Source organism: Anomaloglossus baeobatrachus, chromosome 12 (genome assembly GCF_048569485.1).
Source record: "Anomaloglossus baeobatrachus isolate aAnoBae1 chromosome 12, aAnoBae1.hap1, whole genome shotgun sequence".
Taxonomy (NCBI): Eukaryota; Metazoa; Chordata; class Amphibia; order Anura; family Aromobatidae; genus Anomaloglossus; species Anomaloglossus baeobatrachus.
Genome location: NC_134364.1, coordinates 106,551,770 through 106,623,858, shown reverse-complemented (window position 1 = coordinate 106,623,858; position 72,089 = coordinate 106,551,770). Strand labels below are relative to the sequence as shown.

Here is a 72,089-nt window from a genome sequence, read left to right as displayed (position 1 = left end):
CCTATAGAATGTAAACCCGCAAGGGCAGGATCCTCTTCCCTCTGTGCCAGTCTGACTATTGTAACTTAGGCTAAGTTCACACTTCCGTTGTTTTCAATCCATCAGGTCCATCAGCAATGGATCAGTTGTTTTTTAGATTTCAACTGATGCAACTGATGTGTTTTTCACAGGATTCCTTTCACAGGAATCCTGTGAAAAAACAGATCAGTTGCATCCGTTACATCCGCTGTGTGTCCATTTTTTGATGGATCAGTCATGATCCGTTTGTGTTTGGGACAGCCCAGTGGGCGTGCCAAACATGCTGGGCATGCTCAGTAGAGCATGACGGAATCCAGCGCTGGATTCCGTCGTAAGACGGAGTACGACGGAATCCAGCACCATAGACATACTTTGCAAGTGTGACGAATGGCGACGGATTCCTGCGTGGTGCGTTGTTTTCGACGGCCCGAAAAACGTTACATTCTGCGTTGCTCCCCGCCCGGTGGTCAGTCAAAAAACGACGGAACGCGACGCAGCGGACGCAACGCAGGGTCATCAGTCGCAATCCGCCACTAATGCAATTCTATGGGACACAACGGAATCCGCTAAACGGATTCCGTTGTTTACCATAGCGGCGGATTTCGACTGATACATTTTAGCGGAAATGTGAACTTAGCCTTATATATGTATTCTGTATGTAACCCCCTTCTCATGTACAGCACTATGGAATCAATGGTGCTCTAAAAATAATTATTAATAATAATAATAATAATAATATTAATAGTCAGCACTACTCACGCCCACCTGCTAGATAGCTAAAATGCAGGCATTTATATATGCTGCTAGGCATCTCATACCCTGTCTTCCTGCCCCTTCTTCATTTTTCTGACCTAATGTGGCAGGAAAATTGAAGTGCTTGAAAAATCCTTCAAATTCAAAAAATGTGGCGCTGATCCCCAAATAAATTATATCAGAAGAAATTTTATTCGGCTACTATAAAATATTACATAAAATATTACAACACATTTCGGCTAAAAATCTTAAAAAAAGATAGCCTTTTTCAGGTAAAATAACATTAAGATTTTTAGCCAAAACGCATTGTAATATTTTATAGTAGCCGAATAAAATTTCTTCTGATATAATATATTTGGGGATCAGCGCCACGTTTTTTTGGATTTGAAGGATTTTTCAAGCACTTCAATTTACCGGTTTCCTGTGGAGGTGTTTCAAAGTGTATCAAATCCTAGTGACAAGCAGATCAGCACAGAGATTGTGGAGACTGATCCTAAACGGATCTATGGGTTTGATCTAACTTGAAACAAGGTGAGTGCAATTTATGCACATTTCTTAATTATTTTTTTTGCATTTGAACTACTACATTTAGAGTGGCGCCGCATGTGTCCCTTTTTATTTTAAACCCCTCAAGGTTTACCATCGTATCTAATGTGGCAGGACAAATACTTGGGAAAAATAAAATGCAGTTATACTTTGCCATAATGAAAAATAACCTTATACAGATTGGAGGATAAGATGCAAGGCCAAAGTGGATACAGAAACAACTGTCCAATGCAAAAAACCTAGAGTGAAAAAAAATGTTCCTACAATACATATGAGGACTTACTTATAAAACAGCATGTAAAAATTACAAATTATAAGGGAGAATTAAATTTATAGGGTGCCTTCGAAACTTTGGGTAAGTAGACACAATAGAATACTTCAAACTTATGAACTGTTGGAATTAATATTTGTTTTAGTCGAGAAGGGGTATTATGTTGTATAGCATTGCGATTATGATATGATACACAGTACAGACCAAAAGTTTGAAAAAAAATTCTCATCTCTAGAACAACTGTTAAGAGGAGACTTTGTGCAGCAGCCTTCATGGTAAAATAGCTGCTAGGAAACCACTGCTAAGGACAGGCAACAAGCAGAAGAGACTTGTTTGGGGTAAAGAACACAAGGAATGGACATTAGACCAGTGGAAATCTGTGCTTTGGTCTGATGAGTCCAAATTTGAGATCTTTGGATCCAACCACCGTGTCTTTGTAGAAAAGGTGAATGGATGGACTCTACATGGCTGGTTCCCACCGTGAAGCATGGAGGAGGAGGTGATATGGTGTGGGGGGGCTTTTCTGGTGACACTGTTGGGGATTTATTCAAAATTAAGGCATACAGAACCAGCATGGCTACCACAGCATCTTCCAGTGACATGCTATTCCATCCGGTTTGCATTTAGTTGGACCATCATTTATTTTTCAACAGGACAATGACCCCAAACACACCTCCAGGCTGTGTAAGGGCTATTTGACTAAGAAGGAGAGTAATGGGGTGCTACGCCAGATGACCTGGTCTCCACAGTCACAAACCTGAACCCAATCAAGATGTTTTGGGGTGAGCTGGACCGCAGAGTTAAGGCAAAAGGGCCAACAAGTGCTAAGCATCTCTGGGAACACCTTTAAGACTGTTGGAAAACCATTTCCGGTGACTACCTCTTGAAGCTCATCAAGAGAATGCCAAGAGTGTGCAAAGTAGTAACCAAAGCAAAAGGAGGCTACTTTGAAGAACCTAGAATATAAGACATATTTTCAGTTGTTTCACACTTTTTTGTTAAGTATTTCATTCCACACGTTTTAATTCATAGTTTTGATGCCTTCAATGTGAATCTACAATTTTCAGAGTCCTGAAAATAAAGAAAACCCTCTGAATGAGAAGGTGTGTCCAAACTTTTGGTCTGTACTGTAAGTTCATAAGAACAGGTTAAGGAGAATATTTCCCCAAGTTATTACTATTCTGAGAACAGAAGGATGTAAGGGCAGGGACTGTGAATCCAACAATTTCCCTTACTAAGCTCCATCGGTGATTAATCTGGTGCAGGTCTACCGGTTCTTTGAATGCTGAGCTCTTTGTACCCCTGCACACACTACTGATTGGCAGCTTCCTGTATACACTGTTCATTGGCGAAAGGATGTCAATCATTGGTTGGGGAGTGGTTGGACTACCTGGCAGCAGGCCAAGTAGTCCACTAGAGATAATCTCCTTCTGATAAAACAGTAATTTTAAGAAATTCACATCTATCAAAACAGTAAGGAGGGCTTTGCACACTACGACATCGCAGGTGCGATGTCGGTGGGGTCAAATTGAAAGTGACGCACATCCGGCATCGCATGCAACATCGTAGTGTGTAAAGCCTAGATGATACGATTAACGAGCGCAAAATCGTCATAATCGTATCATCGGTGTAGCGTTGGCGTAATCCATAATTACGCTGACGCGACGGTCTGATGTTGTTCCTCGCTCCTGCGGCAGCACACATCACTGTGTGTGAAGTCGCAGGAGCGAGGAACATCTCCTACCGGCGTCACCGCGGCTTCCGTAGGATATGCGGAAGGAAGGAGGTGGGCGGGATGTTTACATCCTGCTCATCTCCGCCGCTATTGGCCGCCTGCCGTGTGACGTCGCTATGACGCCGAACGACCTGCCCCCTTAGGAAGGAGGCGGGTCGCCGGCCAGAGCGACGGTCGCAGGGCAGGTGAGTGCATGTGAAGCTTGCGTAGCGATAATTTTCGCTACCCCAGCTATCACACAATATCGTACCTGCGACGGGGGCGAGGACTATCGCGTGCGACATTGCAGCATCGGCTTGCGATGTCGCAACGTGCAAAGCCGCCCTAAGTGTCACATTACTGGAATCAAGGTGTTTGTCCTTATATCTGGTGACAGATTCTATTTATAGAGTGTTCATTTTTACAAGTAGAGCCTTATGTACACATCTATGTCTATTTTCCATCGGCAAAAAAGGATTGAGAAGGTAACCATAAGCCTTCATCAGACATCAGCATTGGAATAATTAAGAGGAAAACAGGAGAATCCAGAGTAATAAATAGTGCAAAAAATATAACAATGTTTATTGATGTACAAAATAGACAAAGACACACAAAGAAAAAATGGCCAGTATAAAACTATATAAACCATCGCCTTCCCTCCCTGATGAAGCGGTGTCCACAGGGATATTAACAGACCTGCGAAACATACGTTGCAGGTTCTTGGGGGCTTATCTACATGGGAGGTCCCCTCTATTGGGACCTGGGGTATTTTGCATTTAGCACCTTATAATGATTTAGTTGCTTTCAAATTGCTAGTTAGGTCCAGAAATATTTGGACAGTGACACAATTTTCGCGAGTTGGGCTCTGCATGCCACCACATTGGATTTGAAATGAAACTTCTACAACAGAATTCAAGTGCAGATTGTAACATTTAATTTGAAGGTTTGAACAAAAATATCTGATAGAAATTGTAGGAATTGTACACATTTCTTTACAAACACTCCACATTTTAGGAGGTCAAAAGTAATTGGACAAATAAACCAAACCCAAAAAAAAAATTTGTATTTTCAATATTTTGTTGCGAATCCTTTGGAGGCAATCACTGCCTTAAGTCTGGAACCCATGGACATCACCAAACGCTGGGTTTCCTCCTTCTTAATGCTTTGCCAGGCCTTTACAGCCGCAGCCTTCAGGTCTTGCTTGTTTGTGGGTCTTTCCGTCTTAAGTCTGGATTTCAGCAAGTGAAATGCATGCTCAATTGGGTTAAGATCTGGTGATTGACTTGGCCATTGCAGAATGTTCCACTTTTTTGCACTCATGAACTCCTGGGTAGCTTTGGCTGTATGCTTGGGGTCATTGTCCATCTGTACTATGAAGCGCCGTCCGATCAACTTTGCGGCATTTGGCTAAATCTGGGCTGAAAGTATATCCCGGTACACTTCAGAATTCTTCCGGCTACTCTTGTCTGCTGTTATGTCATCAATAAACACAAGTGACCCAGTGCCATTGAAAACCATGCATGCCCATGCCATCACGTTGCCTCCACCATGTTTTACAGAGGATGTGGTGTGCCTTGGATCATGTGCCGTTCCCTTTCTTCTCCAAACTTTTTTCTTCCCATCATTCTGGTACAGGTTGATCTTGGTCTCATCTGTCCATAGAATACTTTTCCAGAACTGAGCTGGCTTCATGAGGTGTTTTTCAGCAAATTTAACTCTGGCCTGTTTATTTTTGGAATTGATGAATGGTTTGCATCTAGATGTGAACCCTTTGTATTTACTTTCATGGAGTCTTCTCTTTACTATTGACTTAGAGACAGATACACCTACTTCACTGAGAGTGTTCTGGACTTCAGTTGATGTTGTGAACGGGTTCTTCTTCACCAAAGAAAGTATGCGGCGATCATCCACCACTGTTGTCATCCGTGGACGCCCAGGCCTTTTTGAGTTCCCAAGCTCACGAGTCAATTCCTTTTTTCTCAGAATGTACCCGACTGTTGATTTTGCTACTCCAAGCATGTCTGCTATCTCTCTGATGGATTTTTTCTTTTTCTTCAGCCTTAGGATGTTCTGCTTCACCTCAATTGAGAGTTCCTTAGACCGCATGTTGTCTGGTCACAGCAACAACTTCCAAATGCAAAACCACACACCTGTAATCAACCCCAGACCTTTTAACTACTTCATTGATTACAGGTTAACGAGGGAGATGCCTTCAGAGTTAATTGCAGCCCTTAGAGTCCCTTGTCCAATTACTTTTGGTCCCTTGAAAAAGAGGAGGCTATGCATTACAGAGCTATGATTCCTAAACCCTTTCTCCGATTTGGATGTGAAAACTCTCATATTGCAGCTGGGAGTGTGCACTTTCAGCCCATATTATATATATATAATTGTATTTCTGAACATGTTTTTGTAAACAGCTAAAATAACAAAACTTGTGTCACTGTCCAAATATTTCTGGACCTAACTGTATATCTGCATTATACGGGCTACAACATGAGTTAAGATGTGATACCTACACCATTTACCGTACTCTGCAGATAACTTTTGTTTGCCCCTATACTAATTGAGGTCATTTTTGTATGCAGCTTCCCCTTGTCCCATTTTGGGGTTTTATTCCCCCAGTGGTGTTTTTTAATGGTGTTTTATACTGGCCATTTTTTCTTTGTGTGTCTTTGTCTATTTTGTACATCAATAAACATTGTTATATTTTTTGCACTATTTATTACTCTGGATTCTCCTGTTTTTCTCATATGTCTTGGAGTATGTGCTAGGCACGGGTAGTTCCCCATTGTGGGCACCCATGACCTCCAATATAAGAAGTTATGGTTATTAGGTATATTTGTCTCATTGAAATAATTAATTAGCAATTTAAGACTGTAATCAATTTTCTGGGCCACATATATCAGTAAAATAATAAACTGCTGAGCCCTGATCTCCAAAAAGCAGATATTAGTGGAAAGAAGGGTCATGCATGTTGGTTTTCAACGTCTGCTCTACTGAGTGCCTGGCAGCATCTCCCATTGGGAAAAAAAAGTCCAAATTTGATTCAAGTATGAAACAGTTGAACACAATCATCTACTCTTTCCTGTAAGAAACAATTTTGAAGAGTGGAGAAAACTTATTACTTAAAGAAAATATAGAAAGATTTCTGCTCCGGTAATCACTCCATTATATTTTTTATCTCTGGATTTGCCGGGATGGATTTTTAATGTGATTTTTTCAACCAAAAATGCAACAAAGTAAAGTGACCAGGGAATGTGAAAAATACAAATTTTTCAAACCTTAAATCTTGAAACACGAAAGCATAAAATCAATGGCTAAATTCATGCCAAAACCTACTCATCACGTCCTACAAAAATATAATTATTTCTTGTATTTACCTCTGATTTATTCCCCATAGTGATATACGGGGAACACTGTTTGGTGACAGCACATTATCTTCTCGTATATCGTGAATGTATTTTGTCTAAGATCAAATAATACAATAATCTGCGCTATTTATAATGATTTCAATTGAAAAGGGAGTCGCAATAATTAATCCTTAAGGGACGATTTTTCACTTGAGATCACAACCTGAGCTAAGATTTTTTTAATGGAAGAGCTAAAAATGTTATTACAACACCTTAAATATAAAAATGATTTGTCCATATTATTAATTTAGTTTGCTGTCATATAATGCCTCAATTGGGCACAGTACTCTTCCTTGCAAAGGGAGCCACCTTTGTAATTTTGCATGATCTGAACAGTGGACATGGGAAAAAAGCCTGTTAGCCTTTGCAGAAGATCAGAGACACTTAAGGCTGCTTTACACACTACGATTTATCTGACGATATGTCATCGGGGTCACGGTTTTCGTGACTCACTTCCGTCATCGTTAACGACGTCGTTGCGTGTGACACCTACGTGCGACTCCGAACGATCGCAAATAGGGTGAAAATCGTTGATTGTTGACACGTCGTTCAGTTTCAAAATATTGTTCGTCGTTTGGAACGCAGCAGACATATTGCTATGTTTGACACCCTGCCAACGACAAACAACATCCACACGACCGCCTTAGCCAAACAATATATGGCTAAATGAGATGTGTACGTGGGACCACTACAAAACGACCTATGAGCGATCTCGGCAAATCGTAACAACGATCTGGGCGTGTCACATCGCTAAAGAGATCGCTAGCGATATCGTTGTGTGTAAAGTAGCCTTTAAAGTAGTCAATGGACTAAATATTTTAGTCCTATATAATAAGGATATATTCTATTGTACAAAAAGTTTTATCTTAGGGCATTTTTTTGTGCCACCTACAAATTTGATATTGGACAGTCCCAATGTGTTAGTTCTACTTGTTCTCTTTGAACTTGATTGAGCTGGATTTTGGTGTTAGTGATGTTGCATCAAATTCAGAGGTCAAATTTGACTGGACTACCGTCTTATAAGTTGTAATCATGGGTGCCCACCTTACTTTCCAGCCATGGGTTCAAAAGAGAACAAAACATAAAAATTTGAACTGTGTTATCAAATTAATTTGTATTATGAATATTTAGTAAATTATCAAATAATTAATTGGGTTAGAAGAATCAAACAGACCTACTCTTGTCCATAGGCTATGCAGCAGCTAAATTCCATTAAAGAGTTGTTCAATTTTCCTTCATGGGTTGTTATGGGCATTCCTGATGAGGTGCAATCATTAACTTGTATGTCAGAGTTAGCAGCATGGAACAGAGGCATTGATGCAGCAGTGCTAGATTTTCCACGCGAAACAACAAGGATAAGTAGAGCTGGAAATTTAGGATTGTAGGTGAACCAGCATTGATGGAAGTACTAGATAGTAATAATGTTGTAATAGTTGATTCACTACTAAAATTTAAGAGAGGCCAGGATGTCTTTGTTGAAAATATAATATTACTGGTTATGTGCACTAGATTCTGTGATGAGGCGTTGATCCAGGGAACTAGTCTGATTGCCGTATGTGGAGTCGGGAAGGAATTTTTTCCCCTAATATGGCACTTACTGTCTGCCCAATGGGTTTTTTTGTCTTTCTCTGGATCAATAAGTTAGGTTAGATCATAGATTAAACTCGATGGACCTAAAGGCCGCTTTACATGCAACGACATCGCTATCAAGATGTCGTTGGGGGTTACAAAATTCGTGACGCACATCCAGCCTCGTTAGCGACGTCGTTGCGTGTGAAACGCACGAACGACCGTTAACGATCAAAATTACTTATCTAATCGTTGATCGTTGACGCGTCGTTCCTTTCCCGATTATCGTTGCTGTTGCAGGTACAATGTTGTTCGTCGTTTCTGCGGCAGCACACATCACTACGTGTGACACTACAGGAACGAGAAACATCACCTTACCTGCGGCCGCCCGCAATGAGGAAGGAAGAAGGTGGGCGGGATGTTCGTCCCGCTCATCTCCGCCCCTCTGCTTCTATTGGGCAGCCTCTTAGTGACGCCACTGTGACGTCGCACGAACCGCCCCCTTGGAAAGGAGGTGGTTCGTCGGCCACAGCGAAGTCACTAGGCAGGTAAGTATGTGTGATGGGTCCTAACAATGTTGTGTGCCACGGGCAACGATTTGCCCGTGACACACAACTGACGAGGGCGGGTACGCTCGCTAGCGATATCGATAGCGATATCACTGCGTGTAAAGTGCCCCTAAGTCTACCCTCAACACTATGAAACTATATATAGACTTTAACAAGTCTTGATGACCTGAGAAGTACAATAAATACATGCGGGGCTACCATAATAATGAGGCACGGACTAGCACAGAGAGAGCTGGCTATAGAGTAAGGTAGCTGGCCTGACAGTCTAGTAGCATGAATACACATAAAAAGTGCTTGAAAAAAACAAGAATCTTTACAAATAACCTTGTACTAAAAATTCTCTCTGTTCTCTGGAACAAAGTTATGTTTAATTCTATAGCTTACCGCTCGTTGCCTTGTTTATCAACCACCTCTTAATCAGAGGTGGCCAGTGTTCTAGACAAGGGGTGAAGCACTTCCAATTTCTTTGCTATACAGCTTGCAAGCCCTGCTGGGAAAATGACAAGTTGCTGAATCTGGCAAGCTCCAGTGCCCCTGCGCTTATCCGATAATGTAGAGGTAAACATGCCTCAACTTGCAGCATTGTAAAGGATGGCGTTAGGGCAAATAATGCACTCATGCTGCTGGTCCATACTGTCAGTCATGGGGACAGAGCCAGTAAGCTGGGAAGCAGGGCCCTCTTGAAAATACATATTGAGAAGACTGGATGGAAATTATTGTCTTCAGATCAAATTGTAATCAAAGTTCATATCTGCAGGCCTCCTGCAAACTCGAATAACTTGCTATTCAATAGTGGCCAGCACCATTTCACACATTGCCAAAGATTATATCAGCCAGAGAATAAGCTCACAAGACATCAAGTGTGGCCATGTGGGATTTCCCATTATGCCTTGCAACTATCAGATAAATTAGTTTAGTGCAGATAATTGGAGAGGACTATAACAGGGAGTACAAAAGATCTGGTAGGAGAAAGCAGTGGGAATAGAAAGGTTTAAATCAGAGTCTGGTGTATAACTGCAGTGCTGAAAACTATGGAAAATTGGACTGGTAGTCCCTCATGCACATTTTGCTACGCTAATTTTATAGCAAACTCAGGGAATTCCTTGCTGCATTTGATAATTCGGAGGGATAGAAAGTCAGGCTTCCTTTAGCTTTTCCTTCTGTTCATAGACAGCATCTCCAAGTCCACACCCGAAGAGCAATTTCTCCTCCACGTCTAAGTGTGGAGAGGCAGCTAGTGCGCATGCGTGTGCCGATTTGCCCCAGCCGCAGCCTAACTACAGTGTTTCGCCTAGTGAGTATGCTCAGCCTGACTGTGCCATTCCTGAGGCTAAGTCTTCATTTCGGGATACAGCGCATGTTCCCACACTTAGTGCGAAAAGCCTCTTTGCACAGGTACTTGAACTCCGTGCCGGGTCTAAGTCCTGTGTTGTGCCTAGACACCATGCTAAAGCTGATAGTCTTTTTTCGGAGACTGTATTTCATGCTACTGAGCATGCTCAGGCACTTACTGCATCAGAGACTAGGTCCGGTAATGAACTCTTTGGCACTTCCCCTGATGTGGGGGGCCCATATATACCACAGGGCATCAGGTGTCCTGACGATGTGGCCAGGCCACTCCCAAATGGCTTGCAGAGGCCCGCCCCTATGACTTGTCACCTCATTATTGATGGTCAGACGATGACTGGTGAGGTGTTTGTGTCGTGGCAGCCATGAGGTGATTATTGAAGTTGCGGTTCCAAATAGGACGCTAGTTATGCCACTCATGACGTGTCACTCTGCTTTTGTCTTCAGGAGGTGCATTGTGGTCCACCCTGGTTTGGGGCGGACCCAGGATATAAAATGGGCTGGAGCCAACAAGGAGGTGCGCAGTCTTCTATTATGCTCCGAAAGAGCACACCTCCATGTGTTGAACCCATTGCGGCTTTAGGCCAGAGGTAGGCAGGGATAGGGCGTTGATGCAGGCCGCCACCACAGTTGGTAACGCAGAACGGTTAAGACCAGCTCCTGTACTACAAGTCCTGCTTGTGCAGCCCAGTGGCATTAACAGGCCTGCTGCTGCTGATGCGCCTACTGTCAACAGGTGTGGCCCCAATGCACACGGTCAGACACTCAATGGCCCCTGTGATGTTAACAGGGAGTTCCTGGGCTGGGTGGGCGTGTGGACCCTGTGACGCTAACAGGGCTCCCAGTCTCCAGATCCCAGTGGTGTCTAACTCGGTTCAGGCAACTATTAGTTTCATAGCCACACAGATCTGTATCCTCCACCTAACCTTCCAGTTGCCAACCTCTCCTTTTCCATCTGGGAGCACGGTGGACACTGACTGCTGATGGGGATATATACCTTTCTCTTTCTTTTCTTATTAATTTTTGTTATATAGCGGTAACATAGTATATACCACCTTATCCAAATCTGCCAGTCCCACCGTAACAGATGGTGTTTCTTCATCAAATGTTACTTTTGCTTAACCACCAAACCCACAGACAAAAACTTTTTCCCCCTTTCCAACACACCTGTTCCCCTTTTCACCCGCATTTGTCCTTTTTCAACTCATTTTGTATATGACCAAAAGTGCAACTCTGCAGGGACACCGTACTCAACGCCATCTCAGCACAGCAGCCAGCCCTCGGTCCTTCAGATGTGGACAGGTAAAAGACCATTTCCTCCTATCCATGACAAAGCGTTGAGATTCACTCTGTGCAGCACTAGTGTTTACTGGAAAAGCAGATCTAAGAATCCGTACCACCTTCTGCAGATACTCCTGTATACGTGCGTCCCTTTCTATGGCAGGAATTATTTCGCCAAATTTTGTCTTGTACCAGGGATCTAACAGTGTGGCAACCCAGTAGTCAGCATTACTTCGAATTCGTACAATCCGAGGGTCATGTTGTAGGTAGTGCAGCAAGAAGGCACTCATGTGTCTTGTGCATCCAGGAGGACCAAGTCCTTGGTGTGTTGGTGGCAGAGAGGTGAGAATCGTGCCTCCTTCCTCTGCCCTCTTCCCCCAACCTCGCACAACCGAAATGTGAGCAAGCTCTCACTCATCTGCTGAGTCTTCCATGCCTATCGCCAGTTCATCCTCCATTTCTTCATGGGCTCCTGCACCTTCCTCAACAATTTTTGCTGATACTATGCGCCCTTGTTAATACCTCTCCCCCACCATGACTGCCGCCTATGTGCCGCTCACCGTCTGGACCTTATTATCCCTTCTGCATATGACTCCTCCTGTACTTCCTCCCCTTCCTCTTGGACCAACACCTGACTCCGAATAATGCTTACAGTGTGCTCCATCTTGTAGATTACCAGAATTGTCACGCTGAGAATGACATTGCCAGTGCTAAACATCTTCGTCGACATTTGTAAACTGTGTAGAAGGCTGCATAGGTCCTTGATCTGACACCACTCCAGCAGCGTGATCTGCACCACCTCTGGATCAAGTTAGCCCAGGGTATACGTCATAATAACGTATTTCAGCAGGGTTCTGCGGTGCTGCCACAGACGCTGCAACATGTGCAGATTCCAATTCCTGCGTGTCGGAACATCGCATTTCCGGCGTTTAACCGCCAGACCCTAAGACTTCAGGAGCAATGAAAGTTGTTGAGCTGCTGGGTGCGAAGGATGAAAGTGAGCACATAGCAGCGTGCCTGCTGCACAAGGCCATGTAGGCCGGGATGGTATTTTAAAAATTGCTGGAGAATCAGATTCAACACGTGAACCATACAAGGCACGTGGGTCATTTTGCCCTGCCGAAGGGCCGCAGACAGGTTTGCATCATTGCCGCACATGGTTGTTAAGTCACCAACGTAGTCCACTCAATCAATTTGTACTCCGGTCGCCAGGTGACAACGTGTTCCTTTCGTGCATAGTGCTGATGATGGGAAAGGAGTCGATGCCAGCGGCGCAGGTAAATGCAGGTTATGGTCACCCACTGGGTTGCGTTACCTTGACAGATACAGAACCACAGGCTGAATGTAGGTGGTGGGTATCTCACAAATGAAGTACCATCATTCAGCTACAACCAATGGGAAGACACCACACCCTTTTTTAGGCCCCTCCTGTCTGCAGACCACTGCCAGACAAAGCTATGAACCTCTTGTTACTGTTACCCCCAGTTCAGTTTTATGATTTTGTGTGCTTGTTACCTGACTACTTTTCCTGCTTGCTGTTTATGTACCTCGTTGGCCGATCCGCATTTCACCTCTGCTTGTTTTCTGATTAAGTCCTGGCCGTCCCATTCTGTTCCTGTTCCTCAATTAATGTTTTTGACCCTGCATGACTACTATTCTCTGGAACTGCAGCCTTCCACAGGTATTGATCAACTTGGGCCCTGTGTAATTCCAAATCACTGTATAGGGGTTAAAGGGTTTCAGGGTTCTGGGTGTCCAGCTTGGTGAGTGGCTTGCCTCTAGCCTATCCTTTACAGCCCATCTGAGTGTGACGATCCAGCCAGGCGTTACACCGTTCCCTATGCAGAAGGCCATGTAGGCCGGGATAGTGTTTTAAAAATTGCTGGACAACCAGGTTCAACACGTGAGCCATACAAGGCACGTGTGTCACATTGCCCTGAAAAAGGGTCGCAGACTGGTTTGCATCATTGTCGCACCCGACCTTCCCTGGCTGCTGGTTGAGTGGAGACAACCATTGATGAAACTCGGTCTCACTCTCCAGAGCTTACCGTCCACAACTCCTCAGCAGTGTGACTCACATTTCCCAGACATTTCTAAGTAAAGAGTCGATCGCATCATGCTGTTGAGCTGTGCTGCCAGCATAGTAAGGAGGTGTGTGGGATTCCTTGGGCGCAGTTACAAGGAAGGGTGGCCTGACCACACAGGGTTTGAGCCGAGGTGGAGGACCCACACGAGGTTGAGGAGGCAGAAGCAGTGGAGGAACTTGTACATACAGAGGAAGGATTGACACACAAGTCGTGGGGACGGCAAGACTTGTACAGCAAACCCTTCTCCATCTCTCACCATAGTTACCCAGTGTCCAGTCAGCAACAGGTAACTCCCCTGTCCATGCTTACTGGTCCAAGTATCTGTGGTGAAATGCACTCTGTCACACAGAGTTTCTCAAGGAATCGGTGAGGTTGTGTGCGACCTGCTGTGGTAGCGTGGGCACGCCTTTCTTGGAGAAGGAGTGACGACTGGCCATCGGCTCTTGGGGCACTGCAATGGGCATAAGGTCTCGAAAATCCTCGGTCTCAAAAGGGTGTAAAGGCAGCCTTTCTGTTGCCAACAAGTTGCAGATGATGAAACTTAACCTCTTAGGCATGTCATGCCCTTCGAAAATCATGTAAAACACAGCGAGGGGACTCCAACCACAGTCTCCCTCATTTCCACTAATTGGGCCACACACACCCCACTTGACTGGCATCAGTTGACCCCCCTTTTGAAAAAGAAAAAGATGCTTTGCATGAAGCACTCTCAAAAATACGCATGCCTTTCACCACCCCTGGATGACCCAGGGGAAGAAAAGTCCTCTGAGAGCCATGACTTGTTCATCTTGGTTCTTTTACAAACACAGCGAGGGGACTCCAACCACAGTCTCCCTCGTTGCCACTAATTGGGCCACACACACCCCACTTGACTGGCATCAGTTTACCCCCCTTTTGAAAAAGAAAAAGAGGCTTTGCATGAAACACTCTCAAAAATACGCGTGCCTTTCACCACCCCTGGATGACCCAGGGGAAGAAAAGTCCTCTGAGAGCCATGACTTGTTCATCTTGGTTCTTTTAGAAACACAGCGAGGGGACTCCAACCACAGTCTCCCTCGTTGCCACTAATTGGGCCACACACATCCCACTTGACTGGCATCAGTTGACCCCCCTTTTGAAAAAGAAAAAGATGCTTGGCATGAAGCACGCTCAAAAATACGCGTGCCTTTCACCTCCCCTGGATGACCCAGGGGAAGAAAAGTCCTCTGAGAGCCATGACTTGTTCATCTTGGTTCTTTTACAAACACAGCGAGGGGACTCCAACCACAGTCTCCCTCGTTGCCACTAATTTGGCCACACACACCCCACTTAACTGGCATCAGTTGACCCCCCTTTTGAAAAAGAAAAAGATGCTTTGCATGAAGCACTCTCAAAAATACGCGTGCCTTTCACCACCCCTGGATGACCCAGGGGAAGAAAAGTCCTCTGAGACCCATGACTTGTTCATCTTGGTTCTTTTTCAAACACGGCGAGGGGACTCCAACCACAGTCTCCCTCGTTGCCACTAATTGGGCCACACACACCCCACTTGACTGGCATTAGTTGACCCCCCTTTTGAAAAAGAAAAAGATGCTTTGCATGAAGCACTCTCAAAAATACGCGTGCCTTTCACCTCCCCTGGATGAGCCAGGGGAAGAAAAGTCCTCTGAGAGCCATGTCCACATTGTCAGTGGACAGACACGTGTGCTTATCTGCCAGCAGACCCCCAGCAGCACTGAAGACAGGTTCCGAGAGAACGCTGGCTGCAGGACACGACAAGATCCCCAAGGCGTACGTGGCGAGCTCAGGCAATTTATCCAGATTGGAAGCCTAAAATGAGCAGGGCTCAAGTTGCACAGTAATGGCATCGACGTTTCCTTGCATATACTCATATATCTGTCTCCTCCTCTTTTTCCTTGTCCTGCTCTTTTGTTTTCGCATGAGTATATGTCCTTGTCACTTTCCCATGTGTTTGTGTTGTGTTGTGAGTTGTTTGTCACCTTTATGACACCTTTGAGGGTGTTTTCTAGGTGTTTTTATGTGTTTGTTATTGCCTGCCATTGTTTCCTATGCGGTTCGAGTTCGGTTCGTCGAACGTTCGACGAACTGAACTCGAACAAGACCTCCGTTCGACGAACCGAACTCGAGCCGAACCACAACCGGTTCGCTCATCTCTAGTCGAGACGACTAGATCGTTGTAGGCTCGTCCCATGGCTACTTCTAGTTGTGTGTCCGGATTAGATCTGCAGTCCGTTAAGGTTCCAGCCACTCTGTTACCTTTTGGGTTTCCTCATTTTTTGATCCTCCTCGGTCCCTGAATCATAACACGTTACACTCTTAATCAAAGACCTGAATGCGTCTTTCTTGTTGAGCGTCTCCACATGATACGGCTACCGATCCAACCATCCTCTGCTACTTGAGGGAATAGAGTCTCCCGTCTCTAACATCTGTAAGCCAATGTCTGTACAACATTCACACCAGACTGGTCATATGGCTATGACGTCATGGATAGTCCTTTAGACAGTGGTGATTACCCGGGGGCACAGCAATGATCGGACGCAGAAGCAGAAGCGGCTGGGAGACGATCTGCAGGACACTTCATGGGACCTGTAAGTATAATCATAATGTTTTTTAATAATGTGCTTTTTTTTTTTTACAGCCCATGGACCTGCACTGAATCCGAACTGTAACACGAGCTTCCCAGGAAAGCTCATGTTCGGGATCATGTGCACGAACACTATGTGTTAGATACGAACCTTGAACTTTACAGTTCGGATTTGCCCATCACTAGTTCTTCTCTTCTTTCTGTTGCCGTCATGGGGTATGCGCTTTGTGTGCCCACCTTATTACTAAGCCAAGTACTTAGCTGACAACATAAAGAAACCTAAAAGTGTAATATTCCAAACCAAAATCTCACTCAATTATATATTATTGGGAAATGGATGAGAGAGGCTTGAAGAACCTTAGCCAGCTGCACAGGGTTCCTTGGTTGATCTCATAGCTACACTCATTTTTCCAGGCAACAATGTCTTTCTAGAGTTCTTTTAGCTAAATCCTATTGCCTCTTTTTGCTTTTGTTTGTATACTACTGACCTAATTCCAAAATGTCATGTCCTGTAATCATAGGTCCCAAACTACTCATTAATGACTCTTTTTATGCCCAGTACCTTGTTGCACCAGTGCAGGAAACAGCAGTTATGTGAAGCCCCACAGGTGTTGTGTCGGTGCATTACCTTCAGGGACTCCACTCGGCTGGATCTGGTCACAGGTAGGAGATCTTCTTCTTGTCGTGACGCCACTCTCAGTATTGTGGCCAGTAGGGACCGCCACTGCAGGTTGAGGGTCGCCTGGGGCTGATGGTATGTGCAGTTAGTTGGAATAGCCTCCTGAGAGTGAGGCAAGCCCCAGGGCCCGATGTAGGTGCGTAGTACCACAAGGCGCAGAATAACTCCACACAGGCAGAATGTCTTTCAGGGTTTTTACTCACTTCAGGTGGCAGGGTGAGTAACCCGGGCGTAGCTTGGATGAACCAGGCGGGAACCAGGTGTCCTTCAGGCTGACTTGTGAGGGTGACTACTAACTCGCCTTCCTTAGCCCTTTTTGGTTTGGGGTGACCCCGACTTTTAGTCCCTATGGGGGTCACCCAGGGAAGTTGCTGAAGCCTCACTCCCCTTCGTTTGCCGTTTGCTTGTGGCCTGGACCAGCTCACTCCAGCTGCTTGCCTCCTGTGAGCTATGGGCCCTAACTGTGGCTACGTGGCTGCGGCTTTTGTGGTGTTGTGGTGTGGGCTTTGAGGGCCCCACACCGGCAGGTTTAGCAAAAGAAAGCTGGATCTATCTCCGCTTCGGGATCTGCCGCCCGTTTGGGCCTGGTACTCTCTAGCAGTCTCCTTACTTCCCACTCCGTGCTCTCTCTTTAGCTGAAGATGGATTTCGGGTAGCACTCCTAGTTGACCGTTCTCCCCCGTCAGTAGCCACTGCGCGGGCGCTGTTAGACAGCAACAGCCCCACAGGTCTGCTCCTCACTGAGCCCTATGGAGTTCTGCTCTAACTGACTCACTGCCCCTCCTCTCCTGTTCTTGCCTACGCCACCTAGCAACCAGATTCTCTTACCACACCCCTTGAGAGGAGATGGAGGCTTTTGGCCCCCTCCACTATTCCAGTGAAGGTCAAGGCTTTTCCCCCTCCTGGGATCCCCAGGGGTCCTCTCATGGGTACATGTGTGAGAGCTGATTACTATGCGCCTGTGTACCACACCCCGGTCAGCCTTCTGGATTACCTGTATTGTACTGTCCCCATCATGGGTGCAGTACTCAGTGGTGCCTGACCAGGTCAGGGGCGCCACATTCCCCCTTAGTTATCACCAGCACGTCCTCGGGCTGCAAGACAACATTTTAAAAATGCATAAAACATTAAAACATGTAAAACATTTTTAAAAGCACCAGGTACCATACATCACCACCCTCCACCCACAAGTCCGTTAACCCACCCAAAACCCTTTCACGTTGGCCGCGGCTTCAGCCACTTCTGGCAGGATGTAGAGGCGGCTTACATGGGCTGGTGGTTTCAGGGTATACCTGGCCTGGTGGATCCGCGCCTTCAGCCTCTTCTGGCAGGATGCAGAGGCGGCCTCCACAGTTGGTGCTGACCAGGTACCCTCTTTGTGGTGGAGAGCCAGGCCCCATAAACAGGCATGCTCTCTGGTCGCAGGTGAGCCAAGGCCCTATATACGGACGGGCCCCCTGGTTGCAGACGAGCCAAGCCCCTAAACAGGCTGACTCTGGTGGTGGTGGTGCCCTCTGGTGTAACTATTTACACTGCGAGAGTTTGTGGCTATAGCCAGTTCATAGCCTTAAGGTTTATGGTTTTTCTCACAATAGTTTTTGTGGGCACATTACTTGAACTTGAGAACGTTGCAAAACAAACTTTTTCAAAACTTTAACTGATAACTTCTTTCTTTACTTTACTCCTCCATTTCACCAGGGCTTGGGCCTGTAGGGCTGCGGCACCTGCTGCTTTCTTGCTCTTTGTCGTCGTCTGAGGTAGTCTCATCTGTAGGTTCCTTGTCTTTTCTTTCTTGATCTTCATCTGTTTCCTTTGCTGCATCTGTTTCTTTATCTCTGTCTTTTCTTTCTTCTTTGGGACATGGTGCTACATCTAAGGCATACCACCCTCTTTCTCCTTGGTGCATGGTGAACTGCACTGTGTCTCCCATTTTTAAGTTTCTGCCAGGGTGTCCTCTGGGCAAGTGGGCTCTCACATCCCTCCTATTAACGAAAATGCCCTCTTTCATACCTGGTGCCACAATAAAGCCGTATCCGCTTTTCAAGTTAAAGTCCTCCACAACTCCTCTGCAAAGGGGTCCTCTGACCTGGGCTTTGGCTCTTCTCAGGAACCTTTTCTCCTGTAGATCTCTGGCCGTGACTTCTCTCTGCTCTGGGGATGGCGGTGCAGGGGACAGCGTTGTTCTGTTGCGACGCCTTGTCTTGCGGGCTGGATTCTGCGAAGTGCAGCTTACAAGCTCCCAGGTGAGACTTTTAGGCAGATCTTCGTCAGCGGACGGTGTCAGGTCTTCCTCATCCCAACGGGAATAGGGCAACATCTCCGGCTCTGAGTATAGATCCACTGCTGGTGGCTCCAGAGTCGGCTCCTCAGCTTCCTGGCCTCCTCTCCCCCTTAGTTTTTCTTGGCACTCCTTTGGTGGCAGTGCTGGGGATGGGCTTTCTTCAACAGGCTCAGGCAGGGGACTCTTTGGCGTGGTTGCTGCAGGGGTTGCTGGAATCCTCTTGGGGGTGTGCGGAGGGAGCATGTATCTGTCCACCATCTCCTGTGGGAACTTGGCCTCCAGGTCAGCCTTCAGCTGCCAGTATGCGGAGTCTTCACCTATCAGGGATTTCCTAGTAGGGACTTCCTCAGACCGGGGAGCGGTATCTGCTCTGGCCTTGCAGGCCGGGGAAAATGATGAGGCAATCTTTCCTTGGCGGGCCGCGCCCTGTATGGCGGCGGCCTGGTCTTGGCGGGCCGCGCCTGGCATGGCGGCCTGGTCTTGGCGGGCCGCGCCCGGCATGGCGGCGGCCTGGTCTTGGCGGGCCGCGCCCTGTTTGGCGGCGGCCTGGTCTTGGCGGGCCGCGCCCTGTATGGCGGCGGCCTGGTCTTGGCGGGCCGCGCCCTGTATGGCTGCGGCCTGGATCGGCGTCGCAGCTGCGATGGGATCTGTGCAGGCTGGGCTGGGCGTCGCTGCAGGGACCGGGTCTTGGTGGGCCGAGCAGGGCATCGCTGCGGCGGCCGGGGCTTGGCGGGCCGAGCAGGGCATCGCTGCGGCGGCCGGGGCTTGGCGGGCCGAGCAGGGCATCGCTGCGGCGGCCGGGTCTTGGCGGGCCGAGCAGGGCATCGCTGCGGCGGCCTGGGCTTGGCGGGCCGCACCTGGCGTGGCTGCGGCCTGGCTCAGCGTCGCCGCGCCGGGCGCCTCTTCAGGGACCGCGGGCGTGGCAGCAGGGGTCGGGGCATCCGGGCCGGCAGGGGTAATACTGGACTCACCCATCGGTGGCAGCATCGGGGTCTGAGTCGTCGCCGTCCGGTCTGGCACTCGTCGTGCGGTTCCCCTCTCATAGGCCTGAACCGCGGCAGCCATCTCCAGAAGTTCCATACGTTCTTCTCGGATCTGCTCCACGACCCGGGTCTCCAGTCGGTCGCAGAACTGGGCCAGCTCCCGATACCACCAGGCAGCGGAGCCCGGTTCTGGATTTCTGCGGTCAGACGCCATTTCTTCTGCGCCCTCTTCTGCACGACTCTCCAGCTGTGGACTCGCCGTTGCCTCTAATAGCAAGCTGTTCAGTTTCCGCTCTGCCTCTTTCAGCAGCTCCTCTCCCAGCAGCAGGCTTCTGGCTCCCTTTCTGTCCCGACGTCTCTGGACGCTTCCGCTCTCTTCACAAGCGAGGTCAGAACTCTGCAGGGGATCTCTGGGTAGCCACACCTCTTCGTGGGCGGTAACTTCTCCCAGCGCGGGCTGCTGTTGTTTTTCAGCGCGCTTTTCATGGTGGCAATATGGCGGCGCTTCCAATTTTCCAAGCGGACCGCCCAGGCACATGGTCACCTGTCTGAACAGGTCTAGTCCTTATCCTGTTCGTGACGCCAGATGTGAAGCCCCACAGGTGTTGTGTCGGTGCATTACCTTCAGGGACTCCACTCGGCTGGATCTGGTCACAGGTAGGAGATCTTCTTCTTGTCGTGACGCCACTCTCAGTATTGCGGCCAGTAGGGACCGCCACTGCAGGTTGAGGGTCGCCTGGGGCTGATGGTATGTGCAGTTAGTTGGAATAGCCTCCTGAGAGTGAGGCAAGCCCCAGGGCCCGATGTAGGTGCGTAGTACCACAAGGCGCAGAATAACTCCACACAGGCAGAATGTCTTTCAGGGTTTTTACTCACTTCAGGTGGCAGGGTGAGTAACCCGGGCATAGCTGGGATGAACCAGGCGGGAACCAGGTGTCCTTCAGGCTGACTTGTGAGGGTGACTACTAACTCGCCTTCCTTAGCCCTTTTTGGTTTGGGGTGACCCCGACTTTTAGTCCCTATGGGGGTCACCCAGGGAAGTTGCTGAAGCCTCACTCCCCTTCGTTTGCCGTTTGCTTGTGGCCTGGACCAGCTCACTCCAGCTGCTTGCCTCCTGTGAGCTATGGGCCCTAACTGTGGCTACGTGGCTGCGGCTTTTGTGGTGTTGTGGTGTGGGCTTTGAGGGCCCCACACCGGCAGGTTTAGCAAAAGAAAGCTGGATCTATCTCCGCTTCGGGATCTGCCGCCCGTTTGGGCCTGGTACTCTCTAGCAGTCTCCTTACTTCCCACTCCGTGCTCTCTCTTTAGCTGAAGATGGATTTCGGGTAGCACTCCTAGTTGACCGTTCTCCCCCGTCAGTAGCCACTGCGCGGGCGCTGTTAGACAGCAACAGCCCCACAGGTCTGCTCCTCACTGAGCCCTATGGAGTTCTGCTCTAACTGACTCACTGCCCCTCCTCTCCTGTTCTTGCCTACGCCACCTAGCAACCAGATTCTCTTACCACACCCCTTGAGAGGAGATGGAGGCTTTTGGCCCCCTCCACTATTCCAGTGAAGGTCAAGGCTTTTCCCCCTCCTGGGATCCCCAGGGGTCCTCTCATGGGTACATGTGTGAGAGCTGATTACTATGCGCCTGTGTACCACACCCCGGTCAGCCTTCTGGATTACCTGTATTGTACTGTCCCCATCATGGGTGCAGTACTCAGTGGTGCCTGACCAGGTCAGGGGCGCCACAGTTACATGTTACCACTGTCCTCTCTTTACCATATATATTTCTTATCCGTGCAGGGGTCAATTGTTTTGCAGCACTGGCAGCATTTTCTTAGCTGAATGTATTTGAATTTATGTTTAGGAACTCATTTATATGAACTCTTTGCTTGATTGAAACAATAAGGGTCTTCTCACAATGCTGAACTGACCATTTACTATTGGCTGGAAATCAACATATTAATGCTGCACACCCCATTTAATGTGGCACTATTTCTATTCCCCCATAACCTTTGAAACTTTACAAGCAAGACTTTTTTTCTAATAAATTAAGCAAAACATGAAACACTTATTAATTGTGTTGCTCTTGTGTTCTTCCTTATTTCTTACTGTCTTGTACCTCTTTGTGTGCATGCTGTGTGGTTTTCCCTGTCTGTCTATTTTTATGTATTATGTGGGTTCAATCACACTACTGTCCCGGCCACCCCCGGGGGAGGGGGTATAAGACCAGGAGCAGTCACTAGCAGGGCAGAAGGAGTCTCAGGCATCCCCACCTTTAAGGGTATCTGTCACATGGTGTTTGGCTCATCACCAAGTGTCATGGCATCATTAGATGCTGTTCACACTGCACAATCTGACACTCCACACTATGGTTTCTCAGGTGCTTCTGAGTTGCACAGACAGGCTCAGGCATCAACCAGCTGTGTGTTCATTAGTGATCAGTCTTGCAGGAGTTAATTCCTGCTAGACTTTACGGTCACATATTGTAGGAAACCTATCACAGTTACTCCCTTCCCTTTCTAAGATGGTGGAAACTGTATTCCCATCCCGACTAAAGCTTTTGCGTTACCAGTCCATGTGCTGTTGTGATCCAGTTGCTGGTGAACTATTGAGTGCTGTTTGATGTGCTATGGAAATCATCTCATCATTTAGTTATTTCCTTCCTGCTCTTTATTGCTTTCTGATCACGTATTGTCTAATACATCCGTGTATGACTGCTGTGAGTTAGCGTTTTGGTTTTTCCGTTTGTCTATTTTTGTGGGTTCTACCACTCCTGTCCCAGCCCTCCCCAGGAGTGGGGCAGAGGGGGTATTAGATCAGGGGCTTGCCAGGAGAATGGCAAGGTTGGCAGTGTTACAGGGGAACCGGCAGATTAGGTCCAGGGGTATATATCCCAATCGCCAGTCAGGGCCCACCGTGCTCCAGATGGTAATGGAGCTGCTGGCACCCTGTGGGTTAGGCGGAGACTATAGAGCTGGATGGCTCTGAGATAACTCAAGGAACCGGTCATGTGTGTAGGGACACGTCAGACCGGACGACAACCCAGTTAGCATTTCGGTGGAGCGGACGCTACTCCGGCCACGTGTGTAGGAACACGTCAGGCCGGATGGTAACCAGTTAGCGTTAACCGAGAAGACCGCTGTGAAAGCGCCTTGTCGGCCACGAGTGTAAGACACATCAGGCCGAGCGGTCCTCCGATTAGCGTTTCTGGCCACCACTCGACTGGCCATGTGTGTAAAGGACACGTCAGACCAGGTAGTCACACCAGTAGCATTTGACTGAGAAGCCGAGGAGGATAATAGGGTTCACACACCCAATCCAGGAACACCCTGTTAACTTCACAGGGGTTCTGGGGTGCGCTGTCCGTGCGCGTAGAGGGCACAACCGGACAGGTGGCGCAGCAGGTACACTGTCCGTGTGCGTAGAGGGCACTCTCGGACAGGTGACGCAACAGGTATTCTGTCCGTGTGCGTAGGAGGCACAACTGAACAGGTGACGCAGCAGCCGCAGCCCAGTTAACGCCACTGGACTGCTCTAGCACAACAGGAACGGTAGCAAGGAAGCACGACGCCTGACCCTCATGTGCTGAGCCACGAATCTTGGCGTGAAAGGCACCGTTCGCCTAGCCCTACCTACCACTTCCAACAAGGCTTATGCCATCAAGAACTCTAAATGAAGACTGCGCACCTCCATGTTGTCTCCAGCCCCTTTTATAACCTGGGTCCGCCCCAAACCCAGGGTGGAACCACCAAGGTCCAATAGCAGAGTGCCATGTCATCAGTGACGTCACGTGCGACCTATCCGGAACCGCCACGTCATTGATGACCTCATGGCAGCCACGCCCCAAACACTTCACCAGTCATCATCTGACGACCAATGGTGAGGTGCCAGATCATAGGGACGGGCCTCTGCGAGCCAGTCCGGAGTTGCCTCGTCATCAGGACACCTGACACCCTCTGCCCTATCAGGGCCTGCCACCTCACGGACATGCTCAGTGAGGTCCTTACCGGACCTAGCCTCTGATGCACTAAGTGCCTGAGCAACAGGTTCAGAAAGCAGACTATCAGTTTGAGCATGCTCAGTAGGCACATCCCAGAACTTAGACACAGCGCGAAGTCCAAGTACCTGTGCAAAGAGGCTGTTAGGGTTAAGTGTAGGAGCATGCTCAGTAGCCTGAACTAAGGACTTAGTCGCAGACATAACACAAACAGGCTGAGCATGCTCACTAGGCAAAACACCGGGCTTAGACTCTGGCTGGGGTAGACCGACGCACGCATGCGCACTAGCCGCCTCTCCACACTTAGACGTGGTGGAAGGAGCAGCCAACTGGATGACCCGAGGCACGGCCAAGAACGGCAGCCGGTGCCTGGGCGCAACAGGAACCGCAGCAGGCTGCTTGCGGCTATGGCGGCGCCGGTTCGTAACAGGCAGCCCAGACATCTTCACCATTAGAAGAATCTCTAGGATAAGGGACAGCTAGGGCCCCCCAGCCTTTTGGCCAGTCAAGGAGCCCCGGTCCCCTGTTATCCCCAAAATCTCCGTGACTGATATCCCTGATAGCATAAAGCCCCCTAGTCTGATGGTCAGCTCTTGAGCCTAGGTTTCCTGCTATCCCCATTGTCCTCATGACAGAAGTGTTGTGCATTTGAAAGCTGTGTACCTATTTGATATTTGTTAATTTGTTGTCTAGTTTGGGAAGTGAGAATTAATCTGCTTAATAAAAAAAATGCTAAAATTAACTTTCCCACTAAACAAAAAGATTTAACTGTGTAGATATTTTTTGCCCCTTTGTTTAATTTATCAAATTGGAGACACAAACATGCCACACCAAGTGTAAGGAGACCCCACTATTGGAACTGAAGATGAAAATTAGAGCTCAGAGCTTTATTCAGAAATAATGTAATGTACATTTATGAACATTTGAAGTTTTTTTTCTAAGGGGTGCACCATGCCACTAGAGCAGGGGTTTACTAAAGATTCAAAGTTCATCAACATAAAACCTTTTATTTTGCCCAAAACATGATCATCATAATTAGAGAACAATGACTGTAGGACAAAAAGAGATGATCAGTAAATGTTCTGCAGGTGACAACAGTCACCATCAGTAGGACGTGCAACGGCCGTCGTCTTGAATGACTTCAGCACATCTGCGGCCACAGGACATCACTAGTCTCTCTCACTGCTCAGGGGTATTTTGGTCCACTCTTCTTCCAGTCTCTTCCACAGTTCTTTTACTGTTGTGGGTTTCTTGGCCATAACTTTGTCACCAAGGATTTTCCAGAGGTTTTTCTATTGGGTTTAGATCAGGACTTATGGTGGCTATTTCTTTATTTCAATACTTTCTGTTTCAAAGAACTGCTTTCCCATTTTGCTGTGGGAAGGGGGGCATTGTCCTGCATGAAAATTCTGGCTGATTAAGTGATGAATGTAAGTAAGGAACCACGTGTTGTGAAGAAGGTTCTGATCCACACTTGCATTCACTCTGCCATGTAGCTGTATGAGAGGTCCAACTCCTGCTGCAGAAAACATTATCCAAAACATGATATTTCCTCCACCAACTTTCACTGATTTCTTAACGCACTTTGGATTCAGTCTTTCCCCAGTTTGTCAATGATTATGTTTCCCATCAGATCCAGATAAATTAAATGTGTTTTTATCATTAAAATGACCTGTGGACACTTCTCCTCTGTCCACCGAACATGCTCCTCACCAAAGATGAGTCTAGCCTTTTAATTCTTTCTGCTAATGAGAGGCTTGGTCACTGCAGAGTGGGCTTTCAGTACATATGCTCTTAAATGTTGTGACACTGTATGACGAGACAGACAGATGCTTACTCTGTTCAGTGCTGAACTGATAAGCAATTTCAGCTGCATTGTTGAAAATATTACTCATGGAGATTATCTGCATTATCATGTGTTCTCTTGCATTTGTTTTTTGAAGATGACCAGCCTTCTTGGGGGACTTGAAAGAGTTTGTGATGTTGCAAAGATGCAATATTCTCAAAACCATAGTGTCACCCCTTTGGCCTTCATCTGGACAACCTGTTGGAGGGTCTCAGTCACTTTGGAACAGCACAACATTTTTGCAAAGTCAGTGAAACTGGAAAGTTAGGCTTGCCAGGTAATTATGTTTTTTCACATAATTAAGGAAATTAGCACCAGGTGCCAGATTAACATCAATAACTTACAGGGATCTGAAAGTGTTCTCTAATTTTGATCAGTGATTGGGGATGACTGAATACTTCAATTATTTGGCTTAGCAAATATTTTCCGAATACCTCGCCACTATTCGACTATTCGCGAATATTCGAGTCGCAATGTAAGTCTATGGGAAACCCGAATAACAACTATTCGGAACTATTCGGGCTACCCATAGACTTACATTGCACATCGAATAGCCAAAAAGCGGCGAGGTATTCGGAAAATATTCGCGAAGCCAAATATTCGAAGTATTCGATCATTCCTATCAGTGATCTTTTTCATTTATCTCATTTATATTTTTATTATGTACAAAGGAATAAATTTATTTTATGAAATAAGAAAAAAATAATGTGAGTTTCCTCATGTTAGGCTATCATCACAAAGGACAACACAATGACCTTAACATTTAAGAAATTGTGTGTTGTTCTCTAATTTATTGGTACTCTGGGGCAATTGATCAAACTGTCCTGGTGTTTACACCTAAGTTTTGGAAATGTGAAGACTCCAATATGGGTCTCCAAGTTGTATGTTGTTTGTAATGGAGGGTTCTCAGAGCAACAGGCCTTCTACTGTAACTCATTCAATATTTCTAATGTTAATAGTCTAGGAACTTAATGGTTTTACCACAACAGTGAAACTCCACTGTAAAATGGTTTAAGCTGTTTTGATGGCTTTGGGCACCCCTAAAGGAGTCGTCTATGCCTTTTCTTTTGCCTTCTATTGAATTTAATGAGATCTGTTAGGTTTGGCGAACCGTTCGGCGGACACAGGTGTGCTCGGAGAATCCGAACCAAATCGAACCTAGGCCAGTTTGCTTATCTCTAGCCAAGAGCTCACTCCCCAGTTTATATTTTTTCTACCACATACTGTGCACATAATTCAAAACTTATCCTCTAAAAGGTTTAGCAAACACCCAAGTGTATTCTCCACGGCCAATCTTTTATAGATCCAAGAAGCTTAATCAACCTTTTGCCATTGTTTCCTGCCTAATTAAAAAAGTTTCTAATAATTCCATAACTTCTTAAGAATTTGACTGTTAACCTACACTTTGAATTCCTGATCCATATTGTTGTTTGCCGCCTTTCAAGACCCCTGCTATACTCACCATACTGAGTGATCTGTTCCTTCCAATGGGGCCAATGTTTTTTTAATCCTCTTTAAAGGTGAAAAATAATTCTTTATTGTAATTTTTGTATATTTTCAATTCACAGATTAGTAAAAATGTATTCTTGTAAAATACACTAGATAAAGACACATCTTTGACATTGTTTTGTTTTTTTTTTTGCTTAAAAAATAACTTTGAATTGAGCCAAAAATTACCGTATGTAATGTTAATTTTTTTGCCCTTTCCTGTATCCCTTTAATTTATTTATTGAGATCTCTAATGGTCTAGGTCAAGAGTCTCAAACTCGATTGGATATATGGGCCGCATATAGAAAACAAATTAATTTAGGGAGCCACATTCCTTGCAGGACCATATTACATTTTTAGTCATATTTTTGTTCTATACACCTTATGATCACCTATTTTTAACATTTTTGGCTTGTATATTATAAAAAATTTGCACTTTTTTGTTTATTTCAGCTTATATATAAAAAAAGGATTTATAATGGTAAAAAAGTTATGCTTTATTTTGATTTTTTTTTTATGTGTTCTTTCCATTTTATCCCCTCCTTGTAGGATTGTAACTGCCCATCCTTGTCCTCTTGTAGTAATGTGCTCATCCCTGTCCCCATTCTTATATCCATCTTGTAGTAATGTACCCATCCTTATTCCCATCCAGTAGTAATTTGCCCATCTTGGTTCCCATCCCCTTATTATGTGCCCATCCTGTCCCCATTTTTGTAGTAATTTGCCCATCCTGGTCCCCATGTTGTAGTGATGTACCCATCCTTATCCACGTCCAGTAGTAATGTGCCTATCTTGGTTCCCATTCTATAGTAATGTGCTCATCCTTGTCCCCATCTTGTAGTAATGTGCCCATCCTTGTCCCCATCCTGTAGTACTGCCACGTGCTCATCCTTGTCCCCTGTAGTATTGTGCTCATCCTTGTTGTCCAGTAGTAATGTGCCCATGCTGGTCCTCTTCTTGTAGAAATGTCCCCTGTCTTAGTCCCCTTTTTATGTGCTCATCCTTGTCCCCATCTTGTAGTAATGTACCCATCCTTGTCTCCATTTTGTAGTAATGTGCCCTTCGTTTCTCCCATCCTGTAATAATGAGCCAATCCTTGTCCCCTGTAGTATTGTGCCCATCCTTGTCCCCTTGTAGTAATGTCCACAGCTATATAAACGGTAGCCGCCGGCCAATCAGAGATAAGCAGCTGAGGTCATAGACCGACGTCAGCTGCTGGCCTCTAACTGGCCAGTGGCTTCCCATTGGTATAACTCTGCAGAGAACTTGTGTCTGTGCGGTGCTATAAATCATTCAACTGAAATAAACCGCTGGCAGTGGGGGCCCTTACATGGGTTGTGATCATCACAATGTCTAAGTCCTAGTCCTAATCTGACCAAGGAATTTTAATAGTTTCAAATTTTTTAGAGCTGTTTTGACATCCTGGTTCTTCAGAGTATAAATAAATGGATTTAAAAATGGGACAATGACAGTGTATATGAGAGCAATGAACCGGTCATGTTGATTGCCTTTGGGTTTAACATACACAATAGTGGTCGATCCATAGAACAAGCAGGCTACAGTGAGGTGGGATGAGCAGGTGGAGAAGGCTTTCTGCTTGCCTCTGGTGCTTTTAATTTTTGAGATAAGGGTAATGATGTGGATATAAAATCCTAAAATGATCAGGAATGGAAGAGGGCTCCCAATTGCAGCTGCTACACTTGTGACCAAATTGCTGGTGGTGGGATCAGAACATGCTAGATTTTGTAATGGAGCAAAATCACATAAGTAATGATTGATTTCATTGGGTCCACAAAAATCCAACTCAGCTGTTACTGTCACAGGTATGCCATTGACGATGAGTCCAATAACCCAAGAGGCAACTGCAAGTTCAACAAATAAAGAATTGTTCATTATCCTGGAATAGTGCAAGGGTTTGTTAATTGCTAAATCACGATCAAAACCCATAACTACTAGAAGATAACTTTCTGCTACTCCCAAAGATCCAAATGTATAAAATTGGGCAAAACATCCAATGAACGATATTTTCCTGTTTCCTTCAATTAAAGTAAGTAGAAGTTTAGGAATGATGACAGATACAAATAATATCTCCAGAAGAGCAAAGATGGCAATAAAAAAGTACATTGGTGTATGAAGTGAACGCTCACATCTTACTAAGACAAGGATGACGCTGTTCCCCACAACACAGGATAAATACGCCAATAGGACAAATACAAAAAGCAAAATTTGTAGATTGTGTAAATCAGCGAAGGCCAGAAGTAAGAATTCCGTTACCATCGTCTTATTGTAGTTATGGAGTTTGTAAAGAACAAATCCCTATTAAAAAAAAGAAAAAATTGTTAGGTAAACAATGTAGAGTATCTACAATATCTTAAAACCAATCTGGTGCCCCTAACTCGGTCAGGCACCACTGAGTACTGCACTCATGCTGGGACAGTACTTCCAGCTAATCCTAAGGGCCAGAACGAGGTGTGTATGCAGAGACACATAGCAACCAGGTCTCCCAGAACTTTAGAGGGGACCCTTGGGTAGTCTCCAGAGGAAGCTAGCTTTCAAATCTTATCAAGGGGTGGAGCAGAGAGGCTGAGAGCTAAAGTGCAGAGGTTGTTAGGAAAAGAGTGGAGCGAGCCAGTCTGGTAGTGGTGAGCGGCGGTCGCTATTGGATATGCGTGTGGCCACTAGTCAGACCCTGTGCGGTGTAGTGACGGTTGGCAGGGGAGAACGGTCACCGAGAGACAGAGGAAAGAGGTGCTCCTGATGACAAGGCACATATGGGGACAGGTCCCTAGAGCAGACTCTAGTTTAACTGTCTGCTAATCCTACCGGTGAGGGGAACCACAAGTACTTCACCAACCACACAGAGTCTGAGCCTCAGCAGCAACACAGGAACCCATAAGGAGACAGAGCTTGAAGCCATCTCACCTGGTCCACGCTGCTGACAAACGGGCCAAACACAGGGGAGAAAAGGCAGTCGCGACTCCCTGGATATGTGAGCAAGGATGGTTGACCTTAGGGAGATCACCATCCACCACTGCGGAGACACCATCACGTGTTTCTTAACGCAGTGATTCTAGAGCAATGCCCCCTGGGAAATATTCAAAGCAAGAAGGCCTGTGGAGACACCATCACATGTTTCTCAACGCTGGCAGGAAACTAGCCAGGTCTTTCACCGGGAAGGAACAACCACGGGAAGGGCAGTCTCCAGTCAAGGAGACCACCTATGCCAAACATGGTATCCATCCACAGACAGCCGTTTCGGGGTATTTGCCCCTCATCAGTGTGGAGTAGGAATCTGGCTAGTGGGAGCATTGCCTAGTAAAAGACTACTCCACACTGATGAGCGGCAAATACCCTGAAACGGCTGTCTGTGGATGGATACCATGTTTGGCATAGGTGGTCTCCTTGACTGGAGACTGCCCTTCCTGTGATTGTTCCTTCCCAGTGAAAGACCTGGCTAGTTTCCTACCAGCGTTGAGAAACATGTGATGGTGTCTCTGCAGGCCTTCTTGCTTTGAATATTTCCCAGGGGGCATTGCTCTAGAATCACTGCGTTGAGAAACACGTGATGGTGTCTCTGCAGTGGTGGATGGTGATCTCCCTAAGGTCAACCATCCTTGCTCACATAGTCTTTTACTAGGCAATGCTCCCACTAGCCAGATTCCTACTCCACACTGATGAGGGGTAAATACCCCGAAACGGCTGTCTGTGGATGGATACCATGTTTGGCATAGGTGGTCTCCTTGACTGGAGACTGCCCTTCCCGTGATTGTTCCTTCCCGGTGAAAGACCTGGCTAGTTTCCTGCCAGCGTTGAGAAACATGTGATGGTGTCTCTGCAGGCCTTCTTGCTTTGAATATTTCCCAGAGGGCATTGCTCTAGAATCACTGCGTTGAGAAACACGTGATGGTGTCTCCGCAGTGGTGGATGGTGATCTCCCTAAGGTCAACCATCCTTGCTCACATAGTCTTTTACTAGGCAATGCTCCCACTAGCCAGATTCCTACTCCACACTGATGAGGGGCAAATACCCCGAAACGGCTGTCTGTGGATGGATACCATGTTTGGCATAGGTGGTCTCCTTGACTGGAGACTGCCCTTCCCGTGGTTGTTCCTTCCCGGTGAAAGACCTGGCTAGTTTCCTGCCAGCGTTGAGAAACATGTGATGGTGTCTCCGCAGGCCTTCTTGCTGCGACTCCCTGGATAGACCCCCATGGTACTTCAAGTCAGGGGCTGATCCGAACACAGAAGTGCTAGGAAGGCGAGCTAACTGGTTACCCTCAGACTGGCCCAAAGGAGCCCCTGGTTCTTACCTGGTTCATCACAGCAACGCCCAGGTCAGCTCACAGCAACATCAAAGTGAGTAAAAAGCAGTTAAAAGACTTATGGACTCAGCCTGTGTTATTACGGACCCACTACTCTGCTCACTCGGGTGCCCCTGGGGTCTGCCTCGCTCACAGGAAGCTACATCGTCTGACTGCAGAACCCATCAGCCCCAGACGCTCGTAAAATCTGCAGTGGCGGTCATCTATATCCCTGACTGCAAACTGTGAGTGGTGTCACGACACATATACAAAACTGACAGTACCTGTTGCCATACTAAAGAATCCCTGTGGCGTCCCTGAAGAGGAACAACATCCCTGGGGCGGGCGACATACCTGTTATCAGATAAATGCTGCCCCAACCACGGGCAGCATAGATCAGAGACTGGCTGTACGATTGAAGTTAGGTATGTTTTACTGTGAATATGCCAATGTATATACTCAACCGAAAGACATAATGTCCATTTTTATCAAGTATGCACACCTCACATTTTTTTAAATATGTGATTATTAGAGATGAGCCACCCACTAGAGTTCAATTTTGGTTCAGTTCGTTGAACAGAGGACAGGTTTGTGGAACGTTCGACGAATGTTCGACAAACCAACTCGAACCCCATTGAAAACAATGGCAGGCAAACACAAACACATAAAAACACATTATACACGTACACATACAGTTAATAAACATTGCCAGAACACTTACAGGCTCCCGCGACGCATCCTGCACTCTGTCACCCGCCGCTTTCCCTTCCGATAATCACTGCGTCCTCCCGGTAACCAGCACTGATGATAGGACCTTCTGTGACGTCAAAAAAGCATGTGACCAGTCACGTGTTTATCATCTTATTGGCTACAGACTGGTCACATGGCTAGACGTCATGCTAGGTCCTGTCAGTGCATTTCTCCCATACACGATGCTCATTTGTGCATCTCCGTGTACCGGCGAGATGCTCTGGCACATGGTCAGCTTCCCTGTTCCTGCATGTGGTCGCTCTTTACAGAGTCAGCCCACATGCAAGGACTGGCTGCCACAGCCGGTGAATAGCGGCACTGGGAATCACGTGATCGGAGCACCGTTGCTATGGTAACCCGCCTGTCAGCGGTGACATCACTGCTTACAGCTCGCAGCCCCTGCTCACTCTCACTGAGTAATTAGACTACACGGGAAGCAGCAGTGTCTTCCTCCCATGCAGTGCTGTCTGATGTAGCAGAGCTGCATGGGTTGAAGTAGAAAAAAGACAGAAGACCAGGATCGTAGAGGGCTGATAGGGAGTAATAAACATGTTGTCTCTAAGTGTGTCTGTGTATTTATTTCTATTAAAGTATTTTTTCTCTGTGTGGTGTCTTTTTTTTAACCCTTAATTGGAAATTCTTAATGGCCAGGTCAAACTTGCCTGACATTAAGAATCTCTGGCTTAATACTAGCTAGTAAAACAAAGCTAGTATTAACCCAGCAAGGCACCCGGCTTCAGGGCTGCTGGAAGAGTTGGATACAGCACCAGATGATGGCGCTTCTATGAAAGTGCCATTTTCTTGGGCGGCTGCGGACTGCAATTCGCAGCAGAGGGGCCCAGAAACCTCGGGCCAACCTGTGCTGCGGATTCCAATAACCAGCAGCCTAGTTGTACCTGGCTGGACACAAAAATTTAGCGAAGCCCATGTCGATTTTTTTTTTAATTATTTCATGAAATTCATGAAATAATAAAAAAAAGGGCTTCCCTATTTTTTTTTTAGTTCCCAGCTGGGTACAAATAGGCAGCTGGGGGTTGGGGGCAGCCGTACCTGCCTGCTGTACCTGGCTAGTATACAAAAATACGGCGAAGCCCACGTCATTTATTTGGGGGGAAAAAACTCCTGCGTACAGTCCTGGATGGAGTATGCTGAGCCTTGTAGTTTTGCAGCTGCTGTCTGCTCTCCTGCATACACTAGTTAATGAAGCATGCTGAGCCTTGTAGTTCTGCAGCTGATGTCTGCTCTCCTCCATACAGACAGACAGCAGCTGCAGAACTACAAGGCTCAGCATACTCCATCCAGGACTGTCTGCAGGGGTTTTTTGCCCCCCCCCCAAAAAAAATTACATGGTCTTTGCCATGTTTTTGTATGCTAGCCAGGTACAGCAGGCAGATACAAGCTGCCTCCAACCCCCAGCTGCCTATTTGTACCCGGCTAAGAACGAAAAATATAGGGAAGCCCTTTTGTTTTTTTAATTATTTCATAAATTTCATGAAATAATTAAAAAAAAAATGACGTGGGCTTCGCCCAATTTTTCTGTCCAGCCAGGTACAACTAGGCAGCTGGGGATCGGAATCCGCAGCTCAGGGTGCCCAAGCTTTCTGGGCACCCTTGCTGCGAATTGCAGTCCGCAGCCGCCCCAGGAAATGGCGCTTTCATTGAAGCGCCATCTTCTGGTGCTGTTTCCAACTCTTCCAGCTGCCCTGGTGACGGGTGGCTCGCTGGGTAATAATGGGGTTAGGGATAGCTGTATATTATCTACTGGCCATAAGCCCGAAATTCATGGTGTCACGCCAATATTAGACATGGCAAGCATGAATTTCTAGTACAGATAAAAAAAAACACAACACACAGAAAATATTTTTATTAGAAATAAAACACAACACAATTAGTGACTCCATCTTCATTGAAATAAAGAACCCCCCTCCGCAGTAATCCTGGGTCAAGGGTTCCGCACCGTCCAATCCGGATCCAATATCATCTGATTGGTTTGCTCCAAGGCAAATCGATCAGATGATGTGTCAGGTTAAAGGGCCTGAATCACATGACACAGCAGCTGATTGTATAAACGGCTTTTATACAATCAGCTGATGCATCAGTGCAAAAAAACCCCCCAAAAAACAAACTACACACTTCTGTGCAGACTCATGTCCGACAGCAGCAGCTGATAGTTTAGCCGGCCGGGCGGTAAAAAGCTGGCCTCACCGCTCGACTTACAGTGTCAGCTGATGCCGTCAGGTGACCGCATCAGCTGATCATCACCAGGTCTAAGAGAGAGAGAAGGAAGAGAGAGAGAAGAGAGAGAGAAAAGAGAGAGAGAGAAAAGAAAGAGAGAAAAGAGAGAGAAAGAAAGAGAGAAAGAGAGAGAGAGGAAGAGAGCGAGAGAAAGAGAGAGAGAGAGAAAAAGAGAGAGGGAGAGAGAGAGAGAGAAGAGAGCAATGCAGCCTCATTCCATGAACTGGTCCGATTTTAGAGGTGTGTCCTGCGGCTCACAGCTGATGTCCGGCTCCTCCCCTCAGTGCATAAATTAATTATAATTAAATAATAATTATAATTTAAAAATAAATTAAATTCTTTACCGGGTCGGCCGGGACACAAACTCGTTAACTAACTCTCCTTTAGGCAGGAGCTCTATCCATTGAGCCACTGCCTCTCATGAAAAGCATAGGAAGATTTGGTAATCTTTACCTCTTTACTGCAGTTGAGAATCTAGAAGCAAATTGTTCAGCTGCAAGGATGGATGGATGGGCGGATGGATGGATGGACGGACGGATGGGTGGGCAGACGACGGCCGGCCGGCCGGATGGACGGGCGGTCAAACACCGGCAGTACCGCACTCATCACTGCACACACGCAGGCACTACAACCCCCATCATCACCGCACATACGCAGACTCTACAACCCCCATCATCCTCCCCTCAGTGCATAATTAAATTAAATTATAATTATAAATAAATAATAATTATAATTTAAAATTAAAAATAAATTAAATTCTTTACCGGGGCGGCCAGGACTTGAACTCATGAACTAATGCTTCTTAGGCGAGAGCTCCAACCATTGAGCCACTGGCTTTAATGAGAAACATAGGAAGATTTGGTTATCTTGACCTCTGCATTGCAGGGTGAAGTCTCTGGTGACAGCGCGGCTCACTTCAGGTGCTATGTGCAGAGGTCACATGTGTTCTACGGGACTTACTGTCATCTTCATGTAGCAGAGCTGACAGTGTCGTGTGGATTACTTCGGACCTGGATTGTTGGTTGGGGATTAATAAAGAGGTAAATTAGGTGTTTTTTGTCCTTTATTCCAAATAAAGGATTTTTCGCTGTGTGTTTTTCTTTACTTTCACTTACAGGTTAATCATGGAAGGTGTCTCGGGGAGACGCTTGTCATGATTAACCCCGTTATTAACCCGATTGCCACCGCACCAGGGCAATTCGGGATGAGCTGGGTAGAGTCCCGGGACTGTCGCATCTAATGGATGCGGCAATTCCGGGCGGCTGCTGGGTGATATTGTTAGGGTGGTGGGCTCCCCATAACGTGGCGCTCCCCATCCTGACAATACCAGCCTCCAGCTGTGTGGCTTTATCCTGGCTGGTATCAAAATTGGGGGGACCACATTTTTTTTTTAATTATTTATTTATTTTACTGCACGATATAGAGCCGCCCGACGGCGGCTGTGATTGGTTGCAGTGACAGCTGTCACTCATCGTGGGGGCGTGTCTTACTGCAACCAATCATGGGTGCCGGTGGGCGGGGAAGGCACGGAATACCTGATTGAATAATGAAGCGGCAGCCATTTTCAAAAGAGGAAAAGCCCCCGGAGACTTGTGACAGCCGTGCAGCTGATCGGTGAGTAGGAAAGAGAGAAAGAGATTGTGCTGGGGAGTGGGGGCGCATGCAGATACGCAACGTGCGCACATAGCCTTACTGTGAAAAGCCACGCTTTTGGTGATCGAACCGTTCTCGAACGTAACTCGAATTGCCGAACTTTTAGTAAATCGTTTGAGTTCATCGAACGACTCGAACATCCCCCAAAATCACTCGAACGTGAAATTGGTGAACCGTTCAACTCGAACATCGCTCATCTCTAGTTATTTTATCTTTTCATGGGACAGCACTGAGGATCTGACCCTGTGATACAATGTACAGTGTCAGTGTGCAGCTTGTATAACAGTGTAAATTTGGTGTCCTGTAAATAACTTAACACACAGCCAATGATGTCTAAACTGCTGACAGAAAATGGGAGTACACCCCTAAGTGAAAATGGCCAAATTGTGCAAAATTAACTAATTTCCCTCCCTGTCATGTTCCTCATTGGTGTTACAAGGTCTTGCAGCCGGAAGTCACAGGAGGATCATAATGAAAGACACAGGGATCATCAGCTGACCTCCAGTTGTTATGTCAACCCAACAGCGTCCCGCAATGATTTCACAGGCTGCCGATAGGAGCAAAGAATTACATGATTCTTGTCGGTGTGAGTTACATCCGGCATTCAGAAAAATGTAGAAAGTAAAAGCAGAATTTAAAGGCACATGTTGGCTGATCAGATTAGTCCTCATTTGCAGCAAATGATGTGGGCTCAGGGTGTGAGCCTACATCAAAGCAAGAGACATGACCTATGATGTAAATATACCTCATATGTCATGAAGAGGTTAAAATCTATTATTTATCCAAAAATTTACACATTACACTGGAGATCAAAATTAGAAAACAACACACAATTTCCTAAATGTTGTGTTCATTGTGTCGTCCTATGTGATTATATCCTAACATGAGGAAACTCACAGGATTTTCCGCTTATTTCATAAGTTGAATTTATTGTAAAGCAAATAATAAAAATGTAAATGAGGTAAATGAAAAATAACATGTATCAAAATTAGAGAACACTTTCAGACACCTACAAGTTATTGGTGTTAATCTGGCACCTGGTGCTAATTTCCTTAATTACCTGACAAACCCTAGGTAACTGGTAGCCTAACTTTCCAGTTTGCACTGACTTTGCAAAAATGGTGTGCCGTTCCAAAGTGACTGAAACCCTCCAGCAGCAGATTATCGAGCTAAAAGAGAAAGGGGTGACCCTATCACCCATAAAAAGAGAAGTTGGTCATTCCAAGTCTATGATTTCGTGAATATTGTATCTTTACAACATCACAAACTCTTTCAAGTTCCCCAAGAAGGCTGGTTGCTCTCGCAAGAGAGGACAGGATAATGCAGAGAATCTCCATTGGTAATCATTTCAACACTGCAGCTGGAATTGCTCACCAGTTCAGCACTTAACAGGGTAAGGATCTGTCTCGTTATACAGTGTCATAACGTTTAAGAGCATTTGGACTGAAAGCCCACTCTGCAGTGACCAAACCTCTCATTAGCAGAAAGAATCAGCAGGCTAGACTCACGTTTGGTGAGGAGCATGTTATGTGGACCGAAAAGAAGTATCCACAGTTCATTTTAGAGATGAAATCAAGTATAATTTATTTGGGTCAGCCCAGAGTCCTGATCTAACCCCAATAGAAAAACCTCTGGAAAATCCTTGGTGACAAAGTTATGGCTAAGAAACTCAAAACAGTCAAAGAACTGTGGAAAAGACTGGAATAAGAGAGAACCAAAATCCCACCAGAGCAGTATGAGAGACTAGTGATGTCCTGTGGCCGTAGATGTGCTGAAGTCATTCACAGCTTGTACATACCCTACTGATTGTGACTGTTACCTTCAGAAAATTTAGTTATAATCTCTTTCTGTGCTACAGTCATTCCTGTTCTCTAATTATGATCATCACGTTTTGGGCAAAATAAAGGTTTTATGTTGATAAACTTAGGATATTTTGTAAAACACTGTTTTAGTGACATGATGCACATGTTACACAAAACCTTTACCGTATTTTTTGGATTATAAGACACACAGACCATAAGACGCACCCTGGTTTTAGAGGAGAAACATAGGAAAATAAAATTTTAAGCAAAAAATGTGGTCATGACATTGTTATGGGGCGAGGATCTGCCGCTGACACTGTTATGGGGGTAATCTCCCCAAATTCTCTACTAGGGTACCCCATCCTGGTAATGATCCTCCTGTCTTGTATATACAGTATATGTCCCTCATTTTGGTATAGCTGTCATCCTGCTATATACTGCCATCCTGGTATGTGCTCCCATCCTGGCATATGGCCGCATCCTGCTATATACCCAATCCTGGCATATGGCCGCATCCTGCTATATACCCCATCTTGGTGTATGGCCGCATCCTGCTATATAACCCCATCCTGCTATATACCCCCATCCTGCTATATGTCATCATCCTGCTATATACCCCCACCTTGCTATATACACCCATCCTGGTATATGCCGTCATCCTGCTATATACCTCTATTCTGCTATGTGGCCGCATCCTGTGGCACACAAAAAAAATAAATGTTTATGCTCACCTTTTCTTGCTCCACGTAGCATCGCTCCTCCTCCTGTCAATGCTGGCAGTAGCGCCGCTTACCTGTGTGGAGCCGGCCACGCTCCCTGCAATATCGCTCGTTCTCCTGTCCGTGCTGGCCGCGGCTGCGTGTGGACACATGCGCACAGCGATGACATCATCCCTGTGAGCACCACTAGTCTCCACACACAGGCGCGGCCGGCAGACAGGACGAGATCGCGGTGCTGCAAGGATCGTTGTCGGTGAGTGTACTAATTCACTGCACCCTGCACTGATAATTATGGGCGGGGGGCAGTGAATACAGCCGCACATGATCAATCCAGGCTGTAGTTACCAGGGGTGATCATGCGGGCCGGCTGTTTACTATGCGCACATTGTTACGCAAGGACCGGCAGATTAGCACGAGGGGTATATATCCCAATCGCCAGTCGGGGCCCACAATGCTCCAGATGGTAATGGAGCTGCTGGCACCCTGTGGGTTAGGCGGAGACTATAGAGCTGGATGGCTTTGAGATAACTCAAGGAACTGGTCACGTGTGTAGGGACACGTCAGACCGGACGACAACCCAGTTAGCGTTTCGGTGGAGCGGACGCTACTCCTACCACGTGTGTAGGAACACATCAGGAAGGATGGTAACCAGTTAGCGTTGACCGAGAAGACCGCTGCGACAGCGCCCTGTCGACCACGTGTGTAAGACACATCAGGCCGAGCGGTCCTCCGATTAGCGTTTCTGGCCACCACTCGACTGGCCACGTGTGTAAAGGACACGTCAGACCAGGTAGTCAAACCAGTAGCATTTGACTGGGAAGCCGTGGAGGATAATAGGGTTCACAAACCCAATCCAGGAACACCCTGTTAACTTCACAGGGGTTCTGGGGTGCGCTGTCCGTGCACGTAGAGGGCACAACCGGACAGGTGGCGCAGCAGGTACACTGTTCGTGTGCGTAGAGGGCACTCTCGGACAGGGGACGCAACAGGTATTTTGTCCGTGTGCGTAGGAGGTACAACTGAACAGGTGACGCAGCACCCGCAGCCCAGTTAACGCCACTGGACTGCTCTAGCACAATAGGAACGGTAGCAAGGAAGCAAGGCACCTGACCCTCATGTGCTGAGCCACGAATCTTGGCGTGATAGGCACCGTTCGCCTAGCCCTATCTACCGCTTCCAACAAGGCTTATGCCACCAAGAACTCTAAATGAAGACTGCGCAGCTCCATGTTGTCTCCAGCCCCTTTTATAACCTGGGTCCACCCCAAACCCAGGGTGGAACCACCAAGGTCCAATAGCAGAGTGCCATGTCATCAGTGACGTCACATGCGACCTATCCAGAACCGAAACGTCATTGATGACCTCATGGCAGCTACGCCCCAAACACTTCACCAGTCATCGTCTGACGACCAATGGTGAGGTGCCAAATCATAGGGGCGGGCCTCTGCGAGCCAGTCCGGAGTTGCCACGTCATCAGGACACCTGACACCCTCTGCCCTATCAGGGCCTGCCACCTCATGGACATGCTCAGTGAGGTCCTTACCGGACCTAGCCTCTGATGCACTAAGTGCCTGAGCATGCTCAGTAGCCTGAGCAACAGGCTCAGAAAGCAGACTATCAGTTTGAGCACGCTCAATAGGCACATCCCAGAACTTAGACACAGCATGAAGTCCAAGTACCTGTGCAAAGAGGCTGTTAGGGTTAATTGTGGGAGCATGCTCAGTATGCTGAACTGAGGACTTAGTCTCAGACATAACACAATCAGGCTGAACATGCTCACTAGGCAAAACACCGGGCTTAGACTCTGGCTGGGGTAAATCGGCGCACGCATGCGCACTAGCCGCCTCTCCACACTTAGACGTGGTGGAAAAAGCAGCCAACTGGACGACCCGAGGCACGGCCAAGAACGGCAGCAAGCGCCTGGGCGCAACAGGAACTGCAGCAGGCTGCTTGCGGCTATGGCGGCGCCGGTTCGTAACAGTACCCCTTCCCCCTAGCGGCCCTCCCACTCAAATGGTCTATAGTCGCCACCGATACCACTTAGCGACGGGCGGACGATGGAGAGATGCAGTGGGAGCTACAAGACTCGCTCCACTGCGTAATCACCACAGATGACCAGTCGATATGTGGGGAATGCCGCTTCAACCAAGGAATACCCAGCAGAATATCATCTGCACCCTTACGGAGAACCAGAAATGAAATGGTCTCCCTATGCCCAGATGACATGGCAAGGGTAATGGGCACTGTCCGCTGGTGAATTACTTTGGGCAACAAGGACCCATCCACCACACGGACTCTCACTGGCCTTGGCATTTGCACCAGCGGGATGGCATGCCGCCGGGCAAAAGAGGAGGAGATGAAACTATCCCCAGCATCTGTCCATAGGGACAGAGACGTCCTCTAAGGGAGGTGCAGTAGGAGAGACCACTACAGTGGCTGAACGACCCTCTGACCTGCACTCCAGCTGACGTTCGGAGGTCCGCAGGTCAATGCGGGTAGCCAGAGTCATGAGGCCCTCAAGGGTAGTTGGTACCTCACGCGACGCTAATGCGTCCTTCACGTGCGAGGCTAATCCACTCCAGAACAGTGGAATGAGAGTACTTTCTGACCACCCCAGTTCTGCAGCAAGTGTCCTGAAACGCACAGCGTATTGACTTGAGGAGGTACGCCCCTGCTCCAAAGTCAGTAGCTGTAGGGCCGAGTCGTGAGTGACCTGAGGCCCCAGGTACACTTGCCGCAAGGACTCCAAAAACTAGTTAAAGTCCTGTACTACGGGGTCATTCCTCTCCCACAATGGTGTAGCCCACTCCAATGCTCTATCAGAGAGCAAGGAGATGATAAACCCCACCTTCGACCTCTCAGTAGGAAACCGTGCAGCCAACAGCTCTAGATGGACTGAGCACTGGTTCTCGAATCCCCTACATGCCTTGCTGTTCCCCGTAAACTTGTTTGGCAGCAAGAGGTGAGGGAGGGTTGGAGTAGGCTTGGTGACGGACACCATTGCAGCCGCTTGAGCCACCACGTCATCCATATCAGCAGCGAGAGCAGACTTCTCCAGAGACCTCACTCTGGCATCAAGCTGCAGTTTGAACTGACGTAGCTGCTCCATCTCCGCCATGCCAGCCAGACCTTGGCGCAGTCTTACTGTTACGGGGGGACCGGCAGATTAGGACCAGGGGTATATATCCCAATCGCCAGTCGGGGCCCACCGTGCTCCAGATGGTAATGAAGCTGCTGGCACCCTGTGGGTTAGGTGGAGACTATAGAGCTGGATGGCTCTGAGATAACTCAAGGAACCAGTCACGTGTGTAGGGACACGTCAGACCGGACGACAACCCAGTTAGCGTTTCGGTGGAGAGGACGCTACTCCGACCATGTGTGTAGGAACACGCCAGGCCGGATGGTAACCAGTTAACGTTGACCGAGAAGACCGCTGCGACAGCGCCCTGTCGGCCACGTGTGTAAGACACATCAGGCCGAGCGGTCCTTCGATTAGCGTTTCTGGCCACCACTCGACTGGCCACGTGTCTAAAGGACACGTCAGACCAGATAGTCACACCAGTAGCATTTGACTGGGAAGCCAAGGAGGATAATAGGGCTCACACACCCAATCCAGGAACACCCTGTTAACTTCACAGGGGTTCTGGGGTGCGCTGTCCGTGCGCGTAGAGGGAACAACCGGACAGGTGGCGCAGCAGGTACACTGTCCATGTGTGTAGAAGGCACTCTCGGACAGCTATTCTAACCGTGTGCGTAGGAGGCACAACTGAACAGGTGACGCAGCAGCCGCAGCCCAGTTAATGCCACTGGACTGCTCTAGCACAACAGGAACGGTAGCAAGGAAGCACGGCGCCTGACCCTCATGTGCTGAGCCACGAATCTTGGCGTGACAGGCACCGTTCTCCTAGCCCTACCTACCGCTTCCAACAAGGCTTATGCCACCAAGAACTCTAAATGAAGACTACGCACCACCATGTTGTCTCCAGCCCCTTTTATAACCTGGGTCCGCCCCAAACCCAGGGTAGAACCACCAAGGTCCAATAGCAGAGTGCCATGTCATCAGTGACGTCACATGCGACCTATCCGGAACCGCCATGTCATTGATGACCTCATGGCAGCCATGCCCCAAACACTTCACCAGTCATCGTCTGACGACCAATGGTGAGGTGCCAGATCATAGGGGCGGGCCTCTGCGAGCCAGTCCGGAGTTGCCATGTCATCAGGACACCTGACACCCTCTGCCCTATCAGGGCCTGCCACCTCACGGACATGCTCAGTGAGGTCCTTACCGGACCTAGCCTTTGATGCACTAAGTGCCTGAGCATGCTCAGTAGCCTGAGCAACAGGCTCAGAAAGCAGACTATCAGTTTGAGCATGCTCAGTAGGCACATCCCAGAACTTAGACACAGCATGAAGTCCAAGTACCTGTGCAAAGAGGCTGTTAGGGTTAATTGTGGGAGCATGCTCAGTATCCTGAACTGAGGACTTAGTCTCAGACATAACACAATCAAGCTGAGCATGCTCACTAGGCAAAACACCAGGCTTAGACTCTGGCTGGGGTAAATCAGCGCACGCATGCGCACTAGCCGCCTCTCCACAATTAGACGTGGTGGAAGGAGCAGCCAACTGGATGACCCGAGGCACGGCCAAGAACGGCAGCCGGCGCCTGGGCGTAACAGGAACCGCAGCAGGCTGCTTGCGGCTATGGCGGTGCCAGTTCGTAACACGCATCCCCCGCCCATCATCCCGCTTACCTGTCAGTGCCGGCTTCAGCGCTTAGAAATGGGCGGGAGGATGGTCGTGCATATGAAATGAGCGGGCCCACGTGGTCACGGCAGATGCTGCTACAGCCTGTTCATTAGAGATAAGCAATGTTCGAGGTTCATGTTCGAGTGATTCCAATTTCATGTTCGAGTGATTTTGGGGATGCTCGAGATCGAACTCGAGCTTTTTGCTAAAAGCTCGACAGTTCGAGTTACGTTACGAGAACGGCTCTATCACCAAAAACAGGGCTTTTTACAGCTACAGTGTGCAGGGAGCCATCGCTGGCAGCCTGCGGTAAGCTGGTATCCAAGATAAATATCGGGTATCCAAGCAAAGCGCTTTGCTTGGTAACCCGATATTTACCCTGGTTATGTGTGCAGGCAGCCGACACATCCCCGCTGGGCTCCGCCCCCTCCTGCACGCGGCATGTAAACACACACACACTCACACTCACTTGTCCCCAGCCATGCAGTCCCCGGCACTGACGTTCTCAGCGCCACATGGCCCCGCTAGGCTCCACCCACTTCACACTCCGCCGCCCGCACACATGGCCCCGCTAGGCTCCCCCAACTTTGCACTCCGCCGCCCGCACATATGGCCCCGCTAGGCTCCACCCACTTCGCACTCCGCCGCCCGCACACATGGCCCCGCTAGGCTCCACCCACCTCGCACTCCACACACATTGCCCCGCTTAGCTCCACCCACCTCGCACTCTGCACACATTACCCTGCTTAGCTCCACCCACCTCGCACTCTGCACACATTACCCCGCTAGGCTCCACCCACCTCGCACTCCGCACACATTACCTTGCTTGGCTCCACCCACCTCACACTCCGCACACATTTCTCCGCTTGGCTCCACCCACTTCGCACTCCGCACACATGGCCCCGCTCGGCTTACCTGCGGTGATGAAGTCCTGCCCTCCCGACTGAAGGCGCTGTCACTGTCGTCCATAGCCGCCGCTTGTCCCATCTCCTCCTCTCGCTGCCGACCCAAGACTGTGACTAGTGGTGACGTCACAGGCTCCCACGATACTTGGCTGTGAAGGCGGCGGTCATTGAAGTCAGTGACACCTCTGCTATCAGCAGGGCAGTAGATCGTCATTGCAGGTAATGTACCTCGCTCCTTACAGCAGCACTTGTCATGCCCTGCAGTGACTTGGGCTGACCTATTGATGTTAGCTCAGGTCACTGCATTGCTCTCCTAGCCAATGGGGAACATTCTGTTCTTCATTGACTGGGACAGTGACTATTGTATGGATCGTCATGGGAACCCCTTGGATTACAGCAGACCTGGATTTGTTTTTCTTTCTAATAAATTGGTGAAAAAGGGAATGTGTTGAGGAGTGTTTTTTCAAATAAAAATGTGTTTGTTGTCTATTTTTGTTTTATTACTGCCTGGGTTTGTGATGTCAAGTACTGATAGACACCTGACCTCACGAACCCCGGGGCTTGATGCCAGGTGACAAGGCTAAGCACCCCTTAGTGCCACGTGAAAGGCACCAAAGGGTGCAAAATTGCAAACTGCAGGAGAGTGGGACATGATGTGTTTTTCTGCCATTATAATGACAGAAAAGACTGATATAAAGTGTACAAGCACAGGAAAATCACCAGAGCGCTCTACGCTGTGACAAGCTCTAGAAAATGGCACTGGAGTGAACATGTGACCGCCTCATGTAGGTTGAAGCTATGGATCCTGGGTAAATTTATGTATTTTCCCTTCTTCAGTTTTTTTGCAATACGCAAAAAAAACAGAAGGCACACGGATGACAAGCGGATGACTTATGGACTGTATACAGAACGGAAACGGATGCCACACGGATGCACCCGTGAAAAAAATGGACCGTTTTTTGCGGACCGCAAAAACGGATCGGTCGTGTTAATAAAGCCTTATTCTGATCTGCCGTTTATAAACAGCAGGCAGAAATAAGTGAATAGCGCCCCTCAGCGTCAGAAAATCTCTGGGATTTCAGGGCTAGCTGAGACCCTGAAGATCATGATTCAGGCCGGTTTTTCCGGTCCCGGCTCACGTGATCACCGGTATACACCGTATACCGATGGTCACGTTACAGTAAATGACAGCGCCGGTAAAAAATTATTTATCTCCCATCTGGCATGAACAAACATGTCAGATGAGAGATAAATCTCCTCCCCGGTCCCCTCCGGTCCCCCGGTGTCGCCAAAGTGCCCCCCTCCGGGAAATCCAAGATGGCCACAAGCACAGCAGCGCGCTGGCCGCATTCACCCTACTCCTCTGATTTCTGTTGCATGTGCCATGACACATGTGACAGAAAACTCCACCCCAGGCCCTGCCAGGTCACCCCCTATAACCACACTGGTGTTCCCCGGTGTCCCACGGTACCTGTGCAGTGTTGATCCCCCGTGGCCCCCTCCTTCACAATAGACGCTGCCGCATGCACAGAGTGGCTGTCAGCTCAGCTTCCTGTGTTCAGACACAGTGAGTGGTGGTAACCATACATCTGTAAGCTACTGCAATGCCCTGCTCATGAGGTAAGGAATATAGTTGATCAGGAGAGCTATACTACATTTCCAAATGGAGGTATTTCATTTTATAGTTGACCTACTGAACGACTACCAAACGTGAGAGTCCGTTATACGCCACAAGAAAACATGTCTAAATAGCAGGCTCTGTTGTTTAGTATTCATTCAGCTGGATAACTGGACTTAAAGGGGCATTTCATCTCCAAGATCCTATCCCCAATATATAGTAGGTGAAATAGCAATAATATCAGCAAATACCAATATTTGGAAAGGTAGAATAGTTCTCCTGATTAGGCATGCCCTTACCTCATGAGCAGGGCATTGCAGCTTTGGTAGCAACACTTACGACATGGACTCTGCTGCTGTGGACCCGGGGAGAGTGGGTGCAGATTCATTGCACCCACACTCCTCACATGGAGGGTCTGCACTCCTAGAAAATGGGGGATAGGTTCCCTGAGCATGTCCCCCCATATTCTAGATGGTCCAGAGTCATGATGGGACCAACTTATTTTTTTTCCTTACAATAAATTGATGAAAGAGGGAATGTTTTGGGGAGTGTTTTTTCAAATACATTTTTTTTGTCTATTTGTTTTGTTAGTACTGACAGTTTGTGATGTCGGGTATGTGATAGACAAAGTGGGGAAGAGAGAAGAAACCGCATACAAAAAAGGGGCACACCAACTACAACGATGAGGATAAATAGGATAAGGCTTTATTCAACACACAAAGATAAAAACATTAAAAACATGAAGGACAACACACTCTGAGCAGAGCTGAATCAAAATATCCATGGTGATGGGAAACAAGAAGAACAATACGTACAGACACACGGAACCGTGTATATGAATGTATAATTGCACACATGTGGACAATCAGAAAGAGAAAAATATCACAATGTGTTCCTATCAAAGAGAATATACCAACGTTGTTATACAGTATTTTTGCCAAGACCCGGGTATAGACACTAGTATCAAAACATTATTTAAATAAGTCACATGTCAAGCAGAGATGGTAATGTCCAATGGCAATGGATCTATGTATCACTAAATGACACCATATCATAGATAGTGCCAGATAGACCACCACTGCACTGGAAAGCGGTATAAGTAATATAAATGGTTTACCAATAAACTCAAAACAATATAACCGCACCAGTGCGCATGATGTAGAAGATTAAATATGCATGTCATGAACCAAAGTCCAGGGATATCCAAACCTGGTGGATAGGTGTTTTTGGTAAATACCACCGTTATATAAATAATGCATAAAGGAGCACCAGTATATTAGAAGGTAATTCTAGCATGCTGATATACATAGGGCAGAGGATTGGAGACCTGGACAATATATGTTATATACAATATAGTAAATACACATGGCAGGGATGAGTAAATATAACAACATAACCGCACCAGTGTGCATGATGTAGAAGGTTAAATATGCATGTCATGAACCAGAGTCCAGGGGTATCCAAACCTGGTGGGTAGATGTTTTTGCTAAATACCACCGTTATATAAATAATGCATAAAGGAGCACCAGTATATTAGAAGGTAATTCTAGCATGCTGATATACATTTAGGTCCAGAAATATTTGGACAGTGACACAATTTTGGCGAGGTGGGCTCTGCATGCCACCACATTGGATTTGAAATGAAACCTCTACAACAGAATTCAAGTGCAGATTGTAACATTTAATTTGAAGGTTTGAACAAAAATATCTGATAGAAATTGTAGGAATTGTCACATTTCTTTGCAAACACTCCACATTTTAGGAGGTCAAAAGTAATTGGACAAATAAACCAAACCCAAACAAAATATTTTTATTTTCAATATTTTGTTGCGAATCCTTTGGAGGCAATCACTGCCTTAAGTCTGGAACCCATGGACATCACCAAACGCTGGGTTTCCTCCTTCTTAATGCTTTGCCAGGCCTTTACAGCCGCAGCCTTCAGGTCTTGCTTGTTTGTGGGTCTTTCCGTCTTAAGTCTGGATTTGAGCAAGTGAAATGCATGCTCAATTGGGTTAAGATCTGGTGATTGACTTGGCCATTGCAGAATGTTCCACTTTTTTGCACTCATGAACTCCTGGGTAGCTTTGGCTGTATGCTTGGGGTCATTGTCCATCTGTACTATGAAGCGCCGTCCGATCAACTTTGCGGCATTTGGCTGAATCTGGGTTGAAAGTATATCCCGGTACACTTCAGAATTCATCCGGCTACTGTTGTCTGCTGTTATGTCATCAATAAACACAAGTGACCCAGTGCCATTGAAAGCCATGCATGCCCATGCCATCACGTTGCCTCCACCATGTTTTACAGAGGATGTGGTGTGCCTTGGATCATGTGCCGTTCCCTTTCTTCTCCAAACTTTTTTCTTCCCATCATTCTGGTACAGGTTGATCTTTGTCTCATCTGTCCATAGAATACTTTTCCAGAACTGAGCTGGCTTCATGAGGTGTTTTTCAGCAAATTTAACTCTGGCCTGTCTATTTTTGGAATTGATGAATGGTTTGCATCTAGATGTGAACCCTTTGTATTTACTTTCATGGAGTCTTCTCTTTACTGTTGACTTAGAGACAGATACACCTACTTCACTGAGAGTGTTCTGGACTTCAGTTGATGTTGTGAACGGGTTCTTCTTCACCAAAGAAAGTATGCGGCGATCATCCACCACTGTTGTCATCCGTGGACGCCCAGGCCTTTTTGAGTTCCCAAGCTCACCAGTCAATTCCTTTTTTCTCAGAATGTACCCGACTGTTGATTTTGCTACTCCAAGCATGTCTGCTATCTCTCTGATGGATTTTTTCTTTTTTTTCAGCCTCAGGATGTTCTGCTTCACCTCAATTGAGAGTTCCTTAGACCGCATGTTGTCTGGTCACAGCAACAGCTTCCAAATGCAAAACCACACACCTGTAATCAACCCCAGACCTTTTAACTACTTCAATGATTACAAGTTAACGAGGGAGACGCCTTTAGAGTTAATTGCAGCCCTTAGAGTCCCTTGTCCAATTACTTTTGGTCCCTTTAAAAAGAGGAGGCTATGCATTACAGAGCTATGATTCCTAAACCCTTTCTCCGATTTGGATGTGAAAACTCTCATATTGCAGCTGGGAGTGTGCACTTTCAGCCCATATTATATATATAATTGTATTTCTGAACATGTTTTTGTAAACAGCTAAAATAACAAAACTTGTGTCACTGTCCAAATATTTCTGGACCTAACTGTACATAGGGCAGAGGATTGGAGACCTGAACAATATATGTTATATACAATATAGTAAATACACATGGCAGGGATGAATAAATAAGGCTACCAATCCTCCAGATGGTTAGGTGGAAAATAATGTCCACCAATCCTACCTATAAATAAATAGGCTCAGTTATGCCAATGATCAAAGATAGCTATTGGGCCCTATTGAGCAAGAAAATACAAGTAATAGCGATTTGTACAAGGATGATGCTGCTTGCACATAAATCAAAGATGTTTGTAAGAATGAGAATACATAGAACCCCATTGGTGTATGGCATCCAATATTAGAAAAATGTATGTCATGCATCAAATACCATATTTGGAGCCATAGCAACCATGGGACACAGGATGGCAATTAGAGGGAACACAGAATCCGAAAGATACCATTACCATGTAGGAAGCATGTAAAAATAGCTCAGAGTGGGCAACCCCACGCGTATCGCCACCAGAGTGGCTTCATCAGGGAAAAGTCAGGTACTGGGTATGTGATAGACGCCATGACACCACAAACTGCTGGGCTTGATGTCAGGTGACCTTACAGCTAGTATCAACCCCATTTATTACCCCGTTTGCCACTGCACCAGGGCACGGGATGAGCTGGGGTGAAGCGCCAGGATTGGCGCATCTAGTGGATGCGCCACTTCTGGGGCGCCTGCTGCCTGCTATTTTCAGGCTGTGAAGGGCCAATAACTATGGACCTTCCCACCCTGAGAATACCAGACCACAGCTGTCTGCTTTACCTTGGCTGGTGATCCAATTTGGGGGGGACCCTACTTTTTTTCTGTAATTATTATTATTTATAAAATAATTATAAAAAACGAGCCTGGGGTGACCTCCACATTGGATCCCAACCACAGTAAAGCTGCCAGCTGTGGTTTTCAGGCTACAGCCGTCTGCTTTACCCTAGCTGGCTATCAAAAATGGGGGGACCCAACGTCATTTTTTTTTTAACTATTTTTTTAAATAAAAAAAATTAATGTGGTTCCCTGTATTTTGATTGCCAGCCAAGGTAACGCCAGGCAGATGGGTGTGGAGAACCAAAAATACCGCGGAGCGCTACGTCTTTTTTTAATGATTTATTTTTACAGTACTGTGATGTCAGGCAATCAAAATACAGGGAAGCCCTTTTTTTTTACTTATTTAAATAAATAATTAAAAAAAAAATATATGTTCTCCCGCTGCATTTTTTGTATTGCTAGCTAAGGGTAATCCAAGCAGCTACTGGCTGCTAACCCCCATTGCTTGTTGTTACCTTCACTGGCAATGGAAAATCCAAGGATGCATTGTTTTTTTTTTGCCAAAAACTACAAAAAAATGACGTGTGCTTCGCCATATTTTTGTATACTAGCCAGGTACAGCAGGCAGGTATGGCTGCCCCCAGCCTCCAGCTGCCTATTTGTACCCAGCTGGGAACTAAAAATATAGGGAAGCCCTTTTTTTAATTATTTCATGAATTTCATGAAATGATTAAAAAAAAAAAAAACATGTGGGTTTCGCCCCATTTTTGTGTCCAGCCGGGTACAACTAGGCAGCTGGGGATTGGAATCCGCAGCACAGGTTAGCCCGAGGTTTCTGGGCCCCTCTGCTGCAAATTGCAGTCCGCAGCCGCCCCAAAAAATGGTGCTCTCATAGAAGCGCCATCATCTGGCGCTGTGTCCAACTCATCCAGCAGCCCTGAAGCCGGGTGGCTTGCTGGGTAATAATGAGTTAATACTAGCTTTGTTTTACTAGCTAGTATTAAGCCAGAGATTCTTAATGTCAGGCAAGTTTTACCCGGCCATTAAGAATCTCCAATAAAGGGTTAAAAAAGGACACCACACAGAGAAAAAATACTTTAATAGAAATCGATTGGAGGAAAGAAAATTCCTACATCAGCATAGAAGAGGGTTCTTCACGGTAAGAGCAGTGAGGCTCTGGAACTCTCTTCCTGAGGAAGTGGTGATGGCCAACTCACTGAATGAATTTAAGAGAGGAATGGATGCATTTCTTGTTAGCAAAAGTATAGAAGGTTATAAATAGCATAATCTTACAGGTAGATAGAAGAGCGACCTAGATTATTAGAGGAATGGGGGGGGCTGCAATACCAAGACAGGTTATTAAACTTGGGGTTAGTTAGTTAGGAAAAACAAAGGCTTAGGGGGATCTAATCACAATGTATAAATATATGAGGGGACAGTACAGAGACCTTTCCAAAGATCTCTTTACACCTAGACCTGCGACTGGAACACGGGGGCATCCGCTACGTCTTGAGGAAAGAATGTTTATTCATAATCACAGATGAGGATTCTTTACTGTACGAGCAGTGAGACTATGGAGCTCTCTGCCGTATGATGTTGTAATGAGGGATTCACTAGTAAAATTTAAGCAGAGCCTGAACGCATTTCTTGAAAAATATAATATTACCAGTTATGTATATTAGATTTTATGACAGGGTGTTGATCCAGGGAACTAGTCTGATTGCCGGATGTGGAGTCAGGAAGGAATTTTTTTCCCCATTGGAGCTTATTTGACACATTGGGGTTTTTTTGCCTTCCTCTGGATCAACATGTTAGGCTACGGGTTGAACTAGATAGACTTAGAGTCTCCCTTCAACCTTAAAGACTATGAAACTATGAAATAAATACACAGACACACTGAGACACTCCATGTTTATTACTCCCTGTCAGCCCTCCACGATCCATGGTCTTCTGTCTTCTTTCTCCTTCAACACATGCAGCTCTGCTCCATCAGCACCACTGCATGGGAGAAAGACGATGCTGCTCCCCGTGCAGGCTTTTCACTCCGTGAGTGATCAGTGCTGCTGGCTGATAGCGGTAACGTCACCGCTGACAGACGGGTTGCCATAGCAACGGTGCTCCGATCACGTGATTCCCGGTGCAGTTGCGGCTGTTAGCGGTGTCAGCCGGTCAATAATGGAACGGGGAAGCAGAATGGGGAGTCGACTGTGTGCCAGAGCATGTCACCGGTACAGGGAGATACACAAACGATCACCGCGTACTGGAGAGTGCAATGACAGGACCTAGCATGACGTCAAAGCCATGTGACCTGTCTGTAGCCAATGAGATAATAGACACGTGACTGGTCACATGGCTATTTTGACGTCACGATAGGTCCTGTATCACTGGTGGTTACCGGGAGGACGCAGCGATTACTAATGAAAAAGCGGCGGGAGATGTTTGTGATTGCCTCCCATTGTTTTCAATGGGGTTCGAGAGATTCATCGAATGGCTCGTCGAACGGGGCACCGTTCGACGAACCGAACCGAACTCGAACTCCAGGGGAGTGGCTCATCTCTACTGCTCATGCCCCCGATGACCCGCTCCACCGCAGCACCCTCATTCCCTGCAGCTCTACATTCAGACTATAAGATTCACCCCCCACGTTCCCCCAATATTTGGGAGGGGGGGAAAGTGCGTCTTATAGTCCGAAAAATACGGTAAATATTGATCAATGTAGATTACATTACACAGCACAACAAATAAACACTTTTTGTCTGCTACTTTGCAAAAACCATGTGCACTACACTAAATCGAATGCGCTGAATCCAAATCTGAAGTTAGTTTTTTTGTAGCACGTCAGGATATTAAGTTATTCCAATTTTTGTGAAAATTAAAATAAGCAATTAATAAAGATACAGAATCGTTATGTCCCACAGTTTCACAACATGTATTATCATTTTTATTGAAAAAGAAGTATAGGTAAATAAACCAATAAACTTAAAAATCACTTATAGTAGCTTAAGAAATCGCCTTGAACTCAGCAGAGTACTTTTAAAAGTGCTTCAGGCACTTGCTTTTGCGCTTGTGAGTGGTCCTAGTGGCCCGTTGCAAAAACCAGCAGTAATCGCCCATCATGTTGGGGTTAAAGCGACCTGGGTATCTTTTTTCTTTAGTAGAAATGTCCTGGTGGAATCTCTCACCATGTTCGTCACTGACATTACCCATATTTGGAGGAAAGAAGTCAAGATGTGAATGTAGGAAATGCATTTTCAATGACATTCGGGCACCATGCATTTCGTATGCTTGAAGCATATTGTCTATTAGTTCAGCATAGTTTTCTGCTCTTTCGTTTCCAAGGAAGTTTTGAACTACTAATATAAATGCATCCCATGCAGTTAGTTCAATGGGGTGAGTTCTTTCTTGAAGATTTCATCATGGATTAGTTGGTGGATTTCAGGACCAATAAAGATTCCTGCTTTGAGTTTGGCCTCAGTTTTCAATGCACTAAACTTTTCCTTCAGATACTTAAACCCATTCCCTTGACGATCCATTGCTACTACAAAATTTTTCATTAGTCCTAGTTTAATGTGAAGAGGTGGAAGATAAACTTTAAGTGGATCGACAAGTGATTCGTGTTGAACATTGTGCTTACCAATCTTATGTTCATCTCTATTGGGCCACCGTTTAATTTTATAATGGTTGTTGTCATCTCGACTGTTCCACAGGCACAGAAAGCACATATGCTTAGTGTAACCTAACTGCAAACTAGTGGCGTAACTAGAGTTGGATGGGCCCCGGTGCAAAGTTTAGACCTGGGCCCCCCCTCCACATACACAGACACTTGGGGTAAGGCATACTTCCCAACTTTTAAAGAAGGAAAAGAAGGACAAAGTTTGCGGCAAATTTTTAGGCCACGCCCCCTAACCACACCCATTTCACAGTCACGCCCATATCCACTCCCCATCCACACCCATTCAGCATGGACACGCAGGCAGCCGGCGGGCCTCCAGCATGGACACGCAGGCAGCCGGCGGGCCTCCAGCATGGACACGCAGGCAGCCGGCGGGCCTCCAGCATGGACACGCAGGCAGCCGGCGGGCCTCCAGCATGGACACGCAGGGAGCCACAGTGAGGCGGCCGGTCGCCCACACAGTGAGGTGGCCGGTCGCCTTCACAGACAGGCGGCAGGGGGGCGCCCGCACAGACAGGCGGCAGGGGGGAGCCCGCACAGACAGGCGGCCGGGGGGCGCCCGCACAGACAGGCGGCCGGGGGGCGCCCGCACAGACAGGCGGCCGGGGGGCGCCCGCACAGACAGGCGGCCGGGGGGCGCCCGCACAGAAAGGCGGCCGGCCGACCGCACAGACAGGCGGCCGGCCGACCGCACAGAGAGGCTCCGGCCGGGGGTGAGGGGGGGGGAGGGAGGGAAATCAGCGCTGGGGAGATTTTATTGTACCAGCAGCAGCACAGGCAGCGCTCCTCTCTGTTATGCCACGTCTACTGGGATGGTAGGAGGGAAAAGCAGGGAGGCGGAGAGAGAGTGGGTGGGCGGAGCCCGGGAGCCGGCCGTCCCGATCGTGGCAACGGGACAAACAACGTAAAGCGTGAAAGTCCCGCTGTATCCGGGACGGTTGGGAGGTATGGGGTAAGGGATAATGACACTGACACTCGGGGTACAGGATAATGACGCTGACACTTGGCTCTCACCCACAGCACCCTGAAATCCCTCTATCAGCACCCAGCTTTCCTATGTTCTGATATTTATCTTGTCCTCAGCACCCAGCTTTCCCATATCAGAGCATGAGAAAGCTGGGTGCTGAGAGATGTATATCAGAACATGGGAAAGCTGGGTGCTGAGAGATGTATATCAGAACATGGGAAAGCTGGGTGCTGAGAGATGTATATCAGAACATGGGAAAGCTGGGTGCTGAGAGATGTATATCAGAACATGGGAAAGCTGGGTGCTGAGAGATGTATAGCAGAACATGGGAAAGCTGGGTGCTGAGAGATGTATAGCAGAGCATGGGAAAGTTGGCTGCTGAGGGAAAGAGCCTTTTTCCCTCAGCACAAAACATTTCCATCCCATACTTGTATCTTTGTCCCTCCTGTATAAAGTTCTCAAAATACTATAACAGCCCCCACATAGCCTTCCAAATAATTGTATAAAGGGTCTCACATAACCCTTCATATATTAGAATGCAGACACATAGCCCTCCATATATTATAATGCACCCCCATAATCCTCCATGTATAAAGTAGCCCTTCAATTATAATGCATTTCCCATAGTTCTCCATGTATTAAAATTCACCCCATAGTTCTCCATATATTATACTGCACCACATAGTCCTCCATGTTTTATAATGCACTTCCATAGTCCATGTATAAGGTAGCCTCCATAGTCCTCCATATATTATAATGCAGCCCCCATAGTCCTATATGTATTATAACACAACCCCATAAAACTTCAGATGGTATTATGCAGCCCCATACTCCTCCATGTATAATTCACCCCTATATTCCATGTATAAGGTGTCCCTTCATTTTGTATTATACAGCCCCCCCCGACCTCCATTTTAATGCAGCCCTATAGACCTCCAGTATAATTCAGCCTCATAGACCTCTATGTATATTACACCTCTATATTCAATGTATAAGGTGTCCTTCATGTTTATTATGCAGCCTCACCAGGCCTCCATATATAATAATGCAGCCAACCTCTCCAGGCCTCCATGTATAATATAGCAGCCAGCCTCCCAGGCCTCCATGTATAATATAGCAGCCAGCCTCCCCAGGCCTCCATGTATAATATAGCAGCCAGCCTCCCCAGGCCTCCATGTATAATAATGCAGCCAGCCTCCCCAGGCCTCCATGTATAATAATGCAGCCAGCCTCCCCAGGCCTCTATGTATAATAATGCAGCCAGCCTCCCCAGGCCTCCATGTATAATAATGCAGCCAGCCTCCCCAGGCCTCCATGTATAATAATGCAGCCAGCCTCCCCAGACCTCCATGTATAATAATGCAGCCAGCCTCCCCAGGCCTCCATGTATAATAATGCAGCCAGCCTCCCCAGGCCTCCATGTATAATAATGCTGCCAGCCTCCCCAGGCCTCCATGTACAGTATAATGGAGTCTCCCCAGGCCTCCATGTACAGTATAATGCAGCCTCCCCAGGCCTCCATGCACAGTATCATGCAGCCTCCCCACCCCAGGCCTCCATGTACAGTATCATGCAGCCTCCCCACCCCAGGCCTCCATGTACAGTTTAATGCAGCCTCCCCACCCCAGGCCTCCATGTACAGTATCATGCAGCCTCCCCACCCCAGGCCTCCATGTACAGTATCAGGCAGCCTCCCCACCCCAGGCCTCCTTGTACAGTATCAGGCAGCCTCCCCACCCCAGACCTCCATGTACAGTATCATGCAGCCTCCCCACCCCAGGCCTCCATGTACAGTATCATGCAGCCTCCCCACCCCAGGCCTCCATGTACAGTATCAGGCAGCCTCCCCACCCCAGGCCTCCATGTACAGTATCAGGCAGCCTCCCCACCCCAGGCCTCCTTGTACAGTATCAGGCAGCCTCCCCACCCCAGGCCTCCATGTACAGTATCATGCAGCCTCCCCACCCCAGGCCTCCATGTACAGTATCATGCAGCCTCCCCACCCCAGGCCTCCATGTACAGTATCAGGCAGCCTCCCCACCCCAGGCCTCCATGTACAGTATTGTGGCGCCCCTGACCTGGTCAGGCACCACTGAGTACTGCACCCATGCTGGGGACAGTACAACACAGGTAATCCAGAAGGCTGACCGGGGTGTGGAACACAGGCGCATAGTGATCAGGTCTCACACATGTACCCATGAGAGGACCCCTGGGGATCCCAGGAGGGGGAAAAGCCTTGACCTTCACTGGAATAGTGGAGGGGGCCAAAAGCCTCCATCTCCTCTCAAGGGGTGTGGTAAGAGAGTCTGGTTGCTAGGTGGCGTAGGCAAGAACAGGAGAGGAGGGGCAGTGAGTCAGTTAGAGAAGAACTCCAGAGGGCTCGGTGAGGAGCAGACCTGTGGGGTTGATGCTGTCTAACAGCGCCCGCGCAGTGGCTACTGACGGGGGAGAACGGTCAACTAGGAGTGCTACCTGAAAGCCAGCTTCAGCTAGAGAGAAAGCACGGAGTGGGAAGTAAGGAGACTGCTAGAGAGCACCAGGCCCAACCGGGCGGCAGATCCCGAAGCGAAGATAGATCCAGCTTTCTTCTGCTAAACCTGCCGGTGTGGGGCTCTCAAAGCCCACGCCACAACACCACAAAAAGCCGCAGCCACGTAGCCACAGTTAGGGCCCATAGCTCACAGGAGGCAAGAAGCTGGAGTGATCTGGCCCAGGCAACAAGCACACGGCAAACGAAGGGGAGTGAGGCTTCAGCAACTTCCCTGGGTGACCCCCATAGGGACTCAAAGTCGGGGTCACCCCAAACCACCAAGGGCTAAGGAAGGCGAGTTAGTAGTCACCCTCACAAGTCAGCCTGAAGGACACCTGGTTCCCGCCTGGTTCATCCCAGCTACGCCCGGGTTACTCACCCTGCCACCTGAAGTGAGTAAAAACCCTGAAAGACATTCTGCCTGTGTGGAGTTATTCTGCGCCTTGTGGTACTACGCACCTACACCGGGCCCTGGGGCTTGCCTCACTCTCAGGAGGCTATTCCAACTAACTGCACACACCATCAGCCCCAGGCGACCCTCAACCTGCAGTGGCGGTCCCTACTGGCCGCAATACTGAGAGTGGCGTCACGACAAGAAGAAGATCTCCTACCTGTGACCAGATCCAGCTGAGTGGAGTCCCTGAAGGTAATGCACCGATACAACACCTGTGGGGCTTCACAACATCTGGCGTCACGAACAGGATAAGGACTAGACCTGTTCAGACAGGTGACCATGTGCCTGGGCGGTCCGCTTGAAAAATTGGAAGCGCCGCCATATTGCCACCATGAAAAGCGCGCTGAAAAACAACAGCAGCCCGCGCTGGGAGAAGTTACCGCCCACGAAGAGGTGTGGCTACCCAGAGATCCCCTGCAGAGTTCTGACCTCGCTTGTGAAGAGAGCGGAGGCGTTCAGAGACGGCGGGAAGGAAAGAGAGCCACAAGCCTGCTGCTGGGAGAGGAGCTGCTGAAAGAGGCAGAGCAGAAACTGAACAGCTTGCTATCAGAGGCAACGGCGAGTCCACAGCTGGAGAGTCGTGCAGAAGAGGGCGCAGAAGAAATGGCGTCTGACCGCAGCAATCCAGAACCAGGCTCCGCTGCCTGGTGGTATCGGGAGCTGGCCCAGTTCTGCGACCGACTGGAGACCCGGGTTGTGGAGCAGATCCGGGAAGAACGAATGGAACTGCTGGAGATGACCGCGGCGGTTCGGGCCTATGAAAGGAGAGCCGCGCGCCGAGTGCCAGACAGGACGGCGACGACGCAGACCCCGGTGCTGCCACCGATGGGTGAGTCCAGTGATGCCCCGGCCGGCGCAAGTGCCCCGACCCCTGCTGCCACGTCCGCGGTCCCCGAAGAGGCGTCCGGTGCGGCGACGCTGAAGCAGGCCGCAGCCACGCCAGGTGCGGCCCTCCAAGCCCCAGCGGCCGCAGCGATGCCCTGCTCGGCCCACCGAGACCCGGTCCCTGCAGCAACGCCCAGTCCGGCCCGCAAAGAACCGGCTGCCACCGCGACCCTCATCCGCGCCGCAGGCGTAACGCTGACCCAGGCCGCCGCCCTGCTAGGCCCGGCCCGCCAAGACCCCACCGCCGCAGCAACGCTCGTCCGCGCCGCAAGTGAGGTGCTGAACCAGGCCGCAGCCCCGCCAGGTGCGGCCCGCCAAGCCCAGACTGCTGCAGCGACGTCCAGCCCAGCCTGCACAGAGCCCCCTGCAACAGCGACACTGATCCAGGCCGCCGCCATACAGGGCGCGGCCCGCCAAGACCAGGCCACCGCCATGCCGGGCGCGGCCCGCCAAGACCAGGCCACCGCCATGCCGGGCGCGGCCCGCCAAGACCAGGCCGCCGCCATGCCAGGCGCGGCCCGCCAAGAGATTGCATCACCATTTTCCCCGGCCTGCAAGGCCAGAGCAGACACCGCTCCCCAGTCCAAAGAGGTCCCTGCTAGGAAGTCCCTGATAGGAGAGGACCCCGAATATTGGAAGCTGAAGGCTGACCTAGAGGCCCAGTTCCCACAAGAGATGGTGGATCGGTATCTGCTCCCTCCGCACACCCCCAAGAGGATTCCAGCAACCCCTGCAGCAACCACGCTGAAGAGTCCACCGCCTGGGCCTGCTGAGGAAAGCCCATCCCCAGCACTGCCACCAAAGGAGTGCCAAGAAGAACTAAGGGGGAGAGGAGGCCAGGAAGCTGAGGAGCTGACTCAGGAGCCACCAGCAGTGGATCTATACTCAGAGCCGGAGATGTTACCCTATTCACGTTGGGATGAGGAAGACCTGACACCGTCCGCTGACGAAGATCTGCCTAAAAGTCTCACCTGGGAGTTTGCAAGCTGTACCACGCAGAGTTCAGGCCGCAAGACAAGGCGTCGCAACAGAACAACGCTGTCCCCTGCACCACAGTCTCCAGAGCAGAGAGAAGTCACAGCCAGAGATCTACAGGAGAAAAGGTTCCTGAGAAGAGCCAAAGCCCAGGTTAGAGGACCCCTTTGCAGAGGAGTAGTGGAGGATTTCAATTTGAGAAGTGGATATGGATTCATTGTAGCACCTGGTGTGAAGGAAGGGATATTTGTCAACCGAAGAGATGTGAGCGCTCATCTGCCTAGAGGACACCCTGGCAGAAACCTAAAGATGGGGGATTCAGTACAGTTTACCATGCATCAAGGCGAGAGAGGACTGTACGCGCTTGACGTAGCACTATGTACCAGCAAACCTTACAGCCATCCCATGCTACAGGAAAGAGAAACAGATACAGGAAAGGAAACAGATGAAGATAGAGAAAGCAGAGACAAGGAACCTGCAGATGAGACAACAACAGATGAAGAAAGAGGCCAAGAAAGCAACAGGTGCCGCAGCCCTACAGGCCCAAGCCCTGGTGAAGAGGAGTCTGCATAAGTTCAAGTAAAGTACAGCAAGTTTTGACCAGTTTGGAAAGTTTATTTTGCAACGTTTACGTTTAAGCATGTGCCCACAAAAACTATTGTGAGAAAACCATAAACCTTAAGGCTATGAACTGGCTATAGCCACAAACTCTCGCAGTGTAAATAGTTACACCAGAGGGCACCACCACTACCAGAGTCAGCCTGTTTAGGGGCTTGGCTCGTCTGCAACCAGGAGGAGCCCGTCCGTATATAGGGCCTTGGCTCACCTGCGACCAGAGAGCATGCCTGTTTATGGGGCCTGGCTCTCCACCACAAAGAGGGTACCTGGTCAGCACCAACTGTGGAGGCCGCCTCTGCATCCTGCCAGAAGAGGCTGAAGGCGCGGATCCACCAGGCCAGGTATACCCTGAAACCACCAGCCCATGTAAGCCGCCTCTACATCCTGCCAGAAGTGGCTGAAGCCGCGGCCAACGTGAAAGGGTTTTGGGTGGGTTAACGGACTTGTGGGTGGAGGGTGGTGATGTAGGGTACCTGGTGCTTTTAAAAGTTTTAACATGTTTTAATGTTTCATGCATTTTAAAATGTTGTCTTGCAGCCCGAGGACGTGCTGGTGATAACTAAGGGGGAATGTGGCGCCCCTGACCTGGTCAGGCACCACTGAGTACTGCACCCATGCTGGGGACAGTACAACACAGGTAATCCAGAAGGCTGACCGGGGTGTGGAACACAGGCGCATAGTGATCAGGTCTCACACATGTACCCATGAGAGGACCCCTGGGGATCCCAGGAGGGGGAAAAGCCTTGACCTTCACTGGAATAGTGGAGGGGGCCAAAAGCCTCCATCTCCTCTCAAGGGGTGTGGTAAGAGAGTCTGGTTGCTAGGTGGCGTAGGCAAGAACAGGAGAGGAGGGGCAGTGAGTCAGTTAGAGAAGAACTCCAGAGGGCTCGGTGAGGAGCAGACCTGTGGGGTTGATGCTGTCTAACAGCGCCCGCGCAGTGGCTACTGACGGGGGAGAACGGTCAACTAGGAGTGCTACCTGAAAGCCAGCTTCAGCTAGAGAGAAAGCACGGAGTGGGAAGTAAGGAGACTGCTAGAGAGCACCAGGCCCAACCGGGCGGCAGATCCCGAAGCGAAGATAGATCCAGCTTTCTTCTGCTAAACCTGCCGGTGTGGGGCTCTCAAAGCCCACGCCACAACACCACAAAAAGCCGCAGCCACGTAGCCACAGTTAGGGCCCATAGCTCACAGGAGGCAAGAAGCTGGAGTGATCTGGCCCAGGCAACAAGCACACGGCAAACGAAGGGGAGTGAGGCTTCAGCAACTTCCCTGGGTGACCCCCATAGGGACTCAAAGTCGGGGTCACCCCAAACCACCAAGGGCTAAGGAAGGCGAGTTAGTAGTCACCCTCACAAGTCAGCCTGAAGGACACCTGGTTCCCGCCTGGTTCATCCCAGCTACGCCCGGGTTACTCACCCTGCCACCTGAAGTGAGTAAAAACCCTGAAAGACATTCTGCCTGTGTGGAGTTATTCTGCGCCTTGTGGTACTACGCACCTACACCGGGCCCTGGGGCTTGCCTCACTCTCAGGAGGCTATTCCAACTAACTGCACACACCATCAGCCCCAGGCGACCCTCAACCTGCAGTGGCGGTCCCTACTGGCCGCAATACTGAGAGTGGCGTCACGACAAGAAGAAGATCTCCTACCTGTGACCAGATCCAGCTGAGTGGAGTCCCTGAAGGTAATGCACCGATACAACACCTGTGGGGCTTCACAGTATCATGCAGCCTCCCCACCCCAGGCCTCCATGTACAGTATCAGGCAGCCTCCCCACCCCAGGCCTCCATGTACAGTATCATGCAGCCTCCCCACCCCAGGCCTCCATGTACAGTATCATGCAGCCTCCCCACCCCAGGCCTCCATGTACAGTATCATGCAGCCTCCCCACCCCAGGCCTCCATGTACAGTATCAGGCAGCCTCCCCACCCCAGGCCTCCTTGTACAGTATCAGGCAGCCTCCCCTCCCCAGGCCTCCATGTACAGTATCATGCAGCCTCCCCACCCCAGGCCTCCATGTACAGTATCATGCAGCCTCCCCACCCCAGGCCTCCATGTACAGTATCAGGCAGCCTCCCCACCCCAGGCCTCCATGTACAGTATCAGGCAGCCTCCCCACCCCAGGCCTCCTTGTACAGTATCAGGCAGCCTCCCCACCCCAGGCCTCCATGTACAGTATCATGCAGCCTTCCCACCCCAGGCCTCCATGTACAGTATCATGCAGCCTCCCCACCCCAGGCCTCCATGTACAGTATCAGGCAGCCTCCCCACCCCAGGCCTCCATGTACAGTATCATGCAGCCTCCCCACCCCAGGCCTCCATGTACAGTATCAGGCAGCCTCCCCACCCCAGGCCTCCATGTACAGTATCATGCAGCCTCCCCACCCCAGGCCTCCATGTACAGTATCATGCAGCCTCCCCACCCCAGGCCTCCATGTACAGTATCATGCAGCCTCCCCACCCCAGGCCTCCATGTACAGTATCAGGCAGCCTCCCCACCCCAGGCCTCCTTGTACAGTATCAGGCAGCCTCCCCACCCCAGGCCTCCATGTACAGTATCATGCAGCCTCCCCACCCCAGGCCTCCATGTACAGTATCATGCAGCCTCCCCACCCCAGGCCTCCATGTACAGTATCATGCAGCCTCTCCACCCCAGGCCTCCATGTACAGTATCATGCATCCTCCCCACCCCAGGCCTCCATGTACAGTATCATGCAGCCTCCCCAACCCAGGCCTCCATCATGGAGGCCTGGGTTGGGGAGGCTGCATGATACTGTACATGGAGGCCTGGGGTGGGGAGGCTGCATGATACTGTACATGGAGCCTCCATGTACAGTATCATGCAGCCTCCCCACCCCAGGCCTCTGACCACCGTGTACTCACTTTATATATATAAAAAAAAAAAAACAAGTACTCACCGATCTTCTCCTTCCACTGCTGCTCTGTCCTGATGTCTCCTTGTTCCACTGCTGCTGTACTCCCTGGAGTCCCTGCTCTCCTCCTTCCACTGCTGCTCGTCCTCCCGGTGCTCCGGTCGGCGTCCTCCCTCCCTGCGCTCTGTGCACTCAGCACAGCAGTCGCACAGGAGTGACGTCACCGCGCAGGCACAGGGGGAGTATGATGATGCAGAGCGGCGCTGGCCGCTCTATGCTTCATTATTACTGTGCGCGGTGACGGGGGAGGGGGGCCCCGGTGCCGCCGCTGACATCGGGCAGGAGGGCCCGGTGTCGGGGGCGGCAGCGGGTTATATAGTGGGCGCGTGCACTGTGACAGATCAGCGCAGCTTCTCTCTCACTGAGAGGAGCTGGCTGCTGATCTGCCGGGTCCCCGTGGGCCCCAAACTGCCCGGGCCCGGTCGCGATGGCGACTGCTGCGACCGCGGTAGTTACGCCCCTGCTGCAAACCAAGGACTAGTGCAACAACTTTGAGGTCAGCACAAATGTTCCATTGATGTTCTGAATATTTAATCAATTTCAGAATGATCTGCATAGAAGCATAGGTCTCTTTCATTCCAACCGCATGTGCAATGGGGACAGATGGCTTTTCATTGCCATTGTGCAACAGAACAGCTTTCAAGCTTGCTTTACTAGAGTCTATGAACAGTCTCCATTGAGTACAGAAGCAGACACCATTTTCCATGACATAGTATGAAGCTAACTTTTTGTGTCGATAACGCAAGTGTGATATTGATGTGCCTTCTTGTAACAAATTCCATTCCTGAAGTCTAGAGGCTAACAGTTCTGATTTCTCTTTAGACAATGACAGATCTCGTATCAGATCATCTAAATCAGATTGGTTTAGTAGGTGTGGCTTACTCTTCCGATATTCCTGATCTTCTTGGGCATGAAATTCATCATCGCTGCATCATCTTTTTTATTAGGATCTGAGCTATCACTGTCTGTCTCAGTAGCAGCGGCTGGTGAAGGAGGAACAGGCACTGGATTCTCCGCATCGTGTGGTAATGGCTTACGAGCAGACTCACAGTCAGGGTACACAATTTGTGATTTATTCCTCTTTGAATATCCGGCAATTTTAGTCATACAGAAATAACAGTCCGAACTATGATCTTTCTGTTCACGCCAAACCATGGGCACTGCAAATGTCAATCCTTTTCTTTTCCCATTCAACCATTGCGTTAGCCCAGAGTAGCACACAGTGCAACACACATGAGGTGCCCAGTTTTTATCCTGATCTCCTACTTGACAATCAAAATAATACTTGTAAGCAACTCTTACTCTTCTGGTCAAATTCTTGCGTTGATCAAACGTAATAAATTTCCCGCAAACATAACAAAAATTGTCCGGGTCGTTAAGACATTTACGTCTATTCATTGTAATCCAGATAAATCGCACTACTAGCTTTAAAAGAAAACTTTATTGAACACTGTCCAACAGTTGTCTGTAAATCTGGTGTCAGCACTCCCTATATATAGCCATAACTGGTTAATGCTGACATCAGCTCCCAGACATGTCTGGACATGTCTGGATAGGTCCTACATATAGCCATAACTGGTTAGTGCTGATATCAGCTCCCATACCTGTCTGGACATGCCCGGATAGGTCCGGGGAGGTCAACGAATGTGTGTAAGAATATCTTCAACAATGCCTGAATAGGCGTATGGCCTTTTCTAAGTATAACTCAAAATCTGCACGTGCTGTGCAAATTCTGAGTTCATATTTGGAATCAGCATGTTCAAATTAGTAAAGAACACATGTTTTACCCTCAGTAGCAAAAACATTGTTGTGATGTGTTATTTCTGAAAATAGCAAGTGATCATACATTGTTCTCAAATTTTGATCTTTAGTGTAGCTGCTACAAAATATGATGTAAGAACTAATGGCACTTACCTGTGAATTATTCTCCATATTTTAATGCAGGTATTCTTGTTTGGATGAATAAGGGCTGCGCTCATATAGTACAATGCATTATTTATAATGTACGGAATTCAAAAGGGAGTCACAGTAAGTAATTCTGAGGGGAAGATTTTCCACTGGAGAATTCACAACCTGAGCCAAGATTATATAATAGAGGATTTAAAAATTATATGAAAACACTTTACTTATAAAAATGATCTGCACTGTATGACAATCTATCCAAATTATTAACTTAAAACTTCTGCTTTATAATACCTCGATCAGGGCCTACAACGAGAGTCAACTTTCTTATTTGACGTGATCTGGAGAGAGAACATGAGAAATATATTACAGTATTGTCCTAAAGTAGACAATGAACTGAATATTTAACCCCTTCACGACCATGGATGGAAAGAACCCTCATGGTGTCCTGGGCCTTAACGACCAAGGACGGATCTTTCCGTCATGGCGTAATCGCAGCACCGGAGCCTCCGGTGACTGCAAAAAGTTAGCATAAACCGCAGATTCGGGGAGGAGGGGACCTGTACCTGACCTCAGGAGGGGTGGTGCCTCCTCCCCGGACCTACGGAGGCTGTGATTGGCTGATAAACGCCGCTCAACCAATCACAGCCACTGCAATGTTCCAGCCATTTAAAATGACTGAAACATTGAAATCCAGCCCTGACCAGTGCAGCTGTAGCACTGGCCATTGGCTAGAGCTGGGTGACCTCACTGGATCACCCTTCCCCAGTTCCAGCAGCTCTGATTGGAGAGATCGGCCTTGTGACCGATCTCTCCAATCACTATGGACCTGTTGCCGGTGACCGCCCCCATCACCGTCACTTGTCGTCCCTGCAGCACACCAGCACAGTGAGTGTACACAGTGCAATGGCAGGGCAACAAGCTCCGGTCCCATGCTGTTATGTAACCGGAGCATGGGACCCGGAAGTTGCCGCGCCGCCGCTGCCCTCCGCGATCTGCCACCTGTCTCCCCGATCTGCTGCCCGCACCCTCACCCCCACACCTCCCAATCAGCTGCCACCGCTGCCCTCCGCGATCTGCCACCTGTCTCCGTGATCTCCTGCCCGCACCCCCACACCTCCCGATCCGCCGCTGCCCTCCGAGATCTGCCACCTGTCTCCCCGATCTGCTGCCCGCACTCTCACCCCTCGTGATCAGCTGCCCGCACCCCCACACCTCCCGATCCGCCGCTGCCCTCCTCCGTCTGCCAGTGTCACCGCTCTCCCTGATCTGCTGCCCAGCCCCTCCGCCTCGTGATTGGCTGCCCGCCCCCTCTCCTCCGTTATGCGCTGCCCGCTACTCCCCTCGTGATCGGCTGGAGCCCCCTCCCCTCCGTGATGTGCTGCCCACTCCCAGGACCTCTCACCCCCATGATCGGCTACTCGCCCCCTCCCCTGTCACCCCTGTGATGTGTGCTCCCTCCCCTGTCACACCTGTGATGTGTGCTCCCTCCCCTGTCACCCCCGTGATGTGTGCTCCCTCCCCTGTCACCCCCGTGATCTGTGCTCCCTCACCTGTCACCCCCGTGATCTGCTGTCCGCTCTCCCGCCACCTCTCACCCCCGTGATCTGTGCTCTCTCACCTCTCACCCTCGTGATCTGCGCTGCGCTCCCTCTCCCACCTCTCACCCTCCCCGATCTGCTGCCTCCTTCATCTCCTGTGATCCTGCTGCCTAGATCCATCCTGTAGGGTAACTATCCCCAATCTCACCTCCCACTCCCCATCCCCCCTTCACCCCATTGTCTGCAGCTGCTGCATCCACTGCGCCCTCTCCCAGCCGCCCCCACCCTATCCCAGCCGCCTCCACCCTATCCCAGCTGCCTCCATCTCAAAATCACAGATGCTCCCTTTATATGCCGCTGCCCCCCCATCTGCCACTTTTCTGATCCATCCTGTAAGTACTGTTCGTGGCTCTTTTCTAACTATCCCCAATCGCATCTCCCACTCCCTCTCCCCCCCTCCTCCCCCACCTGCTTGCCGCCAAATGCTGATCAGGTACGTAATTGTTGCTCTAGTTTTTGCTTTTTTTGTGCACCCCAAATAAAAAAAAACAAAAAAAAAACTTGAACAATTAGGTACCTGATCAGCAATCGTCCTGCAGTCGTACTCAACTTTGGACAGGACTTTTTTCCATCCCACCTAGTCCACCCCCCCTTTTTTGCAGAACATTCGTGCGTGCGCCTGTTTTTTTTTTCTATGCCATGGGGGATCTAGTTTCCAAAATGGGGTCACATGTGGGGGAGCTCCACTGTTTTGGCACCTGAGGGGGTCTCCAAACACAACATGGAATACGCTAATTATCCCAGACAATTTTGCGTTTGAAAAGTCAAATGACGCTCCTTGCATTCCGAGCCCTGCTGTGCGCCCAAACATTTGATTTCCACCACATATGAGGTGTCTGTGTACTCAGGAGAAATTGCACAATACATTTTATGGTGCAATTTTTCCTGATACCCTTGTGAAAAAAAGCTACCTGGTTGAAGTAACAATTTTGTGGTAAATTTTTTTTTTTTTTTTTTTTTTCACGGCTCAACTCTATTAACTTTTATGAAGCCCCCAGAGGATCAAAGTGCTCAATAAACATCTAGATAAATTCCATGAGGGGTCTAGTTTCCAAAATGGGGTCACATGTGGGGGAGCTCCACTGTTTCGGCACCTCAGGGGCTCTCCAAACGCAACATGGTGCGGCTAACGATTCCAGCTAATTTTCTATTCAAAAAGTCAAATGACGCTCCTTCCCTTCCGAGTCCTGCGGTGCGCCCAAACAGTGGTTTTTCGCCACATATGAGGTATCTGCGTGCTCAGAAGAAATTGCCCAACAAATTTTGGGGGTTCATTTAATCCTGCTACCCTTGTGAAATGCAATATTGGAGGCTAAATTAACATTTTTGTTGCAAAAAGTAAAATGTTCATTTTTTCCTTCCACATTGCTTTAGTTACTGTGAAGCACCAGAAGGGTTAATAACCTTTGTGAATGTGGTTTTGAGTAGCCTGAGGGGTGCCGTTTTTGGAATGGTGTCACTTTTGGGTGTTTTGTGTCATGTAGACCTTTCAAAATCGCTTCAAATGTGATGTGGTCCCTAAAAAAAGTGGCTTTGTAAATCTTGTTGTAAAAATGAGAAATTGCTCATAAACTTTGAACCCCTATAACTTCCTTAATTTTTTTTTTTCTTTTCCCAAAATTGTTCTGAGGTAAAGTAGACATGTGGGAAATGTTATTTATTAATTATTTTGTGTTATATGTCTCGTTGGTTTTAGAGCATAAAAATTCAAAGTTTGAAAATTATAAAATTTTCTAAATTTTCGCGAAATTTCTGTTTTTTTCACAAAGAAACACAAAAAATATCGGCCTAAATTTACCACTAACATAAAGCCCAATATGTCACGACAAAACAATCTCAGAATCACCGGGATCCGCTGAAGCGTTCCAGAGTTATAACCTCATAAAGTGACACTGGTCAAAATTGCAAAAAATGTCCTGGTCTTTAGGGTCAAAATAAGCTTGGGGCTTAAGGGGTTAATATCTATAGTGTGTCCACCCATATCCTGTCCACCGCCATTAACTTGAGAACGGCGGCAGCAATAGGCATAGAAGTGGTGTCTAGGTATAGTAAAGTAGCAATGCACTACACAATGAAACCACCTATAGCGCCACCTGGTGGAAAACAACGGCGTTAGCATTTTTATTTCGAAAACGGAACGAGATAGAGAAAAAAAGGGAATTACAAAGTTGCAGGGCATCATCAATTCAATACAAAGCGACACCTTGCATACAGAAATGCTATGATATGAAACCAATGACCCCCCCAAAACATTGACTGCTGGTTACGCATATGGCGCTCATTTAACTTTGATGCTCAAAGTGGCCCCCGTCAGCTGCAATGCACATCTGGACTCTGCACAGCATACTGTATCTTGCTGCACGTTGTGCAATATGGTAGGTGACATGTTTGCACAAGCATCTGTGATACGTCGTCGTAGGTCCTGCAATGTTGGTGGAGGGGTCGCATACACCTGCTGTTTGATGTGACCTCACAGAAAGAAGTCCAATGGGGTCAGGTCAGGTGAGTGTGGAGGCCACTACACGCAGCCACCATACCCAATGACTTGTAGGAAGGTTTCCATGAGATATCGTTTCACGTCCGCAGCCTTGTGAGTTTTACATGTTCTAATCATAGCATTTCTGTATGCAAGGTGTTGATTCGTATTGAATTGATGATGCCCTACAACTTTGTAATTCCCTTTTTTATGTATCTTGTTCCGTTTTCGAGATAAAAATGTTAACTCCATTGTTTCCCACCAGGTGGCGCTATTGGTGGTTTCATTGCATAGCGCATGGCTACTTTACTATACCTAGCCACCACTTCTATGCCAATAGCTTCCGCCGTTCTCAAGTTAATGGCGGTGGACAAGATATGGGTGGACACACTGTATAGAATAAGGATATACTCTAGTAAAAGTGTGGCCCAAGAGCCCAAGAGCCAAATGCAGCATATGTGGCTATGATCTGACTCTCATCCAAAGCTCCCGAAACATCCTCAGGACAGGAAAGAAAAGGCTGACAGAAAGAAGCAATGGCGTTACTTAATAGGAATCTGTCAGCAGCTTTTTGCTATGTAAACTGACAACACCATAGCTTAGGAGGCAGAGACCTTCATTCAAGTGACTTGAGTTGTGTATAAGCCTCTCCATACCACTGATTAGCATTTTTCTGTTTACAATGAATAGTAATAGAAAACTGCGTATTAGTAGTTGGGGCATAGTTGGACCAGGAGGCCTGTTGTCCAGTAGTGATGACCTCCACCTGTTGACAGATTCCCATTAATGAAATCATGCTGGAGCACAGGAGTCTCTGTAGATTATTAGATCAGTGATTCAGCAAGTAAAATTTAAAGGTACTAAGTAATAAAAACAAATAAAAGATTTTTTAGAAAAATAAAGTATGAAAAAATTATGGAAATACATTTTCCTCCTAAAAATGCTATTATAGTTAAAAACAACACAAAAAAAGTATCACCTCGTGCGATATTGCTGTTAACAACCATCAGACATGTACCTACTTCATTGCTATTGATTGTTTTTTTTTTTCATTTTGTACTTTCTTTGGACTTTGAAAACAAATTTAATTTTACAATAAAAAATTGGATTTTATTTGTGAAGTTGGATCTTTTCTTCTATATGGCCCCCATATAATATCATACACGCCATGGTCCTCCATAATTTTCAATGTATCCCCATAGTGCTCCATATAGTATAATGCATCACATAGTCCACTGTTACGAGGGGGACCCGGGGAAGCGTGCCAAGATGGGAAATGGACTGCTTCCGCCGGTCAAGGTCCACTGTGCGGTGTAAGGGACCGCCGCTATGGTGGGTGAAGAGTGAGCGGGTTGCTGCTAGCGATCGTCTGGAATGTCACAGACGATCTATGTACACCGATCTGCCCTAACCCGTGAGGGTTGTATGGCACAGATCTCACGGCTCGGTGTACCTGTTGCACGGGGAAGCACAGAGGTGCCCACGCACGTGTGCCAGTGGAAGTCACGAGAATATGGCACGAGGGTAGCACAGAGGTGCCCACGCACGTGTGCTTTCAATAACCAGGTGAGTCCAATGGAGACTTGAGGAGCTCACCTGGGACAGGAACACGGCCTGTTGACGGGGGTACTGCCGGAGCAGCAAGGCAGGAACACGGCCTGCAAACGAGGTACTGCCGGAGCAGCAAGGGCCAAGCCCACAAGAGACAGTAATGCCTGAGCAGTGGCGTGGCAGCACGCTGCCAGACATCCAAACATAGAAGGACGGTCGCGCGCCGCCATGATGGCAGGGGGAGCTTTTAAGGAGGTGCAGCTCCACCCGAGGGCGGGCGCGAGGCGGAGATGACGGACTTGACCCAATCAGGGTCCACGACGTCCCAGCCTGGCCAGTCAGGATTCACCACGTCACCAGCCTTGTCATCAAGCCGTGTGACGTCAGTGAGCGAATCAGGACCCACCACGCATTGCACATGCTCACCCTCCTGCCTCTGGGAAATAGAGGCGGGATCCTCGGTCTCACAATGTGGAGAGATAACGGGAATCTCACTGCTTCCCTGAGCAGTAAACCTCTGCACATTGCGCAGCCTCGCAGACCTTCGGGGCCGCTGAGCAGGAGAGTCTGCGGCAGGCCAGGAATTCTGTGGAGGGAAAAGGCGCAAGAAATAGGGTCTTACCCGGTATATGGGTTTGGGTGAAAAAAGAGAAATGAATACACTCACCTGATCAGGTTGTGCCAGTCACAACCCCTGTGCAGACATATGTGAGTGCTGGAGTGGTTAAGCAGCGGCCCCGTTGGAGAGAGAGCTATAAATGTTCAGAGTTAAAAGACGGGTTTTTTACCGCGCTATAAACCACAACGGGTGTTATAAAAATAAAAAAAAATAAAAAAAAAATAATTTTTATTTTTATAACACCCGTTGTGGTTTATAGCGCGGTAAAAAACCCGTCTTTTTACTCTGAACATTTATAGCAGGCCAGGAGTGGGAGACCGCTTCACTCCTTGTAACAGGAGAACCACTAGGTGTCACCCTTCTGCTGCCTCTCTGAGAAGGTATCTCCTGCACACTGCGCAGTCTGGCAGACCTTCGGCGCTGCTGAGCAGGAGTGCTCGTGGCAGGCAAGGAATGGGAGACTGCCTCAGTCCTTGCCTCAGGAGAGCCACGAGATGTAGCAGTCCACCATACTGTATCTTCTAGTGCACCCTAATAGCCCTACATACATTACAACGCACCACCATAGTCCACCATATATTATAATGCACCCTCAGAATCCTCCATACATTGGAATGCAGCATCGCCATCCTCCAAATAGTATAATTCACCCCATAGTCATCTATATAGAATTATCGCCATTAGCCTCTTACAACAAGCCTACAACCTACAATAGCCCTCAATCCAGTAAACCACTGCACAACCAGCTCTGTCCTCACCTATTGTACCATCACCCATTCCCTGTAGACTGT

At 48.2% G+C, this 72,089-nt stretch overlaps 1 protein-coding gene across 1 annotated transcript; it reads right to left on the bottom strand.

Annotated features, from left to right (window-relative positions):
• Positions 1 to 28,763: 28,763 nt before the first annotated feature.
• Positions 28,764 to 64,547, bottom strand: LOC142257639 (olfactory receptor 2AP1-like). The gene is made up of 2 exons (XM_075329776.1): positions 64,032 to 64,547; positions 28,764 to 29,726 (listed from the first exon to the last, which is right to left on the bottom strand). Exons 1-2 carry the CDS (start codon positions 64,545 to 64,547, stop codon positions 28,764 to 28,766), a joined length of 1,479 nt encoding a protein of 492 aa, XP_075185891.1.
• Positions 64,548 to 72,089: the final 7,542 nt, after the last annotated feature.

What these genes read in the sequence shown, in the direction of transcription:
- LOC142257639 (XM_075329776.1), bottom strand. Translation starts at nt 64,547, where the DNA reads ATGAATAGACGTAAATGTCTTAACGACCCGGACAATTTTTGTTATGTT. An exon ending in AGATCAGGAATATCGGAAGA is followed by an intron (nt 29,727 to 64,031) that starts GTAAGCCACACC and finishes TTTTTTTAATAG; the next exon opens with GGATTTGTTCTTTACAAACT.